The sequence below is a fragment of the Aethalodelphis obliquidens genome, unplaced genomic scaffold (assembly GCF_003676395.1).
Source record: "Aethalodelphis obliquidens isolate GAN/ISIS:26980383/991018 unplaced genomic scaffold, ASM367639v1 scaffold4, whole genome shotgun sequence".
Classification (NCBI taxonomy): domain Eukaryota; kingdom Metazoa; phylum Chordata; class Mammalia; order Artiodactyla; family Delphinidae; genus Aethalodelphis; species Aethalodelphis obliquidens.
The window spans coordinates 58874164-58946252 of record NW_020837948.1 but is presented as its reverse complement, the minus strand read 5'-3'; the positions used below and the strand labels follow the sequence as shown (position 1 = coordinate 58946252).

At 45.5% G+C, this 72089-nt stretch overlaps 1 protein-coding gene across 1 annotated transcript; it reads right to left on the bottom strand.

Moving 5' to 3' along the window:
- Positions 1-34855: 34855 nt before the first annotated feature.
- On the bottom strand, positions 34856-48151 carry ENC1 (ectodermal-neural cortex 1). The gene is made up of 3 exons (XM_027100836.1): positions 47694-48151; positions 41673-43487; positions 34856-37711 (listed from the first exon to the last, which is right to left on the bottom strand). The coding sequence occupies exon 2, from the start codon at positions 43472-43474 to the stop codon at positions 41705-41707; it is 1770 nt and encodes a 589-aa protein (XP_026956637.1). The 5' UTR covers positions 43475-43487; positions 47694-48151; the 3' UTR covers positions 34856-37711; positions 41673-41704.
- Positions 48152-72089: the final 23938 nt, after the last annotated feature.

Genomic DNA, 72089 nt, shown 5'->3' with positions numbered 1-72089 from the left:
ACGGGTTCGTGCCCCGGTCCGGGAAGATCCCACATGCCGCGGAGCAGCTGGGCCCGTGAGCCATGGCCGCTGAGCCTGCGCGTCCAGAGCCTGTGCTCCGCAACGGGAGAGGCCACAACAGTGAGAGGCCCGCGTACCGCAAAAAACAAAAACAAACAACAAAAAAATACTAATCATTCTCTCACCCGATGATCCAGCAATCATGCTCTTGGTATTTATACAAGGAAGCTGCAAATTTATGTCTACACGAAAACCTGCACATGGATGTTTATAGCAGCTTAGTTCACAACTGCCACAACTTGGAAGCAACCAAGATGTCTTTCAACAAGTGAGTGGATAAATAAACTGTGGTACAAACAGACAATGGAATATTATCCAGTGCTAAAAAGAAATGAGCTCTCAAGCCACAAAAAGATATGGAGGAAACTTTAATGCATGGGACTTAGTGAAAGAAGCCAATCTGGAAAGTCTGCATATTCTAAGATATACGTCATTATGGAAAAAGCAAAAACAAAAACAAAACCCTATGGAGACAGGGGTTAGTGGGAAGAGAGGAATGAATAGGCAGAGCACAGAAAACTTTTAGGGCAGTGAAATTACTCCGTGGGATACTATAATGGTGGATGTATATACATTTGTCCAAACCCACAGAATGTACAATGCTAAGCGTGATCTTAATGTAAACTGTGGACTTTGGGTGATAATGATGTGTCAATGTAGGCTCATCATAATGAATGTGCCACACTGAAGGGGGATTTTTTTTTTTTGGCTGCGGTGGGTCTTTGTTGCGCAGGCTTTCTCTAGTTGCAGCGAGCGGGAGCTACCCTTCATTGGGGTGGACGGGCTTCTCATTGCGGTGGCCTCTCCTGTTGTGGAGCACGGGCTCTAGGCGCACGGGCTTCAGTAGTTGTGGCACGCGGGCTCAGTAGTTGTGACTCGCGGGCTCTAGAGCACAGGCTCAGTGGTTGTGGCGCATGGGCTTAGTTGCTCCCCGGCATGTGGGATCTTCCCAGACCAGGGCTCGAACCCGTGGGCCCTGCACTGGCAGGTGGATTCTTAACCACTGTGCCACTAGGGAAGCCCTGACCATCCAATTCTTCCATGGTTAGAAGAGATCTGCTAGTGCTGGAGGGTCTCCTGCAGAGGCAGGGGGTGGCTGTCTCCCACCATGAGGACAAGGACACTGGCAGCAGAAGCCCTGGGAAGCACTCCCTGGCGTGAGCCCTCCCAGAGTCTGATGGGGGATCTTGACAATGGGGGAAGTTATGCACGCGTGCAGAGGCAGGGAAATCTCTGTACCTTCCTCTCAATTTTGCTGCGAACCTAAAACTGCTTTAAAAGGTAAAGTCTTTTTTTAAAAAACAATCAAAATTTGAACTTCACCTTTGAGCTAGAGGCCCTAAGCCAAAAGGCATGCTCATCCCTACACTCTCCTGTAGGATCTATGCATATTCCCATATATATCTTTCTCAAGAAAGTCTGTGCAGCAGAAATGTGGATAAAGTAGTGTTTCTTAACATCTTGAGGAGCATAAAGATGTTTGAAGCAATGGACTCATTCTCCAGAAAAATTATACATCACAAATTTGCATGAAATTTTGGAAAGCTATGCATCCACCACTCCCACAGCAATTCTCAGCCTCCAAGAGGACAGTGGGACCCGAGCTAGAAGTAGGAATCAGAGTCAGGGACATAAACTATTTGCTGCCCCAGGAGAATGGGCAGCTAGCTCTCACTTGCACTCCAAAGGAAGTCTATCACCCCATCTTCTGTACTTCGTTGATTCTTCCTGGAAACCAACCATGAAAGACCTCAGCTCACAACAGCAATGAATTTGGTGGCTCCCAAGTTTTGGGAAAAGCCACACTGTGATCACCTAACTCTAGCCCAGGTCATCTCTGAGGTCCTTCTCGGGGACTTGTACCAAGGAGAGAGAACCTCCGGCAATCCCCTGCCTGCCCACCACAGAAGGCTTCAGTCACAGTCCTTGGAAACTTTCACTTTCACCCTATCAATCAAATTCTTATGAAACATGTACTCTGTCTCCAGCATGAAACTAGGTATTATGGGAAATGGAGCATTTCCCAAAAATGTCTCCTAATCTCGGCTCCTAATCTTGGGGGCTACAAAACAAATACATATTTTAAGAGAGAGAGAAACGATGTGGTCAGAGGTTCATCATAGTCTAAGACCAGAATATTTTCTAAAGGTCAGTGTGCTATATGAGCTGAGGGCCCATAGAGCATAAAAGGCTTCCAGGAAAAGGTGGGGCTTGCTCCAGGCTTGTTCAATGCGTCCCTGTAACAACTGTTCTCCTTAAAGTACACTTTCTTCTACCCACCTCCACCTTAATCCACTAGAATCAAATATTGTCTTAGCAACCTGTTTCCTGATTGACCCTAACGAGCCGGGCAGGTCAGGATGTATCCTGCTGCCGAAACTCAGACCTTTGGCTCTGGGCTGCCTTTATTCCATCACAGAGTTTCAAGGTCAGGAGGGACGCCAGAGGTCACCTAGTCTAAACTCTCTTCTGTTGCTTAGGAAAGAGACATCTGGGGACACGTTCTCCAAGCTTCCGAGGAGAGTAAATGCGGGAGCTGGGGGAGTCTGGTCAACGGTGGAAGCCCTGTGCCCACGAAGAAGCAGGAGCTGGCAGGACAAAAAGCACACCTGGACAAACTCACCGGTGCGTGAAGGACACAGTCAGCTCGAAGATTCAGGCCATGACAGCCGCAAATTGTGTGCCTATGGCCATCCATTGAATTACGCCTTCAACCAACCAAAGTTTACCAGACCATACGCACGGTAGTCATCAGTATGTGGATAGAAGAAGAGGGAAGAAATATGAGAAGATATCGTCAGAGGGGTAAGAAGAGGCCAGGACACAGTGATGTCCCAGCAGCCAGGAGGAGTTTTAATGGCAGCAGGCTCAGCAAGTTAGATAAGGACTGAACTTTCCATTCAAGGTGGCAGTTAGGAGGTCAGAGTTGACGTTAGCAGGAGCAGGAAATGAAAGAACTGAGATGGAAGCCAGATTGCAGTGGCCAGACCAGCAATGAGAGTCAGAGGCCCCAAGAGGAGACCAGTTTTGGGGTCACTTGGTGCTAGTAGCCTGACTGGGGGTGGAACAGAATCAAGAAAGGTTCTTTATAATTAGAAAGTCTTGACCTTTTTCACAGGCAAAGCAGCAGGATCAGTGAAGTGGGATCGGTTGGGAGGCAAGAGAAAGAGGGAGGGTGCAGCTGGAGGGGGGATTTGCCTTAGAATGCATGAACATATGACAACAGAACATCATGCACCTCGGTAACCATCCTCTTCCCACACCCCATGCACAGATTTTCGTGAAAAAAAAGAACTCGTTTTGTATTTTTTGCCTCTTAAAAACCAGCAAAACGAAAACTCCCCCTCAGCAAGTGTGTATTCTCTGTCAGACTTGGTACTAGGTAACTTGACACTTTTACTGGGTCATTTCAAAGTCTCAGAAGCTCAGCTGGCTATAGGAGGTGAGATGCCAGTGGGGTGACATCTGGTCCCAGTTCTGTGAGACTGGAGTTCAGGGCATCAGAAATGCCTGCGCAGAAGGGCCCCGACAGAGCAGCAGCCCACTGCCATCTGCCCACTGAACGTTCCAGAATGGCAAAGACAGAATGACTAAGTCCCTGGCATACCTCCAATGACCCTCTCCTCCATTTGTCAACTTCTAAGTCAGGCAACGTGATCACAAAACATTCTCTTTTTTTTTCATCTTGTAGAGGAAAATAAAATACCCTCAAGTGTTCACAACTTGCTTATTCTGAATGCTTATTAAGCACCTATTATACACCAGTCTGCACCCGTTTGCTTTTACTGCATAACAATTCACCCTAAAGCAACAAGCATGTATTATTTCTCCCGATTCTGCATGCCCAGGTAAAAATCAAGGATCCTGATGAACGGACAGGGGTGCCACAGAGATGGGAGCGGCCATTTCTTCCTGGGGAGCTCAGGGAAGGCTCTGAAAAGAGCAGCGCTTAATGGAGGTCTCAGACGTCAGACATGCGGTAGAAGCTCGTTAGGCAAATAGGGGAAAAAAGGAGGTCATTGAAAGAAAGAGAAACGACGGGTAAAGTCAGAGCAAAGTGAAACAACAGGGTGAGTTTGGGGAACTGTGCAGAAATCAGTGTGAGTAGAACACAGGGTGAGGCAGGGGTAATTAGAAGATGACAGGAAAGGTTGGAAGAGTCAGGTCATGAAGGATGGTAAGCAACGCCGGCGTTGTCTTTGCTGAACTAAGGGAAAGACAATGGAGAAGGGGAAACATTTGCAAAAGCCACATTGAAGTAGCTTGACAATTGGATGCAAAAGGTCATCCGAGAGAGTCAATCTCAAGAGAGAGAGAAAGAAGGATGAGTCCCAGGTTTTGGCCTGTGTTAGTGAATGGACAGTAGCACCATCAGTCAGGGTGGGGACATGGGAAGAACAGGAGTAATGATGACGAATTTGCAGCGTCTCTGCCACATCCTGGAACGGCTGTGCAATGGGTGGTGGTAAACATTGGTTTGGACTCAAAAGGAGAGTTCTGGCCTGGGGAATTCAATTTGCAAGCTGTCAGCATATGCAGTGCTTTAGGGATATTAAAAAGGATAGCGATCTTAAATCCGTGTTTCATCCCAGCTAGCAAAAAAATGAATAAAAAAGAAGAAAAGTAATTTCTTTTTTAAAAACGAACAATCATTTTCAAATTCTTTTCTCTCTCAGCAAAGGAACTAGCCAAGGGTTTGTTTCAATACCAAACAAAAAGAGGGAAGCGATCGGCTTTCTACATGAATGCAACGGGTAATTCATGAAGCTCTGAAAAATATAGCTGCAGTTTTGCCAATAATTTCCTGTGCCCATGTAAACAGTACCATATTCTCTGAAGCTCTTTCCCCCTTCAAAAAGGTAAACTGTGCTTTGCCACTAAGTAGGGACAGAACAAGTATGCAGTCTCCAAATTCTTTCTGCTAAGACCATGTTCTTTCAGAAGAGTCTTCAGATATTAAACAGATGGTAACCACTTTGGTTACCTGCAGAACTGGGTAGGAACATAAGTCCAAGTGACCAAGTATAGTGAGCTGTTATTACTTACAGAGCTGAGGACAACTGAGGAGGAAGAAGATGGATCCTCGTAACAGATTTCTTGCTGTATCATTTCCCCACATGGCAGGAATTCTGTGTTCCTGCTTGAGGAACATTTTGCTACTCCACCAAAAAGAAAAACAAAAACCGTCAGTTTGCATCATATAAATTTGGGGAATACTGGACACTAAATCCAGTGTCCACTAGAGAACCACAATAGTGAAGAATCTTATTTAACTTTATTTTATCAGTGTTTCCCCAGATTCATTTGACCAAGGAAACATGGGCTCTGCAGAGCAACCAAAGCTTCCCACTCGGCCTTTCTACCAACTCTGACATGGATTTGTAACAAGAGGGCGGTGCCTTCTCCCATCCTCATAAACCTGGGGACAGGATCTCAGCTCCAGCCATCTCTCCCAATTTAAATTCTGAATTTGAGTGGTCAGAACAGCTGCCTCCCCTCCCCCAAACCTGCCCAGCTCTGGAAGGGATCCCTACTGAAGAGGAAATCCACCATTTCCTGTCCAAGCAGCCCCTCTGGTGAAGTGGGCCTTTGACCTGCTGAATTGGAGGTCTGTCTTTGGGAGTTTTCCAGGACAGGGGAAAAACTCCTCTTAGAAAAGATCCTTTGTCCTTGAGCAGCACAGCCCGAGGGAAAAATCAAAAATGAACATAGTCAGATTTTTGTAGCCTTCTCTTCTATTTTATTCTGTATGTTAAGTCAATAGGAAGCACCGTTTTAAAAAAAAAAAATCCAGTCAGGAAAAATAAAAATGTTTACGACAGCACTTTTTCTCTTAGATATTATATCCCATTTTAAATCAGGAAATACAACATCTGCATCTGCTCTTAAGGATTCTCTTTTTATTTCCTCATCACCAGAGATTTTCTTTTTTGGCTAAAATGTCAGACACTATAAATTTGAATGCACGTAAGATGAGATCAGGGGAGCTGAGAGAAACTACTTAAGAAAAATGGGAAGATGGAGGGAATTGAGAAGGGGGTGTAAATTTGCATCAAACCTCAGCCATGATAAATAAAGAAATAAGCAAATAAACCATTGCACTGACCTCGTTAGGAGATTCTGGGCGCTGGAGCAGTGGGAAAAGAGAAGTAGAGAGAAAGAGGGGTGTCTGGGTGAATCATAGAATGGGCCTGTGATGGGCAACGGGGTGTTGCAAATACTCTATGGAAAGCTGACTTTTCATTTTCTCTCAAAACAATAAGATAGTTAGACCGCAACATTCTTCTTGCATCACTTCCCCATGTGTGTAATGGAGGCTGGGAAATCATCTTTCATCTTTCTTTCTTAGGTCTTTGACTTATGCCTTCAACCTACACTATTATCATCCATCCTGTGCTTGGACCCAAATGCTACCTCCCAGGCCTGCATGGATGTCCCAACCCATGGGAGACCCCAGGTGCCACGACGGAGGAAGGAAGTTTGAATGAGTTATTCAACTCAGGAAGACTGTCTCAAGGCAGATACAAGTGTATAGGGTTTATATCAGTCAGTTGCTATTGCTGTTACTGAACCAGACTTGGGTCCACTCGCCCTCATGCATAAAGCCAACCTCCTGACACCGGGATGCAGTGAAGGAAAGTGCAGCATTTATTGCAGGGCACTAAACAAGGAGTCCAGCTTGTTGCTCAAAATGCCTGAACTCCCCGATGGGTTTCAGCAAAGCATTTTTAAAGCCCAGGTAAGGGAGGAGGGTCGCAGTGTACGTGCTCAGCTCATGCACAGTTCTCTGATTGGTTGATGGTGAGGTAACAGGGCGATGTTACAGGGGTTAACATTATCAGTCCTTAGGCCCTAGTAGGTCTAGGGGCTACTTGCCCATGGTCATCAAGTAGTTAAAGTCTTCCATTTGATGGGGGTTTTAGCATCTGTAAAACAACTCAGGAAATGTGCATCAGATACTGTTATCTAGGTACTTCAGAGAGGAGCTACAGCAGAGGACATGGGGGAGGGGTCTGTCCCGGGAAGACCCCCATAGGGTCCTGCTTGGTTACATTGCTCTCAGCTGCAAGTAACCGATAAGATGGCTTAAATAGGAAGAAACCTAGAGGGAGGACGTTGTTGGTTTTAGTCTAGTACCTTATCCAGTTAAGGTTAATGTCTGCAATTTTTATAGGCTTTCCTTTATGGTCATAAGATGATGGCCTGTGCTCTAGACATCACATCTACATTCAATCTTTCTCTTAGGGTCTAAGAAGGAGAAGGAAGTAGGTCTGGTGATGTCTTTCCCTTTTATTAGGAAAGAGAAATGTTTCCCAGAAGCCCCTAGCAAGCTTTGACTTTTAACTCATTGACCAAAACATGTCACATACCTTCAAGCAAGGCTGGAAAGGGGGCACTGAGCTTTCCCAGCCTCTAAAATGGAGGCTAAGTCAACTATACGCCAATAACATTTTTAATAAATAAATACATTTTAAAAATGGAGGCAACAAGAAGATTGAGTAGGTCAATCGGCTCAACCAATGATAACTACCTGCCAGCAGATTATTATCCACTAACTCTATTATTACTGGATGCTCATTCCTGAAATTTGATCAAAGACCCACCCCATCATGAAGCTCTTAAGGCCACGTTCTGCTCATCACTTGACCACTTAGAGTTGAGCTATGGTGTAAGTGAACTGATGGTATGCAATAACTTTGTTCCCACTTAAATGAAAAGCTTTTAAATTAGTTGAATTTTTTTTTTTAGGACCACTCATGTCTTCCAAAAACTCTCAAGTTTCTTTGGTTTACATCAAAGTCCTATCTAATTTGCTCCAGAGAGGAAACCTACCACAATAGTAAAGTTGTATATTTCCACAGGGATTTTCCCTAAACTGTTAATGAGTTGTGACTTCCTTATATGTACATGCAGAGGAGACTGGTGCACTCCAAGCAGGTAGACAGAATTCCAACCAGATGGTTCAAGGAAAGGAAACTGGATTAGCAGATCATTTCAGACACCTCCATGTGTTGACTGAAATCCATAAGGGGAATGACAAAACATGTACCTTATTTTCTCAACAAACTGTGCACCATATTGAATGTTAAGCATTAAACTGAGGGAGGGGTAGAGCAAGCTCTGGTTTTTCTTTCCTTGTCACTAGAGCCATAAGCCTAGTTTTGCCTGATTCATGTATCCAGAGCCGGGTGGCGGGGGAAAGAAAGAAGTGCATGGTTGGTTCATAAACTCATACCACTGAGGTGGTAATTCTATAGCACAGGCGTTTGAACAAATCGGAGGTGGCAAGGGTGTGTCTAATTTCCATGAGTTCCTGTATGGAAAGCAAATCCCATTTTGCTTGATTTTCCAGTTTAAACAATAAACCATAAGAGTCTCTCATTCCCCCCCCCCTTAAGCCAATTTCACTGAAACTGGGGCAGATGCAAATTAAGGCACTTTCCAGTATTCAGGCTCCCAACCCCCCACCCCAGTTTAATTAAAGCCCACTTTGATTGAGGAGTAAACTGGTATTTATACATTAGGAGAAAAATCTGGTTCCAGTAATTAAAGGGATTTTCTAAATCTTGTCCCCCATGTTAGAACACCCGTTTTAATAGTTAATTAAAGACTCCTTAACCATCCTCTGAAGGCAATTTGAAAAAGAAAAGATTAGGGACCTGCCACAAAGACATTACTGACAACAAGGACTGAAATTCTTTGTTAGTCCCTTTAAGGAAAACTAAGGTCTTCATTTACCTAAAATACTGTGGGTATGCAGACTTTTTTTTTTTTCTTTTACCTAAAGGAGATACTTATTTGCCCTTGTGAACAAGTACAATCTGAGGGTAGCCCTGCAAGTTTCACAGCTGTTCCACAGATATAAGCCAGCTTGCAAGTCACCTGCATACCACCCCCATTGCAGTGAAGGTAGGTTGGGAGCACAGATGCCTTCTTCCTTTGGTCTCTTAAGGTATGGCTGGTGCCAAAATGGCAAACTCCATAGATAAGTCCCACCCCCCCGCCGGCAACAGGGAAGAGCAACATTTCAGGAAGTTACTTAAAATCTATTTTGTCAAATGTGTCATAAAATATGTATTTTAATTACAATCAGTGCTCATCTTATTTCAAATTATAATGTGTTTAACACTTTCTACCTCCCCTGACAAAGAGTGAACTTCTTTAAATCCAGGATGAAAACTGTTAGATGTTAATTTAAATGTTTATAAGAGAGTACAGGGCTTCCCTGGTGGCGCAGTGGTTGAGAGTCCGCCTGCCGGTGCAGGGGACATGAGTTCGTGCCCTAGTCCAGGAGGATCCCACATGCCGAGGAGCGGCTGGGTCCGTGAGCCATGGCCGCTGAGCCTGCGCGTCCAGAGCCTGTGCTCCGCAACGGGAGAGGCCACAACAGTGAGAGGCCCGTGTACCGGAAAACAAAAAAAAAGAGAGAGTACATAGTTTTGAAAAACTCTTTTGGGAGTGCCCTAGCAAATGAGTTTTAAGAAACCCGATTTCCTTGGGATGTCAGTACAAGTTGGGAAGGGAAGCAAAGTGAGGGGAGGTTGGTCTCTGTGGTAAATTAAGTTTGAGAGGTGCTGAGTTACAGTGGCACAGGCCTCAGAACCTTTTAATAGGCTAATAGCGTTAGGATCCTCTCCAGAGAGCAATAGCCTTCAGTTTTTCACAAGCTTTGACCATAGGAGAGGGGCGGTGGCACCAAAGGGTAACTTCAGAGCATTTTACACCTCGCCCCACTAACCTCCAACCTCCCCCCATAAAACATAAGCTAAGTAAATACATATCTTACTATAAACACGAGCTTCAGGCAGTGGTGTGATGAAGCCTGTTCGCACGGGCTCATACCAGCAACTTGGGCATAACTGGCGATCAAAATGTGATCGGGGGCTTCCCTGGTGGCGCAGTGGTTGAGAGTCCGCCTGCCGATGCAGGGGACACGGGTTCGTGCCCCGGTCCGGGAAGATCCCACATGCCGCGGAGCGGCTGGGCCCGTGAGCCATGGCCGCTGAGCCTGCGCGTCCGGAGCCTGTGTTCCGCAGCGGAAGAGACCACAACAGTGAGAGGCCCGCGTACCGCAAAAAAAAAAAAAAAAAAAAAATGTGATCGGCAAAAAAAGTTCTGGAGCAGTAGGTCAAATCAACCCTGACCATATTTACATCATGCAGGAGAAGTAAACAGTTGAAGCACTTGCGAAGATAATGTCAGACCCCCGAAAATGTCTATGTATCAATACTTTCCTTAGAATATCCAGACGTGCACGTCAGATATCCTTCTGTTGAATTATCTGAAAACTTGCTTCAGTTCTTAACATCATTTTGTCTGAATATGTGCAGCCTCTGTTCATAGAATACGTAGATCGTTTCTGATTTGGGCCTTATTAGTGGCATATTCCTCATACCAAAAAGTGTGTGGAAATAAACCAGTTAGCTAGAGGCATGGACCAGCGGTAGAGACAAACCATGATAAAGAACATCTTCCTATTTCATCAATTCATGCTCCACATCAAATCTTATCCCCTATGTGTATTTCACATGGTCTTTCTAGAATGCTTACAAGTATTGTCTTTGCTTTTCTCGAACAAAATTCAAAAAGGGTACTTGGTTATCCATCTAATGCCCCCAAACACCTCCAATTTAGTTAAATCACTGGATTAAAAGATGTCTTTTCAATCCCGAGGTTAATAAAAATCTCTTGTTTGATATCAATTTGACAAGATAACCTATTGATTGAACCTTTGACTTTTCAACTGAATATTTTGCCTTTGTGTCTGACGATGACATATGTCATTGTGCAAAATGGAAAGGCCATCTGGCAAGAGCTGCCCTGCCAGATAAGGAAGAATGCTGGCATTCTCACCGCAGGGATGCTCAATATCAAACTATGTTGAATGCTGTGAAAATGAAAGCTTCAACAAAAAGTGTCCTTCAGATGCAAGCTTCATATCTCCCCGTCACATCTGTGCTGTCTCTGCATGATGACGAGTGATTCTGACAGAGCATTCCCTTGCCCTCAGAGTCCCCAAAGAGCAATGCAAAGGACGTGGATAATTCTCCAGTGCAGGGCAAGAAACATAGAATTTCAGAAATGAGGTGAAGCCCCTTTTCAACCTCCAGTTAGAAAATAAGCCACAGGGGGCTTCCCTGGTGGCGCAGTGGTTGAGAGTCCGCCTGCCGATGCGGGGGGACACAGGTTTGTGCCCCGGTCCGGAAAGATCCCACATGCCGCAGAGCGGCTGGGCCCGTGAGCCATGGCCGCTGAGCCTGCACGTCCAGAGCCTGTGCTCCGCAACGGGAGAGGGCACAACAGTGAGAGGCCCACGTACCGCAAAAAAAAAAATAATAATAAGCCACGGGGACGTAATATACAGCATAAGGAATATGGTCAAGAATACGGTAATAAATTTGTATGGGGACAGGTGATTACTAAACTTATCGTGGTGATCATTTCATAATGTATGCAAATGTCAAAGCACTATGTAGTACACCTGAAACTAATAGGATGTCAACTATTTTTCAATTAAAAAAAAAAGTGCAATTGTCTCTGAACTTTCCTTCCTCACAACACATCATTACATTATTTTGTAATCATATATTTTCCAAGCCATCTGTTTTGTCTGCTTGACCAAGAGCATGTGCTGTGTGGCTTCACTTATCTCCATAGCCTCAAAGCCAGCACAGAGACTGACCCAAGGTGGACACTCAGTAAATATTTGTTAAGTGAATAAATGGAAAGTTGAGTGAATGAATAATGAAGGAGGGAAGGAATTCGAGATTTGAAGTCCTGTCTTCTGGATGACACAGCGTGTTAACTCTAAGAACCATCTGAAAAGCATCTTTTGGTCCAACTGTTTATCGTGACCTGTCTGCACCATAGTGTGACAGGCAACACCTGACACGTCCAGGTCGAGGAAACTTGCTCTGCCCTTTATTCTCTGAACAGTTGGACTAAAATTTATTCAATACTGAGCTTTTCTAGGCTTAGGTGCAGTCTTTTGTGCTTCGACATTATTTAACCTCCCTTTTTTTCCAGATACTAACTATTATCTAGTATCATCGGCTGCTCTTGACTTTCCTTAAATGTGCATTTCTCCCCTATTTGTCTTCTCGGTCACTTTTAGAACACACCAATACTTCCTGTATTTCCAGCCTGATATTGTTCTAATTAAATCTCTCCTTTGGAACAAAATTTTATATCTTGTTTCCTTTATTTCTTTTCTATAATTTGTTCCCAAGGCCTTGACCCCTGAACTTACACTGAGTTTCCACAGCCACTTCCTCAGCTGGCCTGCCGGGCACTATCTCGAAAACATTCCTAGAATTGCTCCTTGCTGAGATCGAAACCCATGTGCACACCTAATCTCAACTTATCTTGACAGGTCCGATTTTTCCATACATGGTCCGCCTACCTCCCTATTGTCTGACAGTCTGCAGATGAAAATCCCATGTCTGTTCCAAATCCAAGAAGTGCGCGTATCACTTCCTTGGTTGTCTGCGTGTCCTGGGACATTTGGGGCTTCTCTAGGAGAGCTGCCGTCTTCAGATCTGATATGGCTCTTCAGGTTATTTCATTAGAGCCAGTGATCCCATGTGGAGACTTGTGTTTTATTTTGTTTCCCCCCAGCTCTGCTACTGACATGACAAAAAGCTGGAGACAAGGTACTGAACTTGACTCGCTCAGTTGGTATAAAGCAGGGATTTAAAATACTTGGCATCCATCCATTTTGGAGTGTAGCTCTAAGGATAAATGAGTCTGTAGCTATACTCAAGATTTTATTATTATGGATCTCTATTAACAGTCCTATAATTTTACTGATGTTGTTAATGGAGCTCATAATAATATAAGAAATCCATCAGCAGGTCTGGAAGCTCACTCAGACAGTCTCTACTACCACAGCCTTTAAGAATGATCTGCCCGGGGCTTCCCTGGTGGCGCAGTGGTTGAGAGTCTGCCTGCTAATGCAGGGGACACGGGTTCGAGCCCTGGTCTGGGAGGATCCCACATGCCGCAGAGCAACTAGGCCCGTGAGCCACAACTACTGAGCCTGCGCGTCTGGAGCCTGTGCTCCGCAACAAGAGAGACTGCCATAATGAGAGGCCCGCGTACCGCGATGAAGAGTGGCCCCCGCTTGCCACAACTAGGGAAAGCCCTTGCACAAGAAACGAAGACCCAACACAGCAAAAATAAATTAATTAATTAATAAACTCCTACCCCCAACATCTTAAAAAAAAAGAAGAATGATCTGCCCACTGTGCTCCCTCCCTTCACTAAACCCCACTGAATTTTTTTTAGCACGTGTCAAACTGCCCAGTGATTAATTTTTATCTTATAATTTTGTGTGGGTTAGCTTTGTCCTAATGAGATTGTAAGACCCTTGGAAGTAAGGCTCAGGCTTGGGCTTTCTCCTGAACCTCTGCAGTACCAGCTTCAGGATGGGTCATGTAAGTTCTCAGTAACTTTCTTTTTTTTCAATTGAAATATAGTTACAATGTAGAGATTATCATACTCAGTGAAGTAAATCAGACAGAGAAAGACAAATACCATATGATATTACTTATAGGTAGAATCTAAAGAAATGATTCAAAATGAACTTATTTACAAAACAGTAACACTTTTTGATTGGCAATATAAAACACATTTCATCCTGAGGATTCTCTTCATCATAGTGAATAAAGGATGGCTTATGACTTCTAATGAGGTTGTGAAATTGAAAGATAAATTCAATGCCTTTTAAAAAAATATTTCTCTGGGGGCTTCCCTGGTGGCACAGTGGTTGAGAGTCCGCCTGCCGATGCAGGGGACACGGGTTCGTGTCCCGGTCCAGGAAGATCCCACATGCCGCGGAGCGGCTGGGCCCGTGAGGTATGGCCGCAGAGCCTGCGCATCCGGAGCCTGTGCTCCGCAACGGGAGAGGCCACAACAGTGAGAGGCCCGCGTACCGCAAAAAAAAAAAAAAAAAATTCTCTGGAAGAGGAGTTGCTCCAAGCCCCCGCCCCGCCCCGCCAAGCCCTGAACGAAGTCCCCAACAATCCCGCTACTTGCAGCCAAATTTCCCAAGAGATTTCCCTGCTCCAGCCTGTCTCCTGCTTTCAGGAGTTGATGCTAAGTGGGAGCATCTCTCTTTTCAACTCACATTTCCTGGCCACATCCCTCTCCAGACTCCTCATTTTTATACGCCAACCCCTGAAAATGCCCTATTTATCAGTGACAATAGACCAGTAGCCAGAATGCTCCCCCAGCCCCAGCCCCATGTACTGCTATCGTGGTAGCACTCCTCTTGTCTGCTGCTCAAGGCAAGGAGGAAATCGCATTCTCTGAGCGCCTGCGTGGGTCTGGACTCCTCTGCTACAGGTGGGGAAGTGACGGTAAACGTGTAACAACCCATCTGCAGGAGGGAGCCCTGATTTGTAGCCTGGGCAGATGGTGCTGGTGTAATTAGCGCCACCATGGCCAATTGCAAGTTACGAATGTGACACCACTGAACGGAGCCGTAAAAAGCCGTGCTCCTCTGCACCAGTGAACAGGGTGGAACGGGCTCCAGTTCGGGGGAAGGGTAGGTAGTTCAGCAACTCCAAATGCTCAGCTCATAAAAAATAAGCATAACTTTGGCTTCTTTGTTTTGGCATCTCCCTTTTAAAATTTGACTTGGCTCCCTTTTTATACATGGAAGACTATTTACCTGGAAGGGTAGCAGAATATGCCATCCCAAAATATGCCACCCTCTGCCCAGGATTCATTACAGAAGGTCTGCCTCAGCTTGCAAAAGACATTTTTCTCCAATTTCTCCAGTGCAAAGCATGCAGGGTAATTTTAATAAAAGGCACTTAATAACAAATAAATAATACCTTAAGACCATTCATGCAGACACTTCCTGACAATCCCTGGAAGTGCTGACTAGCCTGTGAGCTAATTATCCTGTAAATTTCCTTTTTTCCCCAGTGTGGAGGTGAGATCTAATTTGAAAGATTAAAATCTTTGCATGATTACACTATCTGGTAATTGCTAAGCTCTGTAGTTACATGCTCAATAGCTACTAACTAAGTGCAAAGAATTACAAGGTGATTTGTGCCTGTAAGATAAATTCCAAGAATTTTGCTTTTACAAAAGGCAAGGAAGTCAAGGTGGCAGAATAACAGATGTGCTAAGCAGAGTAATTGATCATGAACTTCAGGAAAGAGGGACTTAGGGGTCTCTGGAGTCATAGAGAGGCCAAGTCGCAGATGCCTTCCTGTGCATTTCTGAGGTTGTGCTAAACTTTATTTATGTAAAAGCCCGGCTCAAGTGGGTAACGTTATCTAAGGTGTATTTAGCTTAAGCTTCTGGAGGGTTCCGAATGTCTGCCCTTCTCATGACAGAGGACCCACCCTAACCACGCATTCATCACTTTCAAAAGCAAAAAGCCAAAACCAAACTTCTTGAACTCAATACTAGAGCAATGATATGAGATTGTGTGTGTGTATAAAATTAGAATTTTAAAGAAAGAAGAAGAAAAACTAACAAAGCCTTTAGCATTTATGTTTCTGACTCCACCACTATTTGATTTTGTGCCAGCCATTCTTTCTCTGCTTTAGTAGGTCACACCGGAAAATTCATTCATTAAGCAAATATTTATTCAGTACCCAGTGCATACCAAGCTCCTGTTCTTGGCACCGGGGACATGATGATAAATAAAATAGATAAGAACTCTGCTCTCATGGACTTAGAGTCCAGCAGGAAAGAAAGATTTACTAATACTTACAAGTATTCATTTCAATTACAAATACTTATAAGTAATACTTAGAGGTCCTGGGAAAGAAACGGGCAGCCCACCATGGAGAGTGTAGGGTCTATCCTAGATTAAGAGTTAACGAAATCAGCTATGAGGAAGTGATGCTTAATCTGAGACTTTAAGATTGGGTCGGCATTATTAGCTTGGAGAAAGGGGAAGGGCAAAACCAGTCTTTTTTCCAGCCAAGTAATGCAAAAGGAGTTTTCAAATTGATTATCTTTTAAAGCTTTTCTCCCTCCAAACCTTGAAGCTCCCCAGCCCAGTTTGTTTGTTGTAGCTAAGATTTTTAAGACTTTTCCAGCTATAACTTTTAATGTTACCGGTAGCTGCAGGCATAATTCTAAAAGAACAAGAAATATCAGATCCGATGAAACCAGGCCTTTCTGTAAACAGGCGATAATGAATCATTAGAAATTAAACTCAGAATGGCCTGGGAGTGGCCTGTTCCAGAATCCACTCTGTGGAGTATCCCGGAGTCAGGCCTCCCTGGTAAAGAGAAGGAAGGGGACACATGGGCAGGCCAAAGAAGAAGGGGCTGGTGGACAGGGACTGAGTCAACCTGGGCTCACACAGGACAGGGTAAATGGTGGTAGTTAGTCCACAGAACCATTTCAGGCAAACAAAAAGAAAAATGCAGAATACCTCCTTTCCTTGGAGTTTGTTCACATGTGCAAAATGAGAAACATAACTAGATAACTGTCAGTGTTATGCCTCCTGTTTGATTGTAATGACTCAGCTTAAACCATGTCAACATCCAGCAGTTTTGGAAAATTCACCCATTTCCCTTAATGGTAGGACTTTTAATGTGATACCAGTATAGGAGCCTCACCACTCACTTATCTTGGCCTACAATCATAACGTGCTATTATTGATAGTTTTTATATTTATATCTTTAGGAGTAGTTTTTGTTTTTTTCAAGAAAATGAGAAGTGTAGGGAAAAAAGGAAATACATGATCCATCTTTCAAACCATCACTCACATAAAATCATAGTTTACATTTGGGTATATTTCTTTTCAATCTTTGTCATCCATCATTTTCAGGTTTTACTTCTTCTTTTAAATATAACCATTTAATAATCCACATATGGCTCTGAGAGTGGCTTAATTTTTATTTAACATTCTATCATAAACATTGTCCTCTGTTATAACTTTAGTAAACATTACGTTTAGTGGTTGCACAATATTCCATCAAGTGGAGGTGCCACCAATCTTCTACTGTTGGACATTTAGGGCTTCCATAAGCCTCTTAACCTGACACGTTTTGAATAATGAGGACTATGTCCATAGTAAGGACTCTTGGATGTGGCATAACTGGGTCAAAGGTATAAACTTTTAAAGATCCCTAAAATTAATTTCCAGGTTGTGTCTTAAAATATTGTCAATTTATCCTCCCGTTGACAATGTATGAAAGCACTTGTTCTACGACACACTTGTCAGTTTCCTCTCCCTTCCTCTCTTTTTCACTCTCTTAACTTTTAGTAATTTGTCAGGCAAAAAATTTCACGGATGGTATCCTGTCTTTTTTTTTTTTTTTAATATTTATTTATTTGGCTGCGGCGGGTCTTAGTTGCAGCACGCTGGATCTTTTTTTTTTTTTTAGTTGCAGCATGTGGGATCTAGTTCCCTGACCAGGGATCGAACCCCGGTCTGCTGCATTGGGAGCGTGGAGTCTTAACCGCTGCACCAGCAGGGAAGTCCCAGTAGCTTGTCTTAATTTGCATTTCTGTGTGCTTGATCATTTTCCCATATTTTGTATTAGTTGTATTTTCTCTTTGATATGTTGTTCATTTGTGCTCTTTGTTCATTTTCAATTAGTATTCTTTTATGCTTTGGGGGAAAAAATTGCCCAGTTTGAGCCTTAATATTTTTTAACATATTGAACATTTTCATTTTTGTGATGATAATTCTAAACTATGACCATAACACAAATAATGCAATTTTTATTTGAGATACTATTTAAACACCGCTAATTTTTGTCTCAAATTAATTCAACTACTCTGAGACTGACACTACAATGTATCTTTTTACTAGGCTTAAGTCTTTTCCGGCTTATGTTCTTATAGCTTGCCTCCTTACTTTAATGTATATAAACACACACACACACAGACTCATACACACAATGTGCAGGCAGAGACAAAAAAAGGAGATAAATTTTAATTTGCTCTTTTTTGTTTTAGTCACCAGTCCAATAAAATATTTGGGTAAGTTATAGGTGTCAATTACATATGATATTCTTGTCCTTAGAAGCATAGAAAATTGAGAATTGAATATAAAAAATTAATGAGAATCTTTAATTTTAAAAATAGATTAATCATGTAATTTACTTAAAAAATAACTATTTGAAAAATTGTGCATTAATTTCACTGAAAACATTTTTTTATAATTCTCTTTTGGAATTGACTTCCAATTAGTTTCTGAGCCTCCTTCATTTTTATTGCAAATGATATCACCCAGGTTGGTACAATTCTTATTCACTTATTTTGGTTTAACCTACTTTGGGAGGGTTCCAATGGTAAAGTTTCTCTCATCTCCAGGACTAGAGAATTACTACATCAGTCCATAATCCCAAGAATCTAAGTCCAAATCTGAAAACCAAAGTAGGAGGAGGTTTGGGGTAAGAGAATGTCCTTGAAATAAGCATAATGCTTTTAAGGGCACCTACTATGAAGGAGTCCAGGTTCATCTGCATATGTTGGTTCTGGCTGGGATCTCTATGAGCAGGTGTGCCATGCACAACCTGTTCCACTGAGTGTGATGGCCCTCCTTCTAAAATATGCATTTGAAAAAAATCCATTTGAGTCCTCACTTGAAGCTCAAATACTCAGAATAGCTTTTATTATTTTTTTAAAAACTAAGAAAAGTTGTGTAAAAATCAAGATTAAACTGTAATTAGTAAGGCTGCACCGTATCAGATTTAACAAGGTTTTGTTACAATTAACTGTGTACACATAATTTTGAGCACTGCTTTTTCTGATGAGACGTGAGCTAGTGAAGTCTGTAAAGGTGTAATACCACGATTTAGAACATTATCACGCTGCAATCCTTGGCATATAGAATGGGGCTTATGTCAACATACACTTATTCAAAAATTCCTAAGATGCTCACTTTCTAAGGTAGAATCAGCAAGGTGATTGATTATTCATTTAAAAAAACACTCTTGGGCATCGCAGCAACAATGAACTAATGTCTTTGGTAGATCAATAATTTTTCACTCTAATCCCAAGAAGAAACCCAGTGCATCAAAAGAGTCATCAGGGTCTTCCCTGGTGGCGCAGTGGTTGGGGGTCCGCCTGCCGATGCAGGGGGCGCGGGTTCGTGCCCCGGTCCGGGAGGATCCCGCGTGCCGCGGAGCGGCTGGGCCCGTGAGCCATGGCCGCTGGGCCTGCGCGTCCGGAGCCTGTGCTCCACGGCGGGAGGGGCCGCGGCGGTGGGAGGCCCGCGTACCGCATTAAAAAAAAAAAAAAAAGAGTCATCAGCAAAAACATAAAAAGTTATGTGCCAGCTGTTTCTGGCAGCCCAGCGAAGAGGGGACAGAGCAAAACAATAAGAAATTTTTGCGATATGTTGGGAGAGGAGCAGTAATGGAAAATATTCATAAACAAATGACTAACACTTGTCTGTATGTTATTCAGGTGTGCAGATAAAACATATGCATCTCTTGCATGGTCTCTTCTGGATACAAATTACTCTAAGGCTCAGGCAGTCAGTTCCAGGGTCTTGTAATTCTTTATGCAGCCCGAGCCATCATGGGTATCAGCAGTTTTGTTGCATAAGCACTTTAAGATTAAATCCTAACATCGAAACTAGCATAAAATATTCTGTGTAAAATAAGTCACATCAGAGGCTTTCCTTTTCAATTTCCAAATTGGTGTTGCTATTGTCTTGTGCTTCGAATCAGCCTAGAAACATTTTCCCTTCTCTCTAATTCCATTTCCTTGGTGCTTGGCCTGACAGTCCCTTCAGGCAGGCTACTTCCGCTGTGTTTGCTGGGACAGACGTTTGATGCAGGAGGAAAGGAATATGGTGTCTGCCCCACTAAGAGTCAAATCAAGCACATGGGAAAACCACCATTTCCTTTGCTTGTATTTAAGCAGGTATGATAGATTTATTTCTCCTGAAATTGAGCTTTCCCACAGCAAGAAGCAGCGGAGCAGCCACAGCGGGCAATACAAAACCCTGCTAAGTAAGACTCGCACAGCCCTTCCTGGATGCTAGAAATCGATAAACCAGATTGCACCTTTGACAACCTGCTTGGGCTTCAAACACTTGAGGGAGACATCCCCGGGCCTTGTGGGAGGGCCAGGGAGGCCCGCCCTCAAGACCATGGGATCCCAGGTGTGACCTTGACTGCGTGTACACGTAGCCACGGAAGCTCTTTAATTTGGACTACTTTGCTGAAACAGGGACCGACCAGACGTTCCACATCTCTTGCTTTACAAAACCTTGAGAAGAGAAAACAGGTGTGTTTAGGCTAGAAGCAGAGGATTGACCAACTCAGTTCTCAAGGGAAGGGATAGTACCCTTTGGGGAAATATGGAAATCTGTGGGAGTATTTTTTTTTTTTTTTTTGCGGTACGCGGGCCTCTTACTGTTGTGGCCTCTCCCGTTGCGGAGCACAGGCTCCGGACGCGCAGGCTCAGCGGCCGTGGCTCACGGGCCCAGCCGCTTGGTGGCATGTGGGATCCTCCCAGACCAGGGCACAAACCCGTGTCCCCTGCATCGGCAGGAGGACTCTCAACCACTGCGCCACCAGGGAAGCCCCTGTGGGAGTATTTTTGATTGCTGATTGGGAGACACCACTAGCGTTCAGTGGGTGGAAGGTAAACACCTTGCTAAGTATGGGATTTGGTCCACATGACAAAGAATTTTCCCATATCCCTTCCTAACTTCATATGAATGTCCAATTATGTAAGTGAAAAACTTGATAAAATTATCTGAGCCTAAGGTCTAACTCCATTTAACCTGGAAACACAATGTATTTTTTCACAGATTTAATATACATTGAATTTTTCTAGAATGCCACCACTGTGAGCAAACACCTGTTTTGTTTGTAATTTGACCAAGACTGATCACCCTTTGAGTAAATCTCTGATGACAATGTATCAGTCTGCCTGTATAACTTCTGTATAGATACAAATATACTTCCCTGGTCCTTCTTACAAAATGCCAAATACAAAGAAAAAGTGTTGACAATACTCAGTTGAGTGTTGTTTTCTCTTAAGCCCAATTCACAGGAAATAGTTGTGGCTACACAGTAGAATTCAATTCCAATAGAATTGAACTACTTCCTAAAATCTTTTAGTTTTTTTTGTTTGTTTGTTTGTTTTTGTTTTTGCGGTACGTGGGCCTCTCACTGTTGTGGCCTCTCCCCTTGCGGAGCACAGGCTCCGGACGCGCAGGCAGGCTCAGCGGCCACAGCTCACGGGCCTAGCCGCTTTGCGGTATGTGGGATCTTCCCGGACCAGGGCACGAACACATGTCCCCTGCATCGGCAGGCGGACTTGCAACCACTGCGCCACCAGGGAAGCCCATAAAATCTTTTAGTTTTGCATACCAAAAATACATATGCTGGGCTTCTCTGGTGGCACAGTGGTTAAGAATCCGCCTGCCAATGCAGGGGACATGGGTTCGAGCCCTGGTCCGGGATGATCCCACATGCCGCGGAGCAACTAAGCCCGTGTGCCACAACTACTGAAGCTCACATGCCTAGAGCCCACGCTCTGCAACAAGAGAAGTCACTGCAATGAGAAGCCTGTGCGCCACAACAAAGAGTAGCCCCCGCTCGCCGCAACTAAAAAAAAAGCCTGTTTGTAGCAACGAAGACCCAACGCAGCCAAAAATAAATAAATAAATTTATTTTAAAAATATATATATATATATGTGTGTGTTTAATATGAGTTACTTTCCTATTATTTTCTCCTATCTATCACAGGCTGTGCTGGACCCCGTGTGCCCCACCCCAATCCCCACTCCATGGCTTCCGCAGCTGCTGGAGTGTGGACCGCTGACAGCCCAGAGCTGAGTGCCACCACCCTCTCCCAGCAATAATTCCAGAGGGCTGTCTCTGCCAGGGTCCCGCCCTATCACTCCTCCCTAGGAGCTGCCTACATCCACTGACTGGTTGCTGGGGGTATAATAAAGCTCTAATTTGGCACAGTTCTGCGGGAACACCCCAGCTCCAGAGCTCCCTGTGAGATCTGCTGAGTCATTGGTGGGATTGCATCAAGGCAGAGCCCAACCTCTGCCTCCGCCCAAACCTGCTGCCTTCTCTTTCCCACACGTGCTGATCCTGAGAGCGTGCCCCATGTACTTCCTCCCACCTAATGCCACCTCAGGTTCTCTTTCCCGGGCAACCTGAACCGTGACACAAGTAGAGCATTATAATGGCATTTGGATGTTGGGTGGTATGTTATCTGGCAATTTTAATTGAGGATAGTAAAGGGGGAAATTACAAAACATTTGTAATTTTTAAAAAAGAAGCACTGGATCTGATGGGCCTGAGAACCTCTGGACTAGGTGATCTCTTCAGGGTCCCTCCACCTCAAGACCCTTTCCTTTAGGGCAGGATCACTGCTTGCCCCAGAAGGGCTGCAAGTAACCCGGACTCAAAATGACACCTTCTGTAACTCTTTCTCACGCACTTGAATAAAACAAGTGGTCCCGTACAGCATCACTTCACATAAGCACCTTTTCCTCCAGATTACCTACCTACCAGGCCCTGTATCCTTCGGCAAGCTCTTGCTATTATATGATGCAACCAGCAACCCCCGGGAATGCGTGCCCTTCCTACATTCCTGAAGCCTCACCTACAAGTGGCCGGCGCCTCTTTAGCTCTCTGAGAGACACAAGGTGCCTAAGGAAATAGCAAACTGTCTCAATAGCATCAGGCACTTTGCCCTGTGAGACTTTTTTAGTTGAAATACAGTTTTAATTTAATTCTTAATATCACAGAACGGTGTTCTCCTTAAACTGTCAACTGAAGAAGATTCACAAAGCCAGAGGAGAATTGGAGTGTGTGTGTGTGTGTGTGTGTGTGTGTGTGTGCGCATTAGCGTCTGTGCATGTGTGTGTCTGCGGATGCTCTATGTGTCTGTGTGGGAGAGAGTGCTTGCTGGCTTCAGGGGCGGCAGAGGAGGACAGTCCAAAAGCAAGATCGGTGAGCGCTACATTTGTTCCTCTGGTCTAACCTTCTGACCAGGCTGCCTCAAACCAATGATTCAAAGTCCTTGGAAAGAACTAACTTTTTCCTCACGCCAGGCAAGTGTTCCTTTATAATCAGTAAAGCCAGAATGAGGGTTATTTACCTGGCTCTGTGACCTCATTCAAATTGACCGTTGACATAATTCTTCAGCGTGCCACAGGGCCATCAACTATCTTAGCTGTCAGACATTCCACACAGAAACACAGATCAGTGTCTGAAAGTGTGATCCCAGTTCCTCAGGGCTGGCATGCTGCCTCTAGGTTGGCTGCCTATTAGAGGCTGTCTTGTCACTCAGTATTTCTTAACTCCTTCACCTGTAATACTAGAATGCAGGTCAGAGTTTCCACCTCTGGTTCCTCCTAGGGGTGAGGTGATGATTAAAGCAATAATAGTTTTCAAGCACAGAGACATTCCAAATTAAAGACGCTACATAATGGAACACATTCTGCTTCTAATGACATAGACTGATGTAACAGCAAGCTAGGAAAATAAGATTAAGCCAGGCGTCCCTATTACAGCAACAATGCCATTTGCCTTACTCTCATGACTTAGGGCCTGCCTCAATATAAGAAGCCCTAGTGCCCAAGAAAGGAGACACCAGGTTGAGAAAGAAATGCTTTCATTCACTCAACTTCCATTTCACCAATCAACAAAGGTGTAAAATTCTTTGTTCACTTAGTTCAAGGTTAAAAATTGAGTTGAGAAATAGATGGTCCATCTTCAGTCACTTAGTTCAAGGCTAAAAATTGAGTTGAGAAATAGATGGTCCATCTATTTGTTCATCATGTCATTTGTGCTTCAAAGAGAGCTTTTATTAAAGTATTCATGTTGCTCATGGATGGACCTAGAGATTACCATACTGAGTGAAGTAAGTCAGAAAGAGAAACACAAATACCATATGATATCGCTTATACGTGGAATCGAAAATATGACGCAAACAAACATTTACGAAACAGAAACCGACTCCCCGACATAGAAAACAAACTTATGGTTACCAAAGAGGAAAGGGGGTGGGAGGGGGATAAATCAGGAGTCTGGGATTAGCATTTACAAACTACTCTATGTAAAATAGATAAACAACGAGGCCCTACTGTATAGCACAGGGAACTATATTTAATATCCTATACTTGAATTAAAAAAAAAAATCATGTTGCTGTTAAGGGCAGGAAGACCACATAAGGTCTGCCAGTTAACCCAGGCAGATGCATTGCACGTTCATTTTCTTCTCTCACATATACAATTGGCATACTATGCTGCAGCACGGCTACTCTGCTGCCCCACACAGCAGCTCTTAGCCGAACATCTTACATCCCAGGACAATGTTGATTGACATAGATCCTGGCAAATCACTGTTAGAGGTTCAGCAGTGCCAAGGCTGCAGACCACAATGGTGATATCAAATGTCCTGCAATGTTATCAAGAAAAGTGGTTTGGAGGACTGAGCTATTGGCCAACAGACTGTACTTCTATAAAATGATGCTTATCAGAGATTGTATTAAGAAGTTCTGTCCGTAGCCAAGCCACTGAGAATATATTTTCTGATTCCATTCATTCAAATATGTTTGAAGTCCCAGGTCTGAACTGGCAAAGGAACCCAAAAAAGGCAGTTAGAAATACAAGCGTTTATTAGGCAGCTTGGATTAAGGGGGCCAATAGAACGTGAAACAGAAAAGAACAAAGTCTGTTTCTGGTTGGGTATATCTGTTGTTGAATGATATATAAAACTTGGCCATAGGGCTTCCCTGGTGGCGCAGTGGTTGAGAGTCCGCCTGCCGATGCAGGGGACACGGGTTTGTGCCCCGGTCCGGGAAGATCCCACATGCCGCGGAGCGGCTGGGCCCGTGAGCCATGGCCGCGGAGCCTGCGCGTCCGGAGCCTGTGCTCCGCAACGGGAGAGGCCACAGCGGTGAGAGGCCCGTGTACCACAAAAAAAACCAAAAAGATAAAAAATCTTGGCCATAGTGCCTACTATATTCCGAAGGTCCTGATGCCCAGCCTGCTTCCAGAGGAAAAGAGAGCAAGATTAGAAGAATATTCCCATGGAAAGAAGTCAATGACATATTAAAAGAAAAATGCAAGTTGCAGATTCAGTAGTATGCTTGACCCTCCTTGCTCCAGCCCATGACCAAATTGATCAGAATCCAAGCAAGCACGGTATTATGGATCAGCTGCATTTAGGCCACAGCACTTAGAGGCCATCACAGAAAGTTCACCCGTCAAGGATGACACCTTCTCTGTGGAAAGGTATGTCCCAAATATCAAACAATTCTTGCTTATCAGCTTTTAAACGTGAGTCATTCTTCAAGGCTTCCAAAAATTTGTTACACAATGGCTTAACTTGGCCCTACCTTGATTCTTATTTCTCAAAAGCTGGGTGGTTTATAAAAATTATTTCCCAGGAGCAAGCTAACATGTTCTCATCATCTTTCATTCAGGCCTTTGGTGCATTTCTGTGGACCCTCCCACCATAGGCGGCCCATGAAGACCCAAACCTCACCTCCAAAAATATTTTTTCAAATCCCCTGGAAAATATTCCCATCTGGAATTATGATTAACAGGTTAAATAACAAGTTGAGTATGTATTACTATTTAAATAAATCTAGTTTTGGGCATCACACTATACAGGGAACAGGCAGAGTTACTTAGATTTTTTAATTTTGGTAAAAAGAAGTTTGAGGGGCTTCCCTGGTGGCGCAGTGGTTGAGGGTCCGCCTGCCGATGCAGGGGACGCAGGTTCGTGCCCCGGTCCAGGAGGATCCCCCATGACGCAGAGCGGCTGGGCCCGTGAGCCATGGCCGCTGAGCCTGTGCGTCCGGAGCCTGTGCTCCGCGGCGAGGGAGGCCACGACAGTGAGAGGCCCACGTGCTGCAAGGAAAAAAAAAAAAAAAAAAAGAAGTTTGAAATTATTTTTATCAAGCTGCCACATGAAAACCGTCCAGTCCACTTTTTTCTGGACTTAAAAAATTTCTTCTTCATCATCTGTCATTTCTCCTTCAGTTAAAATTCTAAGGATGAGCTTGTGACAAGCAAGGCCTGTGGCTGTCAGTGATTCCACTTGAGCTCCTTGCACCATTTCCAGTGGGTGAAGGATGGCACACTGACAAGGCTTAACTTCATCTCCTGCTGTTAACGTTTCAGCAGAAGGGGATCTTCTTAGTGGAATCATTCGATAACTCTCCAATCACAAATAACTTTACAGTGTAGAAAGGGAGGCCCCAAACTTTTTTTTCCTGTGACTAATATGGTTTCTTCTCCTCCTTTCTTAAAATTTCTAAGTGAATCACAGAGATGAACTGAAGGCTGAAAACAATGTGTCAGCTTTGTAATAAACTTTGTCACCACAGAAAATTATGCACAGGCTGAGAGTCAGGATCCAAGGTTGAATATAAACCCCAGAGTGGTAATCAGCTCTGATCCCATGATATTGCGAAAGCTTTGTCTTTGGGGTAGAGAGAGAAAACCCGTGATGAGCACTGAAAGGGAACTTTCAGCTCTTCCGTGGGGCCCCGGTTGAGACCACTTTCAGTCACCCCTGCCCCGTGGAGTTTGTCCCGGGCGCCCTAAGGCAGGATGGGAGCGCAGCGCACAAGACACTGGCATCCGTTAGTGGCAGCTTCCAAGGTGCTGTCCTCCGCTCATCTTCCAATTCTATATCCCGACAACAGAAAACTGACCTTGAAGAAAAACACTTGCTAGGGGGTCAGGATATTTAATAAACAGAAGGTGACCAGTGTGGGCTTCCTGCTGCTTCTAAAGCTGTTAAGATCTTTGCAGGTGCATTCGATCATCATGCTGTTCCTGAGTAACATTATAGCTGGGGGGGAAAATAGGAGGAGAAATAACTGTGGAACTCGGCCTGCTCAGCATCTATTTCATAACCGTGCTCAAAGGTCTCCACTGGAAAATCTTGAATAGATGCAATAGTCATGCTTTTAAAACTGATCAGAAAGGGATGGGCTGTGGTGAAACCACGTTCTTGTAAAATGCACATTAAATGCCTCCCAAATCCTTTTATTCAAAACCCCCAGATAAAAGGAGTAGTCTCTTCTCAAAGAAACCAAGGCTGCTTCTTCCTCAAAGAATAAGCTGTGAGAGCTGGTAAGACATTAGCAAATGGTCCATCTGAGGTTTGGTTTTGTTAACATGGAGAAGCGCCATTGCATTTAAGGCTTTGTTGTAGACTCTGCCCCTGGATGATTGCTGCTGCTATTAACCAGAATGTTCTAATTGGATATAAGCTCACTTATGGGGCAGAGGGAGGAAGAGTGTTTGCCCAGGTGACTTGTAACAAAATGAACTAAGCAGATGTTAGGCATCCTGAAATTACCGCCAAGTTTTCACGAGTTGTTAGACACTGAGATGCTCTGAAAATCCTGCCTAAAATTGCGGGTGTTTGTGAGCAGAGCAATCATATCACTCTGCTCAGGCAGATTGTTGCCAAATGCTAGGAGGTTTTCAAAACCATTTAGTCATCCCCCCAAATATAAAAAGGAAAGCAAAGAAACTATCCCTCTGAAAGTGACATACCAAAAGCTGGGCCACTGGGGTGATCTCATCCCTATTCCAAACCTTCCCTCACCTGCTCCTACACCTGCCTGGCCCACATGAAATCACAGGGCCACAGGGTGAGATAGCAGGTAGGGGGTGATTTCAATCTTAGCCTTCAGCTGTAACCCTCCTGAGTTATTCGGGTCGTCCGAGAAGCAGACATCAAGACAGGAGGAGCCCAGCAAGAGACGTTCAGGAGAAAGGCCTGTGAAGAATAAGGGGAGACAACCAGAGAAGGCGGGGATGGCACTCAGACTGCATCCCAGGTCGGACCCCTGGGAAGCAAGGCAGGAAGGAGGGAAAGCACTTTTCTAAACACTAACGTTTCCTGTTGGTAGTGGGTAGAGGGGCCGCCGTGTCAGGCACCAGCTGCTCTGTCTACTCATCCCACTTCCCTTTCGTGCAGATCCTATCCAGTGTCGTAGGTTACCGAGACGGATGCTATGCCCATCACAGACTCTGATACCCCGGAGAGGGGAAGTGGGCAGGTCTTCTCCACTCTCTGTCTCTGCTTTTCCCCTTTTTGCTCCCCACTGAGGGCTGCTGCCCGGCCCCTAGTCTCCAGGTGCAATTACAACTTCCCCTTCCCACCTCAAGGGTGGTTCCTTTCCTCTCTGGTTCTGAAAGAGCCCCTACAAGCTTTCTCAGAGATGCAAAAGGAGGGTTCCTGCCCATCCCTTGCTCTCAGAAGGAGGAAGGGATCTCCGCCCAGCCTGAGTAACTCACTGAATGTTGAATGTCAGAGCACAAGCAGTGCCAACCCAGAGGCCCCAGGACTCTGTGGTTCTCTGCCCTTGGACATGGTTCTTGGATGGCAAGAAAAGCTCCGAGTGCATTCAGAGGTTGTACAGGCAGTCACCCCCCTAGACCCATTCTCCTCACAGCCTTCTCTCTGGTCTGCTGGAAACAAAGGGCACCCGGCAGTGTTACCTGCCTCCATGGTGCCTCTGTACCCCATCCCGTTCTCCACCCCCAGCGATGCCCAGGCGGAAAGGTGCCTCTTCACAGAAAGTTCAAGGAGCCTGCCCTAGGCCAGGCCAGCAAGGCTCACCTATGTCATCCGAGAGAGAAACATTCTGCTTCCCCCAGCTAACTTTAATCAGCTCCACCAGAGCTTTCTGAAAGACCCATTGTTTTTCCCAAATGGTTTGGTTTATCTCTGAACATTTCTACATTTCCACCTGAGATTATTATCCCTTCCTTCTCTGATTGTTTTTAAATTTTTTTCCTAGCCAATGAACCAATGAATGACGAAATGAATTTCTAGTTATATGGGCGTTTGGACACCCACACTGCCACGTATGAAGTTAGCTTTCTGCTCCAGAGAAACACCTGAAAGTGGAAATAAGAATATATTACAGTAATTAAATTTCAAACACAAAGTCTTGTGGAGGAAAATGTGCAGAAATAAAAATCTCTGAATCAGCATTTACACTGTGAGTGCAGATATTCACTTCAAGGTATTTGCTAAAATACTGACTGTCATTAACCTGTGAGTCAGTCAATTCCAGCAGTGTGGATTCTAAGTTTGCCGTTTGGAATGTGGGACAAATCCTCCTAGCGGCGATGTTATAATTGGTGGCTGGTTCCCCAGTTACCCATCACGACTGCACGTCCTAAGCCTCCGCTAGGCGGGCTGATCCTGGGTCCCAGGACAATGAATGCAGGGATGGGAGGAGGGTTTTTCTCTCTTTCCAGTACATGGAGTCCACCCACGGTAACAATTTAAAAATATATATATATATATACTGTATACTTTATTAGATTTAACAATTTATTTGACATCCTTAAAAGACTCCTTTTGTTTCTTTTTACTTTTTGGCATTTAATAGACTTTCTTTTTTTATTTATTTTATTTATTATTATTATTTTTTGCGGTACGCGGGCCTCTCACTGTTGTGGCGTCTCCCGTTGCAGAGCACAGGCTCCGGACGCGCAGGCTCAGCGGCCATGGCTCACGGGCCCAGCCGCTCCGCGGCATGTGGGATCTTCCCGGACCGGGACATGACCCGTGTCCCCTGCATCGGCAGGCGGACTCTCAACCACTGCGCCATCAGGGAAGCCCATAGACTTTCTTTTTTAGAGCAGTTTTAGGTTCACAGCAAAATTGAGAGCAAAGTACAGAGTTCGCACACACCCCCTTACCCGCTCCCCTGGCCAGCACAGCACACAACCTTCCCCTCTATCAACCTCGCCACCAAAGTTAGTCCATTTGTTACAGCCTGTGTGTGTTAGGAACCTACAAGGGCACATCATCATCACCCACAGTCCATAGTTTGTTAGGGTTCACTCTTGGTGTACATTTTATGGGTTTGGGCAAATATAGAATGGCATGTATCAATGATTATAGTATCATACAGAATAGTTTCAGGGTCCTAAAAATCTTCCATGCTCTGCCTATTTATCCCTCCCTCCTCCTTAACTGTAACATTTTGAAGTAAAATATTGCCTTTCTCATCCTTCTCCCACCTGCTACTGACTCACCAACTGGCCTCCTGACTCCCAGTGTTCCCCTGGGTGTGTCTTCCTGTTCGAGCCCCCCTCGGGCAGCCGCTCCCCCCAGGGTTCCCAACCCCCGGCCACCCTCAGAGTGGCCTGATTCACAGGAAGGGAGGAATGACTAACAGCCCCCCAATGGAGCTGAGGTATTTCCGTTTTGAGAAAGGGTGCTGACTGACCCCCTCCACCTCTTGAATAGCTACACTCTCAGGAGGTACCAGAAAGGGACGTGAGGTGGACCACCACCCACCAGACACGTCTCCCCGGGGTTTCTTCTGCTTCTTCCTCTTTCTCCCTTCCTTCCCTTCAGAGCAGACACATGCGAGTACAATTCCTAGATCTGTTCTCTCAAAATGGTTCTCGTGGCAGCAACGCCTGGGCCAGAATGCGTGGAGATAGCTGATGGGACACCGGTGTTTGCAATTTAGAGTTCGCGCCTAGATTAGTTAGATCCTCAGAGAGAGACATTTTAGTCCTTCACTTTACAGGTGCCCAATTTGTGTCTACTGATTTCATCTTCTTTGTAGCTACAATATTAGCAAGTACCCTCAGCCCTTCTAGGATGTCCAATAAACGCTCCCAGCAGCATCTAAAAACTGGGTGTAAAATCACTTTTCGTAACAAGACAAATCATCTGATAACCGAAGAAAAGGATTAGTGAGAGACTGGGCTGCACCTCCAACTGCCTTTCCTCGATGCAGTCCCCCATCTTTGTGCAGATAAAGATTATGTTGCCAAGGAAACAGGACCAGAGAGAGAAAGATAGAAACTTTGTCTCATTTGGTTTTCCCCGGATTCACAAAGCAAGCTGGGTTGTGAGCAGAGCTGGATGAGATTATGGTAGATTTGTAATTTACTTAGTCAAATTGCTTTTAATTCCTAGTCATGCCTTAATGTACACTTTTTTTTCCCTCTGAAAGTTAGGTCTTGCACTTAGCGGTCCAAGGTCGGACAGATAACAGAGCTTTAAAATTCATTGTCTATGATTAAACTCAAATACAGGGCAGATGGCTTGTCTAAGTATGTGTCAGACAGGCAAAGCACTTAAGATTTGTGACAGGCAAGACCAGGAATTAACTGCTAAGTTTTTGCATTTATCCATACATTCATGTGCACCATGAATACAACTATAAAACTCACCTTAGTGTTCTCACTTTATTCAAAATATTCCCAAACAAAGCCACGGCTCTCCGTTTGGCAAACCAGATGCCCTAATCTCAACCCCATTAACTCAAAATCCATTTTTCTCATACTATATGTATTGTGTACATTTCATCTTACTCTGACATTCAGGATGAAGATAACATCCCTTTGAAAGCCCAGCTTGCCCAGAACCCAAAATGTTGGTTCCCACCTCATTTTTATGAACCTTTTTGTTGAAATATTTAATTTTTTTATTGAACAAACATTGGCCTGTCAAAATAAACAAAAACCGACCAAATGAGAACAGGCAAAGGCTATATTTATTTAGAGCTTGCTATAGCAGGGGAGTCAGCCACTGTCACTTGGTTTTGGCAGAGACTCAAAGGCAGGCTCAGAAGTGGGAAAGCTGTGTAAGTGGAAAAAAGGGAAGGTTTCAGATATGCCCTGATTGAAGGCTGGTGGCCTAGGGAAGCTGGAAGCAGGCTAACTAGAAGTAGGTACCCTATGTGATAGTTAGGGGGGCATATCTGATTTTTTTCTGGTTGGTCCCAAGTTGGAAGCAGTAACAAAAATTAAGGAAGCTGGAAGTTATTAATCAAGTCCTGGCTGTTTGGGGCCAATCGTTAACACGGTTATTGTTTGGCTTCCGGGACCAGTTGCTAGAGATAGTAATCTGACTTCCGGCAAGTCTGATTTGCAGATTGCAGGCTGACATCCTGGGCTGGTTACCGCAGATAATGGGGTTGGTTTCCTGCACTGGTTGCTGCAGATTGTGGGTCAGAGTTCTATTTTTATTATGCTCTGGCCATTGTCCATTTGTATGTTCAATCTCTCAGGCAATAAACATTGTATGAACAAAAAAGTACACTGAGCCTAAGTGTACAGCTTAATGAATTATCAAGTATAACAACCACCCAGGGCCCCCATTTATTTTAAAATTCTCCTCAATCAGAATCTTAGAAGCCTGTTGTCAAGGAACACTGTGAGTTGGAGGGCAGATTCTTTCCCTGTGCTTCTTTAGTCCTGGTGTCCAGGGGCGGGACTCACCAGCTGCAACCTTCTCGGCCCGTGTCACAAAGTCAAGTCTTCCCAGACACAACGGACATGGGCAGCCCTGAGTTTCCCACAGTCAGGCTCAGCCCCATGAATCACCGTTCTCCACATTCCTGGACAGGTCAGAGAGTGTGCCTTGAAATCCAGGCTTCACCACTCCCTTGGGCAAGTTAATCTCTCCAAACCTGTTTCTTTTTTTTTTTTTTTTTTGCGGTACACGGGCCTCTCACTGTTGTGGCCTCTCCCGTTGTGGAGCACAGGCTCCGGACGCGCAGCCTCAGCGGCCATGGCTCATGGGCCCAGCCACTCTGCAGCATGTGGGATCTTCCCGGACCGGGGCACGAACCCGCATCCCCTGCATCGGCAGGCGGACTCTCAACCACTGCGCCACCAGGGAAGCCCCAAACCTGTTTCTTAATCTACCAAATGGGGGTAATAATTGTGCCTGTTCTCAAGACCTCCCTGGAAGTCCAGTGGTTAAGACTCCGTGCTCCCACTGCAGGGGGCATGGGTTCGACCCCTGGTGGGGGAATTAATATCCCACACAGTGTGGCCAAAAAAAAAAATAGTGCTTGTTCTCATTGGATTGCTGTAAGGATCAATTAAGGCGATGGACATACAAACTTTTAACACAATTCCTCACACAGAATAAGCACTCAGATTTTGAGTTATTGGATGTTTAGCATGTCTAAAAATGACAGCTGAAAATTAGTGAGAAACTACTATGTGCCAGGCACTGGGCTTGGTGCTTAAATGTATATTATTAAATGTTTCTATTAGAGAATATTAATCATCCTTATTTTATAGAGGAAGGAGCTGAGGCTTACAGATGTTAAGAAACCTCTCTGTACTTATCTGCATTTTTTGTGAGAATTAAAAGAGATGAAGGACACATGTCCTTAGTGCAGTCCCAGCACATCGTAATCACTCAATCACCGGGGCTATTGTTTAAGCTGACCCTTGGATTATCCACTGTGACAGCAGCAACTGACTGTCTAGCCAATGTCTGTGCTCCCCTTCACCCTTGCCAACAAAAATCACCTTTTGTGTGAGGCAGCATCATGCCTCCATAAAAGTACTTCTCTTATCAGGCTCCCTTACTTCTTCGGAAGTTCGTGAGACCCAATTCTGGCCAATGAGAGATAAGTGTAAGTCTCCTAGGTGGGTCTTTTGGGAAAACTATTACTGTCCCAAGAAAAAGGAAGTTCCATCTGACACATACTTCTTCCCCCTTTGTCCCCATCTTTGCTGCCTAGAAAGCACATGGAATGCCATGAGGTACAGCTGCCATCCTGTAAGCGTGAGGACTAAAGGCCCGTGCCCAGGATGCCAAGGCAGAAAGAAGAGCTGCAGACCCCTGATGGCCTTGTAGGGATACTGTCCCAGCCGTGGACTGCCGGCCTCCAAAGGGTTTCACCACTGTGGTTAAACCACCATGGCCAGGTTTCTATTACATGCAGCTGAAGGCAATCCAAACGAATACAGCCGCTGCTTGGCGTGACGTGAACCTCTGAATGAACTGAAATTTCCAAACAACTGAAAATTAGGAATTTGAAGTATCTTCTTTTAATCTGTCTACACATCCCAACTGAGATGATAAAGAAAAAAAACTCCCGAGAATGAAGAGTCGGTTCCCAATCATCTCTACATGAATTATTCTCAACCCTTCTGAGGACTGGTGTCATATATGGTGTCACCAACAGGGTTTCCATGGGTCGTCAGCACCGTGCACCAAGGTGTCTGAGGACTCTTGTCAGAGTCATTTATTCTCAAAGCTTGGCTCTAGACCAGCCTCACCCAGCACAGGACTGAATGATGCTTCTGTAAAACCTGAGGCATCTGCTCTGGCATCTTGGTCCAAGTCCAAGGGCGGTAATTGTATTCTGCCTACTTGTGAGATCTCCTAGATTTCTAATTAGGTAGTATTTATGTTCTCTCCAAAAAAGCTTATGCCCAATGTTGCTCTGCCCATTAAAACAACAAGGGGTCCACCCTAAGTGATAAAGGAGCATCTCATTGTGACACGAAGCCGTCATGAGGTGGAAGAAGGAGGCTTCCTCTGGCTTTACAATGAGCCAGCTGGGATGGCGGCTTTCCACTTGGAAGAAGCTAAGTATACCAGAGGGGTTAAACTTGTGGTTTTCTGTGCCATTTCAGAGAAATAATGTGCACATATTCCCACTCACTTGAAATGATTCTAAGGTCATGTCAGATGAAAAGAGGACTGAACTACAGCCCCTTCTCTCACAGCTTTCCTAACAAAATATATCCCACACGATGAGTATAGAAACTAAATTCCTTCTACATACTAAGTATGCTGTCTCATCATTGCATAGTACATGACTTTATATTCTAAGCTATCAACAACCCTAACTGAGGTAGTTTTGGTTCGCTTAAATATTCTAAAAGGTCAAAAATTTAAATGATTTAATGTGCAAAATTGCTTTCATAAATGGACGTAACTAAATGGTGAAATAGAAGACAACCAAAAAAATTTGAAATGCTCCTCTTTTGGATTAAACTAGAAAAAGCACAAGTTTTCAGTGCCTAAAATTATGTTGTATTCAAATAAAGACCCATATTCACGATGAAGAGAAAATCTCTAATAATTTATTTGACCTTCAGTTTCACATTGTGAAAAAAAAATAACAGTTTTACAAAACCTCAAAAATGTAGTAGCAAACAAGTACATATGAACACGAACACTTTACTTCTTCAACTTATACAGTTTTGTATGTGAACCACATATTCAATAGTCAAGAGAGGGATATTATTCAGCTCTAATCATTCTTATTCAGACAGGTGTCAAGCCCAGAGAAAAGGGGGCTACACAATTATACCAGAAGTGGAAGGCTGCCCTTTGTTATCCGTTTCCACAGCAACCAGTCCACAGAATAAGAAGAACCTTCTCTGTCTTATGCCAAGGTTTTTGTGTGCACTGTGCTGTGAATTGTATTTGCTTCAAAGTGTAGGACGTTTCACAGGGTGAGAATGGTCAAGTAGTGAGCCCAAATGCCTCCATCAATTCAAAGAGCGGGGAGTCCAGAAAGTTCCCTGCAGGCTGGGGGCCCACCCTGACCACAGCTCCCTCTGGCTCACACACAGCAATTAATAGAGAATTCAAGGACAGACCACAACTTTGAAACAACTGCAAAAAATTCACCCTGCTTTCAAAAGCCACGCAGTGACACCCACATGTTGGCAGATTTGCATCATAAACTACGGAGCTGTAACCGCTACAATATACTGCCAGGGTACAATCAGACGTTTGCATTGTTTAGAACAGGGGTCCCCAACCCCCGGGCCGTGGACTGGTATCGGTCCTAGGCCCATTAGGAACTGGGCCGCACAGCAGGAGGTGAGCGGAGGGCAAGCGAGTGAAGCTTCATCTGCGGCTCCCCGCCGCTCCCCACTGCTCGCATTACCTCCTGAACCGTTCCCCACGCCTCCCACCCCCGTCCGTGGAAATATTGTCTTCCACGAAACTGGTCCCTGGTGCCAAAAAGGTTGGGGACCGCTGGATTAGAACACATCTAGCAGTGAGGAGCTGACTACCGCAAAGTATTGAGACCCTTTGATTCCAACCGTTCATTTATTTTGGTCCAACTATAACCCATTTATTCACGGCACGAACAGACATGTACAATTAGTCTAATATATTCAGGTGGAGAGAAATGTGAAGGATTCATCTGTCATTAGACGATGCAAACACACGATGTCAAAGGTTATTGGTCTTAAACCCTATTTTCTAAAATACGGTAATGAGAGAAACAGCAACGAAAGCAGTGCGAATTGCAAACGCTGAGCTTCCCCGGACACCTGTGAGGAAGCACCTATGAGTCTACCACTAATAACTATCACGGCACGTGTTTAGGAAACAAGCACTTGAACTAGCAAAGAACGTATTCACAACTGATTCCCAACTCTCCCAGAAAGCCTCTCAGCAAGGGCCACTGCTTACAATTCTTTGGTGTTTGGGGGCCATATGTGTCACTTTTGTGCACCAAAGAGTTCTTTTAGAGACTTACCTAAGAGGGAGCACTAAAGTATACATTGTACCCATGTGAATATTGCCTTGGAGAACTTTTAGCACTTGCTAAACCCTACAGCAGGAAGAGAGAAGGACCCATCCAGGTCAAGTAAATCCGGTGAGTGAATTAATTTCCATCGGTGAGTGTTTCGTTTTCTCCTGTTAACTGTGGTTATGGCCAAGCATTCTCATAGGGTAATAAATAGATAAATAAATAAACTTTGGACAATGCCTTTACCTGTGCCCTATATACAGAACTAGTCCATAGCATTTTCCAGGATTTCAGGATGTTACACAGAGGAGAAAAACAACAACAACAACAAAAGAACAACTGCCAAGCGATTTGGTCCTTTCCAAGTTTCAGTAGCTGAGATTGAAGCGAGTGAATCGGACAGGAAGGAGAAGGGCAGAAAGAAGCCTTCTCTTGCCCCAGGAGCCATTGGCAGGACCACAGCCCACAAAACCCCAGTCAAAGTTGATGAGTCTGAGAAAAATGACCTTCATGCTTTCTCTACCTCTAGGATGTAACTTACGTTTCTGTCTTGTAATCCTTCCCTGTCTTGACATTTACAAAATCCCACCCCCCACCCTTCCCAACCCACCCTCCAGTTATATTCCTAATTGTAACTCCAAAGTTTTCACTTTTGTGCAGCAGAGCACATCATAACAGCCACAAAATTGTGCAAAACGTACAACCATTCACACGCGTCCATACACGTGAAGACAACTGCAAGCATCGTTTCAGCATGCAGGCCTCAAACAATAAATAGCTAAGTCTACAACAAGTTTCTTACCAGCCAAGGGAAAGTTTAAAGTCACTTATAAATAGAAAAGAACATCTACCAAACAGCTACAACAATGGCCCCATTGTTCAGAAACGTTCCTGGGGAGCACAGCCCCTCGGAGATTGTCGTGGAGTCCACTGGTCCTCACTCTGCAGCCAGCCCAGCAAGCGTCCCTCCAGGCCCCCCAGTCGGGCTTTCAATCTCCAACAGCAGCTGGTGTGGAGGCTTCAAGCTTGCTCCTCAGAGAGAGGTGACAACCATTTCAAATTTTACACATAAATGGTGGAACCCATGGAAATCAAATGCTGAATATGGTACAGCAAGGGAAAAGGGCCGGCTTTTCTCTCCCTTTGAGGGGCTGATTAATGCTGACATTAATCCACAATTACAAGACAAGGACTAGATCACAGGTTCGTTCATTCATATTTAAACCATGTGCCTCTTGCACTGAAAACCCCACCCCCCTCCCCCTCCCCCCTTCCTTCAAGTCCAGTTAGAAGCATTTACAAGGTGTGGTGGATTGGACTGTAGCAACTTCTTTTCCTTTTCCTTTTCTTTCTCTTCATTCAACTTGGCCTCTGCAAAGTAGAGATCCCATCTTGTCTCATTGAGGGATGGAGTCAGCTAAACTAGAGGAAAAGGAAAATGTTTTGTTAGTCTCAAAATCTGAAAAAAAAATTAAACTTGGGACAGAGTAGGTCAATATGGCTTCCAAAGGTCTTAATGACACATTCGGTAGGTGCATTCATGCATGCAGATGGCCCAACAAAAACCGTGGTATCCGAAGAAAGATCTTTGCTTCTTTCCTAAACATATATACGTTTAAAGTTCAAACCTATACATCTAGGTGCTGTTACGAGTTGCCTTCTTCTGCTTCCGACATTCATAATTCCTCTCCACAGTTAAACAGAGCCACTGTAAAGTGATCACCAGAGGGTCACAAGAGATTCCTTGGCCAATCCCCTCCCCGCACCCCCCCCCACCCGCCTTGGGCCCATTTACCATAAAGGATTCCAAATTAAATTTATTCACCATATAGAAGGCAGACATATTAATCCTCTTATTTAAATGCATCTCTGCTATTCATTACGGCAGAAATCAGTCTCGCTTTCTTTCACATGACAGCATACCAGGCCTCACCAGCCCAGGGCTGGAGTTTATTCTCCAAGTTCATCAGTCCACACTTAGGAGACTCGGGCTGTGGTATGCAGTGTTATTAGCTACAGAATCAACCACCATCAAACGTGAATATAAATTCAAGGTGCCATAACCACGAAGCCTGCACATTTCATGGGAGCTGCTGTTTCCCACACCGCCCATCCTTCCCGTTTAGTTAAGTCTAATTTTACAGAAGGAGACTTTGCAGAGGGCTTTTGTCTTTCAAATGCTCACCCTGTCTGTTCTTGGAGCCCATTTCCAGCCCTAGCATAAGAGTCTGCAGCCCCAGTGCTGAAACTCGAAGTACAGACAGAGGGAATTCAGGAGGGGCGCTCATCCCTTGCACTGACTTCTTACTCCTGTGTGTCCGGAAGTCTGATCCATTTCATTAGTTGTTTCTTTTGGCAGTTTCGTAACGGTGATTCAAGCTTTCAAGACATTCCTTAGACTACGGGTGTCATCGCCCACCCTCACCTCCTTGAAACCCCTACAGCAACATTAGGCCTAAAGAATGTATCTTGTGATAATATGAAATGTGAAGATGTTGCACACTCAAACAGAAAAACAAAAAACCCCCAAACAAAACCACCACTAAAAAGGGGGGCCGGGAACAAAGCAAACCAAAATCCAAACGCCGTCAAGTTGGGGGCCACACAGCACCATGAAAATGGAGCGAAATCAGAAGTAATTTCCTCTTTGTCCCTTCCCGGCAGCTGGGAGCAGCTGGAGAGAGTTAAAATCTCCTTGGTGGATAGGCTTTTAGACCTAGGGAAACCTTTTGTTAACACTGTATTAATTCGGGTAGCACCTACATGTGGAGGGCGAAGCCAGGTCCCGGAAGCGTCCGCAGCTCAGGACTGATACCTACACGGCACCTCTTTTAAGTCACTGCATCCGGCTCAAGTGTTTTAACGCTATCTTGTGTGTAGTAAACTTTAGAAATTTAAACCAACATTCTCTCCGTCGGAAACTCCAACAGTGGCTTTGATCAGCTCCACGCCACCCTTTAAAAAGGCGAACCTGGCCCTGTCGAATTTCCTTATTCTGTGCTTGACTCTCTGGCTAAGAGCACCAAGGGCAGAGGGGATGTTGTTTCGAATATAACCGAACACTTTATTTGTTCCATTTCCCAGGGACCGGACATGTGTGATTAGGTTCAAATACCCAGGAGAGGGTGAATTCGAGTGTTTGCCAACATACTCACTCTGGGCTGAGAGAGGAGGTACCAAAAATGAAGTATAAAGATAACAAGCTGATAATAGTCAAAGAAACCTCATTTTCGCATGACACACAAAGCTAATTCCACCGCGAGCTAAGGTCTAAATTGAAGGGAGGAAAGAAAACTAATACGAGTATTGAACACTTAATATGTACCACGCACTGGCTAGGTATTTTCACGCCTTTCTTTTCTTTTTCCTCATTTATCAATTCACCCAAGTCTGAACTGGGACAGATCTCAAGGAAAGCACAATTCGAATCACTCATTTGACAAAGGAGATCTCTGATGTGCAGAGAGGTCCAGACTCCACAGCTAGAAACAGAATGTACATGTGGTCTCTCTCTTTTCTACCTATATGACATATAGGATGCCAGCCACTTCCAAGGATGCCAGCCAGTTACCATTTGGATGTACCGCCACCATCACTGGCAATTTTTAAGGCTCTCCTATGCAAATATAGTCAGTTTTGGACTAACACCCAGTTTAGTGCACTGTTAATTGATGCTTTTGCCTAGAAGGTCCTTTAAACCTTCTTTAGAGTTGAGTAATGCATTCATATCGCAAATGAAATAACCCCTTTCAGAGCATTTGTTTATTCAGGATTATTGAGATGCCAGCAAGGCTGCAAAAACCAGTTTGTAGCCCCATTTGCTCCCCAGAGGACGGTTCTGACAGTCCCTGCTCCTTTGAAGGAGTCTCAGTCCAGGAAAACATTACATTACTAAGAACTGTACTAACTGTAATGGGCTGGAGGAGATAACTGAAGCAATGAAAGAAACAGAACGATTACATGTGAAAGGGAGGCCAGTTTTACTGGTGTTTCTAAATGAGCTGTAAGAGATGAGGAAAGAAAAGACAAATGAGTCCAAACCCCTCTTTGCTAGAAGGTCCCCTTCAAAGGTGTGAAACATACTAGGGAACACAGAACCAAACCTTTCCAAGGAAGGAGTTCATTTTCCCAGCAGTTCCTCCAAAGCAGATTTTTAAATTTTATTCTCTTATTATTAGTAATGAGCCCATTAGTCACCAAAACAAATCAATCCATGTGTTCTGTGCTACACTTAGATACGCTTAAGTGATTCCGGGGCCAATCCTGAGAATGCTTTATTTTAACAGCAGCAAAGCGGCCATTAGCTTCCCGAACCCTGAACTGTGTAGGCCTATTAATTATTTGAGCCAAGAGTATTATATACTCTTAAGTACACAAGACAACCATTATGTACCCAGATATATGACACAGAAACACAACTTTTGTTCGCCCTGACAATGGGGTCAGCTTGACTGATTAACTCTGAAAAGCTGCAGGAAGGGCAGTTTAGATGGCTCCGTGTGTCCATACATCAGACAAGCTTATACAATGCAGGTGCAACCTTTATAAGGACAGACCTAGACTTCTCAAAAGTTAATAAATGCCCTAAAGGGGGCTATCTGTGGGGGGGGGGGGTAGAAGGAAAAACCTTTAAAATAAGCTAATGAATAATTCTGGACAGAATACAATGGGAATAATTTTCAGCATTCAATTTTTTAAACCCCACTTCATTCTAAAAAGGGTTTGAGGAAGTTAAATTTAAAAATCTACAATTATTTCCTGGGGTGATAACAATGTGAAGTTTATTAAGTAGCCATTCGGCGCGACCTCAAGTGCTTACGTTCTAGAGCCAGACTGCCTGGGTTGATGTCTTGACCAACCCTTCCGCCTGCTAAGCCCTATGACCTTGAGCAACTTACTTAACCCCTGTGCACATCAGGTGTTTTCATCTACGAAGTGCTCTCATAATAACATCCCACAGGGTTGTTGTAGGGACCAAATGAAATGATCCATGGGAAACACACAGCCCAGCTGCCGGCACACAGGGAGGGCTCGGGAGACAAGGTTCCCAACCTGGCCGTAATTAGAATCACTGAAGAACTTTCTAAAAATGCTAATGCCTGGGTCCCACCCAGACCTAATGAAACCCAGCCTCTGGAGTGGGCAGGTTTCAAAAAGCTCTTTGGGAGACTCTGAGGCCCAATAAAGGCTGAGAAGCACTGCCTTACGTTGGGTTGCAGCTGTGGTCAACACAAGTGTTTAAGTTCCGGGGTACAAGTGCTCTTATTTGTAGTTCATGTAGAACCTCTATAAGATGCGCTATGTATGGAGCCTGTTTCACTCATGTACGGGCTCACACAGCTAGCTCAACTATACGGATACTTACAGCTAAACTGGCTCTTACCTTACGCTCACTCTCTTTAGGATGCATTGTGTTTAAGAGGGCAGATGTTTCCAGGTGCTGACGAACGCAGTAGGGATCAGCGAATACGGGACCGTGGTTATGCTGTTCCACGCGTCCAACGTTGGATCGTAGCAGTCCAGAGTTTTGCATCGCTGAATGCCAAAGTACCCTCCAACCACGTAGAGTTTGTTTCCGGAGGCCACAGCGTGGCAGCTCATCCGCTTTGCTGTCACGTCTCCCACCTTGGTCCACTGGTAAGTCTCGCTATTGAATTTATAAGCAGAGCAGGCGGAGAACTCGGTATCTCCCCCCATAATAAAAATCTGGTTACCCAGCACAGCTGCCGCCGTGTAACGCCAGGGTTGGGGACAGGTGGCCGGGACCGTCCACCTGTTTTCGCACTGATCGTAACACTGAACCTTGGGGAGCTTGTCATGACTGACGCTGGTACCTCCGAAAGCAAACAGCTTGAGCTTGGCACTCACCACTGCGGCATTGCTGACCCCTTCTCGGAGAGGGGCCACCATGGTCCATTTGTTGGTTGTGGGGTCATAATGTTCGACTTGCTTTAGAGAGACTGAGGGGGAGGCCGGGAGGCAGCCAGTGGCAGCAGTGTGCCCCCCGACCACGTACAGGCAGTGCTTCAGTTCAGCAGAGCCATGGCCAAACCTGGCCACCAGCATGGGGGCCGCCTTGGACCACTCCTCATGCAGGGTATCATAAACCCAGACATCTTTCGAGACTCCATTCTCAGACCCTCGCCCCCCAGTAATGTATACTTTGCAGCCAATTGCACAGGCACTGAACTCTTTTCTCGGGCTGGGGATGTCGGCCTTGGGAATGATCTCTTTGGCCTTCTGGTCGACCAGATACAGCTTGTCACACATGAAAGTCTGTCCTCCCAAGAGGAAGAGGGCATGGCCGGTTTTCCGGGGCCGGGCACAGAGGCTGGTCACCACGCCGTCGTTCTGCAGGATTTTCAGCTTGCACCTGATGGCCTCTTCCACGATCTCCTTGCTCTTCCTCTGCTTAGTGATGAGCTCCTCCATGGCCACATTCTCCATGAGATAGATGGCCGGCAGCAGAGCCAGCCTCACCGTCTGCAACAGCTCCGGGAGATAGCAGTAGCGCTTCTTCAGGTCGTAGCTGATCCAGTTAATTGCAGACTCGTACACAAGTCTTTCGTCTTCCGTCTCCAGCTCTTCACTGGACAGGAGCTGCACTACCATGTCCTGAGGCAGCTGGAGGAAATCTTCGTTCTTCCTGATGGTCTGGAAATTGCTGAGACACATCCTCCAGGAGAGCTCGTACAGCTTGGTGCACTGGTGCGCGTCGGACAGCAGCAGCATGCCCAGGCAGTTGGTGGGGTGCAGGTTCTTTTCTAGGAACTCAGCGCAGGCATCCCGGATGTCCTGAAACTCCAGCATGTCGCCAGCTTCCAGGAGCGATTCCGCGTTTTCTTCATTGATGATGACCCGGGAGGAGTAAGCGTAGTCGAGGAGCAGCTCCAAGACTTCCGGGTGGATGGAGTTGTCGAAGTTGACTTCGCTGTCCTGGCTCTCCTTCAGGCCGCCGCTGAACATGGCTTCAAAGTAGCGGCTGCACGCGGCCAGCACTGCCCGGTGACACGGGAAGGTCCTATTTCCGGCATGAAGAAGGACATCGGTGAAGAGACGCTGCTGGCGTAACAGGTTCAGGTGAGTGAGGACACTGTCCGCGTAGGAAGACTTGTGGAACAGATAGATGTTAATGGAGCCACTGCTGGCCCTGGACTTGCGGTTCTCGTGCACGCTGACGGACATTTTGTTTCCACTCCTGAAAAACAAAACACAACTATTGAGCCTGATGCTCTCAGTGTTCAGAACGGCCGAACCAAACCAGCAATTGTTTTGGACAGAGGAAACAGAACACTTCGCTGTTGGCCCTGCCACCCTGCTGTTCTGAATATTGGACAGTCAGGCCTATACAAAGTCAGAGACGGCTACCTACCTATAAGGAAAGACACTTATCATAATACTGTTGAGCTATTTAAACTATACACTGTTTAAAAAAAAAACAAACAAGCACTGCTTAAGAGCAGGTTCATCTTGGAAAACCTGATTGCCAACTTGCAGGATATTGAAGTCCTTGAGAATGTAAGTCAGCAGAAGCCAAGAGGAGCAAGGTCACATTCTCACAGCTCCCTGCCCTGGTCCAGCTGATTCACGGCTGGCCACCTGAAATGCCAGGCCTCCAGCTCTTGTAATGCCGGGATGGGCACAGGCTTTAATACCCTATGCAAGCATCATAAAGCCATGTGTAAAACAAATACCTACTAATTAATTCCATTAAGAATTCCTTTGGTAAGACCCAGTGCCTTACCAAAGTAAGTGCAGTAAATGGGAAATGTAACATTAAAACCACAGGCTTAGGCCAACTTCTAAAATGACCAAACCTTTATTTATCATTACAGATAATTTGTAACTAGACACCTCTACCACTACAGCATCCTGAAAGAGCCCCAATATAAACACAACCATATACTGATCAGCAAGCTATCGTGGAAACAGGATAGATTCTGGCCACAGTCACCACTCCCCTTTCCTGCTCCGGACAGCTTCCAAAGTGGCGATTCGGGCACAGAAAGGGAAGAATATTTTGAGTAGCAAAGTCAGGAGTTCTGTTGTTCTGTTCTCCCTGCTTTAAATCAAATCTTAGAAAACCAGTTGCAAGAACAAAGGATGTATCCACCCATCTCTCTTGATTAAACAGGGCATCACCAGGGCCATTCTTGTGTACCTGCAAACGCTGGCACCTGCATCTAGGGAGTCCAAAATGCAAATGTCACTTTATCTAAATCAAAACACACACGTGTGTGTGTATGTGTATTGCCTGCCATTGTTAATTTAGGGCCACTCTAGAATTTATTTGCTGACTAGAGTGTTTTCCTCAGTATCTAAATGGAAATTATAGCAGAACCGAATGCTCTCTTTGGCTTTCCTCAGTAATCAAACTGTAGGCTAAAGATACAGGACATGCCTATCACCTGTCTTCAAAAACTGAACCATCTTTTTCCTTTTTCACCCTACCCTTCTGTTACTTCAAAGAAATAATAGCTTCAAGAACCTGCCTGTCAAAGGATTCCTAGGGAAACTGTTTATCCCAGGAGGGTAAACTGCGTGGTTACAGTATCTGTTCCAAACATGGAACAGCCAGTCCTTAGGGCAGAGCTGAAACCCAAGGCCTGCTAGTTTCCTTCAACCTGAGCAGCGGAAGCAAGGCAGGCGCAGAAAACAACAGAGGCAGGTACCTAACTTGCCTTTGACACACTGGCCTCATACTATTAGGAGTTGCAACTTGTTTTCTTTCATTCTGGGCATGTAACTTTTCACTGTGAGTAAACGTGACTTAGTGGAAGAAAATAAACAACAGAGTCCTAGGGCTCTGGTGTTAAGAAGCCTTTACGAAGCACCTATCAGTCTCCACAGTGACTTGGGCTTTGACAAATGGTGAGAAGGCAAGCATCACCGCAACCCTCAAGCTAAGCCTCTATGGTCTAGTCCATTTTACCCAATGCCCAATGCTCCTAAGAGCAAGTGACAGGACCCTACGTGAATACACTAGGTTCTCCAATGTGTTAAAACAGTATTAGCATCCCTGCTGTTCTACTGCTGTAGTCATCACTTGCATTAGTACATTCAAGCTGAAATTCTTTGAGAAAGATTTTAAGCCTAAACCTCAAAAGATGGTATAAATATTCCTATGCCTTATACAGAAAGGTGCAAGAATTCCAAATGAGTAGCTATGCTTTTTTTTTTTTAAGCTAATGCTTCCAAAGCAACCTCCAAAGCTTCCTCCTGTGGATGGACCTAGAGATTATCATACAAAGTAAGGGAAAGACAAATACCATATGATATTGCTTATATGTGGAACCTAAAAAAAGATACAAATGAACTTATTTACAAAACAGAAATAGACTCACAGACAAAACAAACGTATGGTTACCAAAGGGGAAAGGGGGAGGAGGGATAAATTAGGATTTTGGGATTGAAATATACACACTACTATATATAAAATAGATAACCAACAAGGATCTACTGTATAGCACAGGGAAATATACTCAATGTCTTGTAATAACCTATAATGGAAAAGAATCTAAAAAAGTATATATATATTATATATATAATATATATATAATGAATCACTTTGCTGTACACCTGAAACTAACAGCATTGTAAACCAACTATACTTCAATTAAAAAACAACAAAAAAAGGGCTTCCCTGGTGGTGCAGTGGCTAAGAATCCACCTGCCAATGCAGGGGACAGGGGTTCAAGCCCTGGTCCGGGAAGATCCCACATGCCACGGAGCAACTAAGCCTGTGCGCCACAACTACTGAAGCCTATGCGCCTAGAGCCCATGCTCCGCAACAAGAGAAGCCACCGCAATGAGAAGCCCCCGCATCGCAACAAAGAGTAGCCCCCGCTCGCAGCAACCAGAGGAAGCCTGCGCACAGCAATGAAGACCCAACGAAGCCAAAAATTAATTAATTAATTAATTAATTTTTTAAAAAAAAGTTTCCTTCTTTCCGGCTAACAGTGAATGCAGCTCTGACGGAAGAATGAGGCTGCACAAGGTACATAAGCACCAAAGTGCCTGCAGACTGAGCTGGAATTACACCCACCCGGCCCGGAAGGCGTTTCCCTAAGCAGTGTAAAACAACACTCACAGCTAGGCTTACGCTTAACAAAACAGTTTAGAAGACCTTGGGATATAGGATCTGCATCTCTTTGCATCCTGTGTTTATGCTCCTGTATTTCCCAGGTAGGTTCATAAAGCCAGCAGAAAGAGCCTAGCCTGTCACCTTGGATGCCACCCAGAGGGAGAAGTGTGTCAGTCAAAATCCAACAATCTTGCAGCAATATTTGATTAAAATAAAAGGTAAACTTGAAGACCCAAGGGAAACGACTTGCCTTCTAGTTTAAAATTATGCAAATGTGAGAACGTCAGCAGAAACCACGTATACAGCCACTAAACACACCTTCAACATGAAATGAATCATCCTTCTGGCATTTTATTAAGTCCCCAGAGAAATAATATTTGCATGCCAAGTTAAGTAGCAAAAACACACACACATATACTTAACCTGCCTCTACAAAGAAGGGGAAAAGGGCTGCTATTACCAGTGAACATCAAAAGAGATTCTAGCTACAGTAACTTCAGTTCACTTAATGCTCTTTAACCAGGCTCTGGGCCTCCAATACTTAGCGGCGTGTCACATTTCTTTGGGTTTTAAACCTGATCTCAATGCAATCAAAGGAGAAACTAGGCAGATTTTCTCGGACATTCATATTATTGATAACAACGGAACATTATAAAGAGATTGTTAACAAGAAAAGCATTTTACTATACAGTCCTCTATAACACCTGTAACGCTCTTTAACACTCTGGCCATGCCTGTGAGGGCGACACCACACACACGCCAAGTTCAACGGTTCATCTCCACCCTGCCCACCAATTCCTATCCTTCGAAACTAAGCATGGTAAAACTGAATACTTCCATGAGAAAAAACTAATTTTTCAGAAACCAGTTTTCATTCATTCCCTACAGACATCTGGCCGCAGTGAACGTGCCCTCACTAGGGGTGTCTGCGCGTGGCCCTATTGCTCACCGTGCCGGGTAGGGTGCAACGTGGACCAACAATCCCGCGCGCTCGACAATGCTCTTTCCGCTGGGGGGGGGGGGGGGGGGGGGCGGGGGGGATTGATCGTATTCCGGCTCAGCTCCTAGCTCTCCAGCAGCTCGCCCGGGCGGCGCGCCACCGAGAGGAGCCCCCTCCAGCAATGCCCGGCTCTTCTTGCTGTGGGAGGGCAGCGGTGGACACCAGGTCTCCGCCCCGAGAACAGCTCCCCACCGCCGCCTAAGTCGGAGCTCCAGGCTCCGGGGCGCACACACACCCCTCGCGATCACACCCCGCAGGCCAGGCAGCCCCTGAAACCCGGCGGCGCCCGCAACAGGTCCGCGGCGGTAGGGGAGACTTACAACAGTGGCGACCAGACACAGTGCACGACCGGCTGGGTTCTTGCCTCGGTCACCGGGTAGGGAGGGGACGGAGCGGACGTCTCAGCCCCAGGAAGCAACAGCGACTGACCGGGCGAAGGGAGCGCGCATGTAACTCTGGCTCGCGGTCTGGTTACCGCGGGCGGATCGCCGCGGCCTCACGATCCCCACGTCGCGGACTCTGCGCCCGCCACCCGCGGAGCAGCTCCCGGAGTGAGCTCCGGAGGCGAGAGCGAGCCCCCGGCTGCAGGCGCCGCTGAAGGAGGCGGGCTGTACCCTCGCGGGAGGGAGCTGGAAAGCGCCTTGCGCGCCGGCGGCCGCCTGGCGTCTCGACTCGGCCTCTGCAGCGCTACCGCCGTGCCGCCTCCTCTCAGGCTTCCCGAGCACTCTGCGCCCGGCCGCCCAGCGCCCGGCTATAAGCGGAGCGGCGGGGAGGGAGGGGAGGGGAGGGGAGGGGAGGGAGGGGAGAGGGCGCGTAGGCAAAAAGTGACACCAGGGGAGGGAGGGAGGAAGCGCGTGAATGCGGCCAGCGGAGAAGAAGGAGGAGGAGGAAGGGAAGGAGGACAAGAGTCGGAGGAGAGTGTGTCGAGGGAGTTAGTCGTGAGAGGAAGCGGGGGAGGGGGCTGTGGCGAGTGGAGAGAGACAAAGCGCACGCGGAATCTCAGCCAAGAGCAGCTGCAACCCTCGGGGATCGCGAATAAAACAAGTTTTCCTGCGTCGGTGTGTCTGCGTCTCTAGCCCAGCCGGGTGCTGAGGGATCCTCGGCCGGGGAGCGCAGCCCCTCGCTGTGCGCTCCGAGCTGCAGGAGCCCGCCTGATGCTCAGGACAGGGCGGCGAGGGGCGAGCCGGGTGTCCGCGGCACGCGCCGTGGGCACGCACAGCCCGCGCGCCGGGTGGGATATCTGGAGGGAGGACGGTGGCGAGGTTTGGACACTCCGGGGACACCGCAGGTTGGGCAAAGCCGGGCCGTAGGGTTTCTCGGTGGCAGTGGACCAGAAAGACTTTAGCCCCTGGCGCTTCCCGCCCCCTCAGTCCTCCCTCCCCACCCCCGGTGGGTGCTGCACCCGCGGCTGGACTCTGCCCCACGCCGCCCGGGGCAGCAGCAGCAGCAACCCGGCGCTCTCCTGCGAGGCGTGCACCACGTGCTTTGCAGCCAATCGCCGCCGCCGCTTTATTCAAAGCGACCCGCTCCTAGGAGCTGCCCAGCCGCCCCCTCTTCGTAGCGATAAAGCGTCAATCGCCCTCTCAGTCTGGGCCCTTTCCTGTCTTTTATCGCCGGGTCGTGTTAGTTAGGAGTTCAGCAAAGAAATGGTTCAGCACACACACGTTTGAAGCGCCCTTGTGCCACGAGAAGGGAAGGCGATTAGAAAACTAATCTCGAACGGCGATCACTATTTATGAAGCCCACTTTTGATCTTTGTACCAAGGGCTTGTCTTTCCACTGGGAGCCGAAATGCCTGTTTTTCTTTTTATTGGGTATTTGGAATAAAGTATATGAAGGAAGATTACCGATCCAGCTCCCTCGTTTTACAGGTTAGGAAACTGAGGCCCAGGGAGATGTGAATTGTCCAGCTAGGGGGCGCACAGCTACTTGCAGTGGCCCAGCCTTATAGCTGGAGTGGGGACTCACGACGGAGTTTTCTCTCCCCACTCCACCTCCCAGCTTTCTTTTAAATATTAGATGCAGAAATGGTTTAACAGGCAGAAGAGGCTCTGCCTGGCGCGCCCAGAGCCCAGAGACTGCCGAAACCAAGGCTCTGTCGGTCCTTTAATCCCACTTTCCTTTACACGCGGTCCCTTCTGGTATTCGCGCTGAGAAATTTCGCTCCTTGCAAACAAAGAAAGACAGTGCCCTCTGAAGTCCTTTGTTAGCATTAACTCGTCAGCCTCACCACGAGCCTTTACAAATCTGCTTCGTATTTTAACGTATTATGCAGAGTCTCGGCTCGAGACTGCTTCACAAAGCCGGAGAGGCCAGATCAATTCCTGGTCAGACCCACGTGCAGGGGCCTGCCTGCTGCGAGGTAAAGACAGGGGGAGCGCCGCGAGCCGACCCGGTTCCTAAAGATGTGGATAAAATCAGCGAAGACCAGACGGATAGAAACACCGTAGACGTCAGAGATAGGTGCTGAAAAGCCGGGTGAGGGAAACGTGAAGCTATTGCACATATGTCTTTGAAAAAACATGCTTCTGTAGCCTTCGGCAAGGAGTGGGGGGAAGGTGATCAGTGCAGCCCCCAAAGGCACCTCCTCCAAGCGCTTTGTCTGTCTGGGTTGTGGGTCAAAAACAAGCAGGTTGGTTCTGAGGACCAAATGTTAATGTCTTCCGCGGGGAGTGGGACCGGGGTGGGGTGGGGTGCTCTGTTTAAATTAAGAGATTAACATTTTTTTCTCATTAAGAAGTATTTCCTTCTTACTTAAATTACCTAACAAATCTGCTGGGAACTGCACCTAGATGACCCTGCCTAGGAATAAAACATGTCCTCAGTTCAGCTGGTTGACTGGGGATTTTGCCACAGAAAGCCACTGAGCTAGGAACAGGCCATCTATTTTGGTTGCATCTTTACCACCCGGAAACTGCAGTGTCCTTAACCGAGGGGCCGGGGGGAGAACAAAGTTTACATGTCTTTGCAAATAGCTTTGCTAAGCAGGCAGGGCTAAGAGTGAACTCGTCTGGCCATTGTGTCATCATCCACCGATGCTAATTTCCTGTGTCTGTTCTACCTAACGTTGCCACCTTTCTACGCTTCAAGAAAAGAGAAGGAAAAAAAAGTTGTGGCCTGGAAAATCTTGAAAGTATTCAGTGACCACATACATTTGCTTCATCTGCCTTAGGGAGATAAGCAACATGGACGAAGGGAAAAGAAATTACTTCTTATATGGGTTATGAAAACTGGAAGACAAATGACCTGCTGCAAACCGTACGCTGGTTTGCTTGAACCGATATATGAAAAGTTTTCAGGCCTATGGGCAGTGGCTAATGTTTATTCCACAGCTGAAAGTGATTTGCAAATTAGCATATTACAATCACAGCAACTAAAACAGCTATTCCTCCGGCATCTCTCAGCCAAACCTAATTCTTATCACTTCACTTACAGGAAGAAAAGGTGAGTAAGTCTTGTATCTGTACAGGAAGAACTCTAGACAGACTTGTGATCAAAATGGATGATGACAGACGTTGTAGATATGAGTCATAAACAACTTGGGAAACACTACAGACATCCCTGTTGTACAATGGCCACCACCTCCCTCAAGATGTTAGGCCGGTCCCCTGGGCCCCTGGGAGCTGGTCTGCGCCTCTGCCTTGTGACACCAAACCAAGGTCTTGTTTTTAATGCTATTAAGAAGCTGTGCCCAAGGCTTTGGCCTTGTTATCTCCCTTAACGATGTTATTTTGTTAGGCTGAAAAATAAACAGCATGGGGTTAAATGTATTAGCTGCCTTCAAACGTAATTTATCTTCATTCCATCCTAATTTACACTCTGTCTGAATTAATGAGAATGATTTAATTAACACCGTGTGACCATAGTACCAGGGACAGGACAGCTCAGGGGATTAGACCAAACAGTGGCTAAGCAGCTGCCATCCTGCCTCCTGTGGTTCCCCGCACCCGAAGCCCCACCCGCATTTCAGACACATTCCCTGCCAGTCTTCCCAAAGTGTCCCTGTTTGTTCTTTGCTCATCTTCCTGAATGTGTGACGAAGACGGCTCAGCTTTCCTTCCTCCTGTGACTTGCGAAATGGGCCTCAAGACTGTGGCCTGTTGTCAGTGTGGCCGAGAGCCTAACAGCCTGACAAAGACTTGTGCTCTTCCTCCCCTAGTGTCAAGTTCGTGCTGCAAGTGGATACCCAGCCAGGGACGACACGCCTCACCTTCCACCCCGCCCCCCGGCCCGCCGTGGCGCACACGCGCGCATGCGTGCTTACATCTTGGGCGCAACACCTGTGGAAGGAAAGGGAGGGAAGCAGAACGGGCAGGGGAAGAAGTTGAGCTGGCCTGCGCCCTCAGTCAAGGCCTTGGCCGACCCCAGGTGGAGCTCAAGAGCGGAAATGACCCCGCGGAGTTGTCCTCAGGTAAGGCGAGAAGGCCAGGCTTTAGAGGGCTGCTGCATTACCAGTTGCTGAATGCAGGCTGCCCAGGAAGGGGGCCACGGCCACGGTCGTGTTCCTCAGAGGCAGTTCTGAGGAGGGCAGAGAGCTGTGTGCCTTCTGCTGCCAGCACCCCCAGGGGCCTTCATTCTCCAAGGAGATTCTGAGGCGCTCAGTGCAATGCCCGCTTTGACCCTTCACCCTAACACAGAGATACAAACCTAGGAAAATGAGGCCTCAGTTCCGCCAGCAATCCTCTTTCAAAAAGAGGGAGATTTTTTTTTTTTTTTACTCTGGCTGTTTATTAAAAAGACAAGGATAAGAAAAAAGTAAGGTAATCAATACAAGAAGTCATCAGCATTGTCTAAGTCAGTAATTTGTCTCTCTGGGCACAAACAAGAGGTCTAAACTGGTAGTTGTCTAAATTTTGGTTTACCACCTGCTGCATTTATGTCTTTTTAACTGTATTTGTGTTAAACACGTCATGATAAACTTTGAGAGTATTCTTAGAATTGGATCCAAATTGGCATGGTGATTTTTTTTTTTTTTTTTTTTTTGCGGTATGCGGGCCTCTCACTGCTGTGGCTTCTCCCGTTGCGGAGCACAGGCTCCGGACGTGTAGGCCCAGCAGCCATGGCTCATGGGCCCAGCCGCTCCGTGGCACGTGGGATCTTCCCGGACCGGGGCACGAACCTGTGTCCCCTGCATCGGCAGGCGGACTCTCAACCACTGCGCCACCAGGGAAGCCCGGCATGGTCATATTTTAAAATTTTAGTTGCTTCCTAAATCCATTATATGTGCTACCACTTTATGTGTATTTTGTGAATTAAGTTGGATTATAGTGTGACTTTTTAATTTCCAATTCCAACTGCTCATTGCTGATATATAGGAATACAGGGGACTTTTGTATAACGATGTTTAATGGAAAGTTTTCTGTGACAGTGTATTTGTGTCCTTTCAGTGCTGAGCGCTACCATCGGGCTGAGCTCCTTTATTTGGGGTTAGAGCTGGGGAATTCATTCTTCCTTTGAGACTCTGTCACTTTCCACACCCCCAAGTGACATTGCAAGTGGTAGATAGTTTATTGGCTGCTTACAGGACTGCAGAAGGTCACATTTGAGGCACTTTTCCTTGGTATTCCTCGCTAAGGTCCAGTCATTAGTAAATCAAACCATTTAGGATGCTTCTGCTATTTCTGTTGCAGGACCCTTCAAAACACTGATCTTCACAGCCTGTGCTGGTTATATATTTTAGGGTCAGGCTTTTAAAACTGCATTTATTATTTTCTCTCTGATCACAAAAGCACTGCATGATAGAAGGTTGGAAAAAAACAGAAAAGTAAAAGAAAAAATTAACCATAAACCTACCACTTAGAGATAATGACACCTAGCATTTAAATTCTAGTCTTTCTGGGACTTCTCTGGTGGCACAGTGGTTAAGAATCCGCCTGCCAACGCAGGGGACAAGGGTTTGATCCCTGGCCCGGGAAGATCCCACATGCCACAGAGCAACTAAGCCCGTGTACCACAACTACTGAGCCTGCACTCTACAGCCTGTGAGCCACAACTACTGGAGCCCACGTGCCACAACTACTGAAGCCCGCGCACCTAGAGCCCATGCTTCACAACAAGAGAAGCCACCACAATGAGAAGCCAGCGCACCACAACGAAGGGTAGCCCCCGCTCGCCACAACTAGAGAAAGACCGCACGCAGCAACGAAGACCCAATGCAGCCAATAAATAAATAAATAAATGTTCCTTTAAAAAACAAATAAATAAATAAATTCTAGTCTTTCTGTATCCACATAGTATTTTATTTTTAGCAGTTAAGTGGTTAAGGACAGAGACTCTAGAACCAAGCTGGAATTCCTGCTTTGACATTCACTAGCAAGGCTCCTTAACAAGCATATGGAAAGCGTGTAGAACAGAGCCCAGCTAGTGGTAAGTGCTATATAATGGCTCCTTTTATGATTGCGGTAGACTCTTTAAGCAGAATGATATTCCTGCAACCCCATAGCTATTTCCTAGGAACTCTCCTAAATAAAAGTGACTTGAATCCTTATTAAAGTTGCTGTTTCCACAATCTGCCCAATAGCACTGGATTAAAGGACACTTCTGGTCTTGAATGAATTTACATACTCTTTTGGAGTGTTTATCTGAGGCTCTGCTTCTCTCAAACCGAGCTTGTGCAGTGAAAGCTCATATTCACGGGAATCACCTTTGCTTCCTTCCACCTCTTACAGACACTGTCTTCTTTTTGTCCTGGGACCATCGTTCTTCAGTTGATGCTGGAGAAACAATTCTTTTTGTGTGTGTGTGTGTGTGGTACGTGGGCCTCTCATTGCTGTGGCCTCTCCCGTTGTGGGGCATAGGCTCCGGACGCACGGGCTCAGCGGCCATGGCTCACGGGCCTAGCTGCTCCACGGCATGTGTGATCCTCCCGGACCGGGGCACGAATCCATGTCCCCTGCATCGGCAGGCGGACTCTCAACCACTGCGCCACCAGGGAAGCCCTGGAGAAACAATTCTTAATTCTCCATTACCTTAAAAACTAAGCTGCTGAAAGGGAAAAGTATTTAGGAAAGCACATTTTTAAAAAGCAGCTAGCTGTATTTGGAAGGCAGCAGACCAAAACAGAGCATACGTGAAATACAGGTCCCTGCTTTTTCCTGCCCTGAAGAGCTGGTAGAGGGCACTGGGTAAAAGCTTACTCATATCTGTCAGAATCATACCAGGTCTCTGCGGGGTGTGGCCTTTCACAGCCCAGGGGCATCTGAACCATTTTCCTTCTCTTTTCCATAATTTTTGAGTGCACCAAGCCCCTGGATCTAAACTCTTAATTTGTTCTCAGTAATTACATTGAAGAATTGACCGTTGTTCCGAGCAGTGAAAATGAAGGTTTTGTTTGGCCTATAGGCTTTGCTTCCAGGGCAAGATGCCAAGTCTGAGCATGTCTGGGCATGAAGAAGGCCCCAGAAGAAGGGACCTTTGTGGCCCAAGAGCTCGTACCTTTGAATGAATGAATATTCAGAGGATTTTATGGCACTCTGTGAGCACACACTTCACTCAGACAGGAGTCTGAAATCAGGGAAGCTGCAAGTCAATGTTACGAGAATGAAGAAAGACTGAAAAAGGAGAGACATGCTGGTGAGGGTATTATCTTTATTTTTTTATTTTTATTATTTTTGCGGTACGCGGGCCTGTCACTGTTGTGGCCTCTCCCGTTGCGGAGCACAGGCTCCGGACGCGCAGGCTCAGCGGCCATGGCTCACGGGCCCAGCCGCTCCGTGGCAGGTGGGATCTTCCCGGACCGGGGCACGAACCCGTGTCCCCTGCATCGGCAGGCGGACTCTCAACCACTGCGCCACCAGGGAAGCCCGAGGGTATTGTCTTTAAGTTCTCATAACTGTTCCTCCTTGTGCTTTTGAAAATACAACCTGAGCAAGGATATGAAGTCACGTGCATTTTACGGTCTCAAGTTTCCCTTAGCCACGTAAGTCATTTTTGACAACAGTTGCTATAAAATCCCAAATAAAGTTGGAAGACTTGCTATTCCTTTATCTGAGGATATTTGGAAATATTGAACTATCAGGAGGAAATGATAACTTTAAAAAATTATGTATATTCACATAGTACTAAATCTATTTTCATACCCACAATTATCTGAGAAGTTGTGGTTCCATTCATTCATTCGTTATTCAATCTGTCATTCATCCAGCGAATATTTATTTACAGGCGTCGTATTAATACTGAAGGCTGGGGTATTCCCCAGTCCCATCAGGGTTTTTCCAGCCTTCCACTGTGATTTCACATCCTGTAGGCTTGGCTTGCCATCAGTGTTCTCATATTTGCATTTTGAATGTCTCCTCCCAACTCTGAAACCCCGGAAAGAAGTCATATAGGGAAACTTGAGAGGAATGAGGAGGAAAAGAAGAAAAGCACAGGCAGAAAAGGAGCTCAAGTTCTGTCACCCTTATTAGACCGTTAGTCTAGAAGAGAACCAGAAGAATGCAGAGTGCCTGGGTTGTGAAATGGTGGTCTCCAATTGCCATTTTTCACCCAAGGATTATAAATAAAGCCGTTATTGCCTCATTAAAACCTGGCCTGTTAAAAATGGTAACGTGGCTCAGAATGGCACCAGCCAGGAAAGGAAAAGGGAAACGTCATAGGCAGGAGGTGAGAGTCAACATTGCACCTCCTTGCTTTTCACAAAGGCTTTTGTTTTCGAGAGGCTCCGAGTTTTGCCACAGTGTGAGGAAACATCCCAGGGGTTCCCAAAACTGTGCATCAATTTCTTCTGCACCTTTTCTGGGTCACTTGTGATGCCCCCAATGAGAAAAAATGAGCAAGGTACACTCTGATTTTTCTGATGGTGGTGGGGCTCCAGGCAGATCCTTGATCAGTTTCATCTGCATTCCTTTTCTCTGTCTCACTTGTGTATTTTTAAAATGCCATATACAATGTTACCTAACTTAAAACAGTTAAAACTTTAAAAAGTGTCTCAATATTGTTTATATATATTTTCCTGCTACAGACAAAAGGTTGGGTTTTTTTCACCCCTTGCTGGTTACATAAGAAAGGAAACTATCATCCCGGACAAAGCCAGGAATGGGACACTAGTGCAGGACAAAGATGCAGGGCCACAGTGCAGAATTTGAGTGAAGCAACAGTGCCCTCTTCTGGTTACAATGAAGAATCAGCCAAAATTCAAGACGATTAAGGCTTAGCGATTCTACTGTACAGCATAGTGCCCATAGGTAAAAATACTGTATTGTGTTCTTGAAATTTTGCCAGGGGGTTAGGTCTTACGTTAAGTGTTCGTATCACAAAATTATAATAATAAATAAAGAGGGCGGGAAAAAAAAAGAGGGCAGGAGGAAACTTGGAAGTGATGGATATGTCCATGACCTAGATGGCAGTGATGGTTTCATGGATATATACTTACTCCCAAACTCATCAAGTTGTATATATTCAAAATGTACAGCTTTTTGTACGTTAATTATACCTCAATAAAGTGCTTTTTTAAGAAAACAAACAAACAAACACCAAGATATTGGAAAAGAGTGAACACAGCGTGGAGCCTTTGAGCAGCTGCATAGCCCTGAAGGTTATGACTCGAATGAGCACGGCCAAGTGTAATCTGGAGGCCAGTCTGTCTGCAACAATGTGATGCCACTCTTGTGCTCGACAGGCTGGCAAACAGAGGGCACAGTTGGGCCATCTGTCTCCCCAGCACAGACTGGGCGATTCCCACTGTCCAGTCCAGTGCCATTGCCCCTTCTGCACACAATGCTAATATAAGTTGTCCTCAAGGCTACTGGACAGGGACCCGTTTGTCCACGGGGATGGTCTTGGAGCTAATAAGAATGACGAGAATGCCTAGCATTTATTTTTGTCTTATCGTGTGCTAAACACTACACATGCCTGTCTCATTTAATCCCTGCAGCAACCCCAAAAGACTGAAAGTCTCAGTGGGTGAAGCCAGAACCCAAGGTGGGTTTTATCCCACTAGAGTTGCACTCCTAACCACTGACCTACCCTGTCTCCTCTACTTACCTGATTAGCTAGGGCCCCTGCTTTTCCACCCCCTGGAAGGCCAGGTTTGGACCCCTGGCACATATGCAGAGAATTTACAAGAGGAGGAGAAAAAGTGACTTGTTTGGTTTTCTTTGCTTTACGTTGACAGGTCTGATAAGGAGGTGACAAATGAGAAGCTGGAATCAACTGACTAAAATTGCATGTTTTTTTAAAATTCATTTTTACCCTTTAACCACAGTTGATTAAACGCCTTACCAGATCATTCTTTCATTCTGGCACACTGTACCCACTAGAAATGGGTACATCAATTCACAAGCAAAATAATGTCCTAATCAAGTTGCTTTTAAAAATGTAGTTCAGGCATAGTTTCTTAACTATGGAACGAAACACTATTTCCCCAGCTATGATTAAACACCAAATATTGAGAGTCACATCTCTGCTCACTTCAGTGTCTGCAGTCCAAATATCTAAAGAAGCTCTGTGTGTGTTCCTGGAAGGATTTGGAGAGAACATGCAATGGAAAATGAAGGAAGCACTGAACTTCTTGGCTATATCCAACAACTGTGAGATTATAGTTAAAAACCTAAGATATGGGGCTTCCCTGGTGGCGCAGTGGTTAAGAATCCGCCTGCCAATGCAGGGAACACGTGTTCGAGCCTTGGTCTCCCTGGAAGAACACGTGTTCGAGCCCTGGAAGATCCCACATGACGCAGAGCAACTAAAGCTGTGCGCCACAACTACTGAGCCTGTGCTCTGGAGCCCACGTGCCACAACTACTGAAGCCCGCGCACCTAGAGCCTGAGCTCCGCAACAAGAGAAGCCACCGCAACGAGAAGCCCATGCACCGCAACGAAGAATAGCTCCTGCTCGACGCAACTAGAGAAAGCCACGCGCAGCAGCAAAGACCCAATGCAGCCAAAGATAAATAATTAATTAATTTTTTTAAAAAAACCTAAGATATACAGATTATGCTAAAGTTTGAAATCCTTAGATTGGACAGTGGTTTACAGATGGGAAGGATGTTGTCAGTGAGGAGACATGGATCCTCCTTGAGAATGTCACGGTGCTTTTCACTCCCTGAAGAAGCCAAACACAATAAACCTCAATTGTCTAGAAGCCAACTAGACATTAATAAAACTAGATGACTAATAAAACATCTAGAATGATTAATAAAACATTTTCCTGTGCTGAACTTTTAGAGGAAAGATGCTAAACACAAGAAAATACGTCCCTGTTGGAGCTTTTATTATTATTTATTTACTTTGGGGGGGGGGCTTTTAAAATTTTCTTCTTATTTTTTTTTAGCCGCACCATGCAGCATGTGGGATCATGTGGGATCTTAGTTCCCCCCACCAGGGATCAAACCTGGGCCCTCTGTATTGGGAGCGTGGAGTCTTAACCACTGGACCACCAGGGAAGTCCCTGTTGGAGCTTTTTTTTAAAAAGCAAGTAACATCTACCCAAGAAACAAATCAGTAAGAAATATCTCAAATTGAGAAATAAAAATGAACAGTATGAAGGCAATATTGACAGATGTGGGAAACAGCTGAAGAACAGAAAACAGAAACCATCCCACATGGCCACCTCTGCAGAGCGGGCTGGAGCTTGTGGGGTGGGGACCGGAGACACTGCCGTTCCTGTTGTCCTTCTGTGCTGATTATGCATCCACTAGTTTGGTTAATGTTAGGAATTTTTTTTTTTTTTTTGCGGTACGCGGGCCTCTCACTGCTGTGGCCTCTCCCGTTGCGGAGCACAGGCTCCGCACACGCAGGCTCAGCGGCCATGGCTCGCGGGCCCAGCTGCTCCGCGGCATGTGGGATCTTCCTGGACCGGGGCACGAACCTGTATCCCCTGCATCGGCAGGCGGGCTCTCAACCACTGCGCCACCAGGGAGGCCCAATGTTAGGAATTTTTTAAAGTCAACAACAAAAATTAAAATGTTACTTTAAAAAAATACCCATTTATTATCTCACAGTGGGTCAGAAGTGCCAGCACAGAGTGGCTCAACTGTTTCCTCTGCTCAGAGCCTCCCATGGCTGAAGCTGTGGTTCAGCCAGCCTGAGCTCTTATCTAGAGGCTCTGAGGAAGATTCTCCTTCCAAACTCATTTCAGTTTGTTGACAGAACTCAGTTCCTTGAGGTTGTAGGACTGTGGTCTCCGTTTCTTTGACTCACAAACCCCTTCATCTTCAAGCCAATGATGGTGCATTGAATCCTTCTCCTGCATCTGTTTGCCTTTTCTGTCTGCCTTTTCTGCTTTTAAGGACTCATGTAATTACATTGGGTCCACATGGATGATACAAGATAATCTACCTATCTCAAGGCCAGTTGATTAGTAACCTTGATTATATCCACAGTGTCCCTTTTGCTACATAATACAACATAACCACAGGCATGACAATGGAGGGCAGAGGCCGTGGGGGCCAAGCTACTATAGAAGCTTAAATATCGAGATAAAATCAACAGTTCTTGGAAATGGATGAAGAAACAATAATTATATTCTTCTTCCTTGAAGACAGATGCAAGTGGAGAGAAGTTATAGCCCAATATCAGGTAACAGGCTACTGTTCTTTGTCAGCTAGTATCATCAGATGCTTTGTAGGTCTGGCACGTAACTGTAAGTGATGGGAACTGGATCAGAGCAAGAGTGGCCTGAGCTGTAGTCCCAGCCCTGTGGGTTGTTAAATACAAGACAACAGGCCCAAAATGGAATCACTTATGCTAAGCCCCACATCACCAAACCGAGTCTTAATTACAATTTTGGCTCTCCCAGAAATGGAATTTTAAACCAGTCAATCAGGAATGGCCCGATCAGCACTAGTTAGGTCACCTGCCTGATAGCCCTGTCATCCCCTAAAGGTTGCTATAACCAACCTGCTTTTTGCCTACTATAACTTGCTTGTCCTGCTGCCTTCTGCCTGTAAGGCTCTTCCATTCTGTATAGTTCCTTAGAGCTCCTTTCTATCTGCTAACTTGGATGCTGCTCAATTCAAACAGATTTTCGCTCAAATAAACTCTTAAATGTTTAAATATGCCTCAGTTTATCTTTTAACAGCGTCCTTGGGCTTCCCTGGTGGCGCAGTGGTTGAGAGTCCGCCTGCTGATGCAGGGGACACGGGTTCATGCCCCGGTCCGGGAGGACCCCACATGCCGCGGAGCGGCTGGGCCCGTGAGCCATGGCCGCTGAGCCTGCATGTCCGGAGCCTGTGCTCCGCAACGGGAGAGGCCACAACAGTGAGAGGCCTGCGTACTGCGAAAAAAAAAAAAAAAAAAAAAAACAGCGTCCTTGAGCAAGTCAGTCCATCTCTTGAGGCCCTGGTTTCTTAATTTGTAAAAGGAAGGAATTGAACCAGATAGTTTCTTCCAAAGAAATTCTATTTTTTTTTAACATCTTTATTGGGGTATAATTGTTTTACAATGGTGTGTTAGTTTCTGCTTTATAACAAAGTGAATCAGTTATACATATACATGTGTTCCCATATCTCTTCCCTCTTGCATCTTCCTCCCTCCAACCCTCCCTATCCCACCCTCCAGGCGGTCACAAAGCACCGATCTGATATCCCTGTGCTATGCGGCTGCTTCCCACCAGCTATCTATCTTTCGTTTGGTAGTGTATATATGTCCATGCCTCTCTCTCGCTTTGTCACAGCTCACCCTTCCCCCTCCCCATATCCTCAAGTCCGTTCTCCAGTAGGTCTGTGTCTTTATTCCTGTCTTACCCCTAGGTTCTTCATGACATTTTTTTTTCTTAAATTCCATATATATGTGTTAGCATACGGTATTTGTCTTTCTCTTTCTGACTTACTTCACTCTGTATGACAGACTCTAGGTCTATCCACCTCATTACAAATAGCTCAATTTCGTTTCTTTTTATGGCTGAGTAATATTCCATTGTATATATGTGCCACATCTTCTTTATCCATTCATCCGATGATGGGCACTTAGGTTGTTTCCATCTCCGGGCTATTGTAAATAGAGCTGCAATGAACATTTTGGTACATGACTCTTTTTGAATTATGGTTTTCTCAGGGTATATGCCCAGTAGTGGGATTGCTGGGTCATATGGTAGTTCTATTTGTAGTTTTTTAAGGAACCTCCATACTGTTCTCCATAGTGGCTGTACCAATTCACATTCCCACCAGCAGTGCAGGAGGGTTCCCTTTTCTCCACACCCTCTCCAGCATTTATTGTTTCTAGATTTTTTGATGATGGCCATTCTGACTGGTGTGAGATGATATCTCATTGTAGTTTTGGTTTGCATCTCTCTAATGATTAATGATGTTGAGCATCCTTTCATGTGTTTGTTGGCAGTCTGTATATCTTCTTTGGAGAAATGTCTATTTAGGTCTTCTGCCCATTTTTGAATTGGGTTGTTTGTTTTTTTGTTATTGAGCTGCATGAGCTGCTTGTAAATTTTGGAAATTAATCCTTTGTCAGTTGCTTCATTTGCAAATATTTTCTCCCATTCTGAGGGTTGTTTTTTGGTCTTGTTTATGGTTTCCTCTGCTGTGCAAAAGCTTTGAAGTTTCATTAGGTCCCATTTGTTTATTTTTGTTTTTAAGAAATGCTATTTTTAATAAAATATAGAGTCAAAATAGAAATGGCTTTCCTTTTTAAATGTCCTAATGTTTGGACCATTTAGAATGATTTTCATAGAGCAATGCAAGATTCTCAGGCATCAAATAATATGACCATTCACAGAGAACTGCAATTTTTAGAGTGTTTTGTGCTTTATAATCCTCAAATGTCCTTGGCAACTAGACATTATGGTTATTGGGCCCCATTTTCCTGATGAGAAACTGAGTCCGAGAGAATATATACCTAGCCCAGGATCACATAGTTGTGAAGTGGTGGTGTAACAGCCGGCACATGGGTTCTTTTGACCTCCGTTAGACTACCTTTGTCTTTTTTCCACCATGTGTCTAGCCCCTAGCCCAGCACCCAGTAGTAAAGCAATAAACATTTGTGGAATGAACAAATGAATGGTTTAACAAATGAATGACTCTCCCAACTATCTCACAAAGAAATAACCAAAGTATGCTCATTGCTCTGTACTTGCTAAGTCAAGAAATCTAACAAAACATTTAAAATAGATGTTCAACTTGGGCTAAGCCCAGATGATTTGTCTGACATGATCTGGAAAACCCCATTTCCAGAATATTTTGCCTAATCAGAGTTTCACTGGATGCTTCAAGAAATAGGACCACATTCAGAGCCATGAATTAGAGGAAAGTTCCCCCAAACCTCCAAAGAAGAACCGTCTTCAGCATGTGATGAGTGGACCTTTGCAAACAACTTGGGTTTCCTTGGAAGCACGGACCATTCCAACTGTTAACTAACCAGCATCTCTGTGTTTTCGTCTCGAGATAAGAAGTGTTAAATCACCCAAAGAGCAAGCCACCCAAAGGGGAGGTAATTTATTTCTGCTCCTTGGTGATTAATTGGTCTGTACTCCTTGGTGCAAGAAATGATAAGACTTAGGTAATGGAAAACCAGAGCATATCTCCCGGTGGGAAAGCCTCACAGTAAGTCGTGGTTGTTAATTCTAACATGCCAGCACAAATCCTCCTGGCCTGTGGTCTGGTAGGTAAGTCTATTCACCAGCTCTATGTAACAGTACCTTTATGTCAGACAAACTAGGAATTCCCTTAAAAGTCTAACCCTAACTTTTTTTGCTGGGTCTAATACTTAAGTCTGGAGTGAGGAGCCTACACAGAAATTAGTTTGAAGTCCACAGGTAATACAATACACATGGATCACCTATCAATAATAATTCATGTCCACTTACAGTCACACCACAGCTTACAGAGTGTTTTGAACGCTTAGTCATCCTGGGAGGTAGGTACTATCATTATCCCTGTTTTGTTAATGAAGAAACAGGGGTAACAATGTATTTTAATTTGCCCAAGAGCCCACAATTAGTAAATGGCAAACACCAGACCCCAGACTTTTTTACTCAGAACCTGTGTTCTTCCTAATCTGTGTGTCTACTGGTCAGCGAAGCCGCTCGTGCAACCAGCAGGCAGCTCGTGAATACAGAGTGGCTTCTTACCTTCCTGTGTTTTCTCAATCGGTGGATACAAAAATCACAGCACCTCTCATACTTGGGGACATTCTGCAAAATTTTTTACATTGAAAGGGGTCCTTATACTTGGGTGGTAATTATGACTCTTAGGACACAAACATAGAAGTATAAGAAATATATTTTTCTCTTTCTAGAATAGAACTTGATTTTTATTATAAGCCCCTAATCTGCTGGTTTGGTGAAAACTTAATCTGAGTCATTTCAGGGATTCCCTCCCTCACCACCCACCCTCCCACTTTTCCCCTAGGGCTGTGTCCAAGTTCCAAAGTGCTCTATAAGAGCCAGAAGGTCAAGGGTAGAGGCCCATCTGGTGCCCTCCACCATCTGTCCATGACACCACTGCCAGAACAGCCATCCCCCCTTTCGATCTTCATTAGGTGGTCACTGAGTCACCCAGCTTCCCTGACCCTGTGTCATCTCGCTGCCCTGTTCACACTGGAAACTCTGCCCTTTCAGCCCCAACACACCACACAGCTCGCTTCCTCTGAGGTCATGTCACAGCCCCAGGCCTATCCCATCAGGAGTAAGGGGGAAATGCCTCCTTCTCAGGGAAATACCCCCACCTACACCAGTGACGGTCTCTTTTTATGTCAATTATTTTTAATGCCCCCTTTGCCTTCCTAAAACAGAATTTGTAGACAATATAATCTATCAAATATAACTTCACAAAAACTCAATAAAATTCCTTAACTGTAATGTGGAGGAGAAACAAATGGAAAATTATAGTAAAATCATATACACTTAAATATGTAAGTGCCCTAGCATGACTACACTAAAAGACATCAAAAGAAGTCAGATGGCCGAACACGTATGCAGAATCATTGTGAATATGGGTCTCCAGATGTAGCCTGACAATGGGCCTTATATTGGCCATTCAAGTACCGTGACTCACATCAGCAACGTGATTTAACAAAATGATGATCAGCTCTTGCTAAAGTCCCAAACAGAACAAAGAGCTGTCTCTCAGTCTTCACAGTAGTCCCCCTCCTGAATAATCTGGTGGGTATTAAAACACTGCAAAGGTACTATGTGTTTATAAGTAAAGTAGGTAACATCCACGTCTGGCCAAAATGGAATCACAGGGACCAGATTTACCTTCCCACTTGAAACAGGTAAAACCAGACAAAGCATACAAAACAAGGGCCTTCAAGACATCTGGTCGTCAGGCAACGAAGGCCACAGGACCTCTAAGTACCTCCTCTGCCTTTGCTTGAATGAACAGACACACATTTACAGTTTACTAAGTGAGGCTTCCACAGGAACTGTGGTGAGGTGGGTGGTGGCGTCGAGGTAGATTGTTTTGGCTAAAAGTGATAGCTTTAAACTCTGATAAAGTCCCTGGAATTCTGTCATGATTGACTCATTTCTGTTAATGACTGATTTCTGTTCATCACAGTGGGATTGTGCACTGTGCTGGCCTGAGAGGCATGAGAAGACACAACGTTCATCACTTAAGCCAAAATCCACCCATCAGCATTTATGGAGCCCCCGCTATGTGTCTGGTTCTGGGGGGGTCGGAGGATACACCTCCAGGGAGCTCAGAGACTAGCCTAAGCGTTCTAAATCAGCCATAAGGCCACCTCGTGCCAAATACCTCAGTGTCTTACGCAACAAAAGACAAAGATGTCGCATATCCCGTGGACGCCCGCCTGGGCGGCTCCAGGGTGTAGACGGCGAGCCCGCCCAGCTCTCTCCTGGTGAAGCGGCCTTTGCTCCCTGTGCCCCACTCAGACGCGTGCCTCTGGAGCCAGGTGTGGCCAGCCATGCTAGGGCCTGGTGTGAAGAGCCAACACATCTTTGGAATCTGGCCAACTTGAAACATCCGCGCCCAGGAATTAGCAGGTATCGTGCACCTTCTATTTAATCCTCACACCAGCGCTTCTCAAACTTTAATGTGTGTACAAATCACTCTTGGATCTTGTTCAACGGCAGATTCTGATTCAGAAGGTCTGGGGTAGGTGCAGAGATTCTGCTTTTCTGACAAGCTCCCAGGTGATGCCCGTGATGCTGGGCTGCAGGCCACACCTGAGTAGCGAGGCCTCACGAGATACAGCATCATGGAAGCCATCTGTAACCACAGAATCACGCAAAGACATTCCCGTGAGTTTTACAGACAGCTCTTCAATCCCCTGGGACTATGACTCCTTGGAGGCGAGGTTAGCCTTCATTCCTTAGTTAAGGGGATCCGACACATAAATAAATACATTACATAGAATGTAAGGAGAATGACGGACTCTCTCTGGGGAGGTGAGGGAAGGCTTCTGGGAGGAGGTGATTTCTGAGCTGGGTGTGTAAAGATAGGAGCTCAGCGGGTGGAGAGGAGGGACAGCCGTGGAGGGGTGAGTGCCTGCAAGGCACGCACAGCCACACTGAAAGGTTAAACTGGAAAGACTCCATGGATCATGTATTTCAGAGACAGCACACTGACTTCTGTGTAGGGAACCAGCTAGAGAGGAAGCAGACCAGGGAGATAGCTCTGCCCAATGCAAGAGACAGCACAAGTCTGGACTAAGTAGAGAGAGCAGGGAAGCAGGAAGCAGGATCTTCATAACCTGTGGATGGGTGCCTGGTGCCTTTTACTGGGACAGTTGTGGATGTGGAAGGTAGGGGCACAGCTGTGCAGGTGCTGAGGCTGGGTGGGGTAGAATGTCCAGGAGATGGACACCAGCTATCTGGCCTTGATCCCATGAGCACAGGAGCAGTGGTGGAGTCGGGGCACTAGTCCTCCCAGGGAGGGTGCAGGTGTGGTGAGGCGCTGGGAAAGCCACACGAAGTGGTTCTTTGGCTCAGGGTGACCTTTCCCATTTCAACAATACCGAGTATCTATTAACATGAGGATATAAAATGATATGTTTGCTTCTGCCGGGCAATAATAAGGGCTGTGATGGGAATATCAATGTTATTTTAAGAATGTTCTAACCAATATCCAGGTAAGCATGGTGATACTAACCCTTAAAGTGTTGAGCCTTTTTTAAAAAATTTTTGCATAGAATTTTAGACTACTGACTGTTGATCTCTCAGCATCTATAAGAATCACCATTCATTATCATGTGGCAAAGCCAGTTAGTTAGAACCAGTCGGCAATCAGTCTCTATGCTAATTCACACAATTAGGTACTGCACTATTATTAAATGCAAATGACTTGCAGCAATGAAAAAAATCAGTTTATTTTTAAGGGAGTCAAATCCAATTTTCACAGCAAAGCCAGTCATCTACCAATGATTATTCTTGCTACTTTATGTGTTATTTGTCAGAACTTCTACATAATAGGTTCCCCCCTCCACGCAATGGATATGCATATCTTACTGGTGTTTATTTTTTTAAGTTATACTTTCAATAATCTATTATGCAACTTGAGATATACAAGTTTTAGTTTGGAAGAATTTATTTTGATTATTAGTAAAGAAAATTTATTCACAGGATTGCATACTCTGAAATATGAGAGAAGCAACGTTTTCTATGTCTTTCTTGACTTATGGAGGATAAAAAAGAGATTCCAGCAATTTGATAAAATTTACTGTACTCTGATACACACATTTTTCTCTCTTCTGACCAAATCAGTCTACTACTGACATTTATGCACAGCTAAGCTGACAGTGTACAGAATCATTCATTTTAATTATTTCTTAAATTTATTTCACATATATTTAGTGAGCACACAGTAGTATCCAAATTGGTAATTAAAGGAAAAGCGATCAGTTAAAATGATGACTGTCATTTGCATTATTTTTTACATGCACGGTAGCATTTAATTCTCAAGATTCTGGGTAGAAATTTTTTAAAATTATCTTCATTTATGGATAAGACTACTAGCACTCAGAAAGATCATTTGACTCATCTGAGATAACATGGCCTCCCCCAATAAAGCCTTGCCTGAAACAAAAACAAAAACGAAACACAACAAAAAACATGGCCTCAATAGCAAATTTGAGACTCCAACTGAAGTTACTTGTTGCGTGATGACAATTGCATAAATATTCTAAAGTGACACAGAGTGTTTTTTTCAATTGTTCAAGGAAAAAGACAATATTTAGAGTTGACTAGAAAAGGCTGTTGAACAGCTAGCTCATTGATCTCGTCATGGACACTATAAATAGAAATGAAACCTAAATAAAGCTGGGCCACGTTGGGACTGGTCTTGGCACAGTGTCGTGTCCAAAAGAAACACGAATCCAGCTGCAAAAAAGCCTTGCAACGTAATGTAAGGAGTCTCTTGGAGAAGCAGCATGACACTGGGGAGTTTCCCTCATCTCGGTAGCTGCTCCCCCTAAAATGGCTCTTCCCCAAAAGACCAACCTCCATACCCCCTCTCTGCCGCTGTGCTGCCCCTTTGCCGGCCACCCTTACCTCTCATGCCTTCCGGAGTTCATTTCTTTTCATGGTCATTCCACAGCCTTTCTAATATAAATCAGTGTAACACTTCAGCTCCCTCTAAGGCTCTTCTGCAGTTACCTCTGGTCAAGATGATGACCATGGGACCAGAAGACAACACAGAACTCAGGCTGAGGATGGAGACACGGAGATGGCCGTGTGTGTGTGTGTGTGTGTGTGTGTGTGTGTGTGTGTGTGTGTGTTACACGAACCTTTGTTGTCCCTGTCACACAAACTTACAGTTGACATCCTTCAGTGGTTCCCATCTCCTTTCTACAACCACGAGGCCCAGTTTATCTGGCTTCATCTCCGCTCCAGCCACACTGCTGCTTCATGTTCACACTGCTACTTCATAGTTCATCACCAGCCACTCTCCAGCCTCAGGACCTTTGCACTTTACTGTCCTGCCGAGAACACTTTTCCACAGATACCCACATGACCAGGTACCTCCCTTTACTCAAATCTCTGCTCAGATCTCTCCTGATCAGTGGGGCTGTCCATAGGCTCCTGATCAAAGATAACAAGCTCTTGTCTCTCCATCTCTTCGCCCTGCTTATTTTTCTTCTGCACACTTATCACCACTTCAGGGTATATATTTATTTATTATTTGTATCTCCCACTAGAAAGCAAGCTCCGTGAGGGAAGGGACTTTGTTTTGTTCTCTGCCGAATCCTCAGCACCTAGAATGTTGCATGGAAATAGTAAATGCTCAATAAATATTTGTTAAATGAATATAGAATGTTGCATGGAAATAGTAAATGCTCAATAAACATTTGTTAAATGAATATAGAACGTTGCATGGAAATAGTAAATGCTCAATAAATATTTGTTAAATGAATAGATGGCAATTATTCATCAAGATCTTATGAGAAGGCTAATAAATCCTTCACTTAAGGAAGAATATATTTTCCTTCTGAAACTTGACACTAATTGTGTAGTCACAAGTTTCCTAACGAATCTCTGTGTTCTATTTGCCCCCTTTGGCTTCTTTAGTTCCTGACTCTGTGCCTCACGTGTTGTGTGGTGCCTTCCACCCCCAGCCTGCCCCTCCCACCTGTTGTATATAAGGTCCAAGTTTTCCTGTCCAGTTTCCAAGTCAAGCTGCTTGGTCTCGTTGAATCCCGGAAGACTTCGTGCCCCCAGATCTCCAGTTCAGGTGTTCACAGACTCTGAACTAGTTAGAGCTGGTCATTTGCCTCCAGAAGCGTCAACTATCTGTGAGTCCCCAGGGCACTGGTGTCTTGAAACACAGAAGACTCAGGAGCCCTGGCTTCTCAGCATCTCTGATGTCTGTGAGCTAGCCGCGGGGCGTGGTAGCTGGGGGCTCTGGTATGTGTGGCCCCCAGCGTCGTTAGGGCGTTTCTGGTGAGAAAGAAAATGGTTCAAAGCAACTGTGTGTGATCACCAGCACCGCTAACAAACTGCTGCTTCCAGGATGGCCCCATGCCTCTCTCACTTCACACTTTCCTGGAGACAGCACCATGATGTCAAGACCAGCAAGAAGCAAAGCATCCTGCTAGTAAAGAATTTGGCTTTGCCCAAAGAGAGGTCTGGCCCTTGCCCCCTGCTTCTGGAAGGCAGTCTGTGTCATTCCTGATAGAAGTGTCTTTGTTTAGGGCAGAGCCTGGACACAGCAGATCTTGTGGGGTGGGGGTGGGGCAGCCACACCCCATAGTTTTAGGGTGGGAGCTGGCCAGGCCGGAAAGACCAACCTTGTGACTTAGGATAGGAGCTTTAGGTCACACGGTATCAGTGGACCTGGAAGCTGGGATCAACTCATGGGCAGTTGGTCAGTCAACCATGCCTACAGAATAGGGCCTCCATAAAACCTCCAAACATCGAGGCTCAGGGGAGCTTCCCTGGTTGGTAATATTCCTTGTGTTTTGTTGCACATCGATGTCAGGGTGGTAATGTGTCCTAAAGACAGAAACTTTGCTCTCAGCACCCTCTCAGACTCTGCTTTCTGTGTCTCTTCCTTCAGCTAATTTTAATCTGTATCCTTTTCCTGTGGTGTTCCGTAACTGTGAGTATAATAGCTTTCAGTGGAGTCTGTAAGTCCTTCCTTCTAGTGAATTACCAAAACTAAGGGTGGTTTGGGGAACCTCCTCCCACAAACTGCAGTTGGTGTCAGAAGTGAGAGCAGGGCTTCCCTGGTGGCGCAGTGGTTGAGAGTCCGCCTGCTGATGCAGGGGACGCGGGTTCGTGCCCCGGTCTGGGAAGATCCCACAGGCCGCGGAGCGGCTGGGCCCGTGAGCCATGGCCACTGAGCCTGCGCGTCCAGAGCCTGTGCTCCGCAGCGGGAGAGGCCACAACAGTGAGAGGCCCGCATACCGCAAAAAAAAAAAAAAAAAAGTGAGGGCAGTCTTGAGGACTGTGCCTCCAAACCTTGCAATTAGGCTAACTCTGGGTCCGTCTCCGTGCCATAAGGAGACTGACGCTTCTGCTGCAAGGTGTTTCAATTCAATACAACATGCATCCTCTCTTTTTCCATTTAGCTGTAACTTTTATATTTCTTTATATCATGTTTCAAAGCTTTCATAGAGGAAAGGGACTTCTAAAACAGGAGAGAAACATGTCTGTTCTTTATGTAATATTCGCATCAGTAAGTCCCAAGATACTCTAAAAATATAAAATTTCAAAATGATTTCCCAGCACAGTATTACTTTTTCAGCATAATTCAATCACCCGCCTAAGGCCTCATAACACTCAGAGCAAAACTGAGAAAGGAACGTGAAATGCCTGATTTCCCTCTGCCCAGCAGACCATGGTCAAGACCAGGGACACACTAACCTTAGAACACACTGGAAAGGACACGAGCCCCAGTGCAGCGCAGGTGAAGGGGCCGAGCCAGCAAGAGATGAGGGAAAAGTACAGAAATGCTGAAGTGGGAGCCACTGGCAGTTCTGAACTCAAAGAGGTCACAAGGTGATACATGAAGTTCCCACCAGCAGGCGATAAGAAAGCAGAAGGAAAAAAGGAGGGGGTGAAGAAAGACCCAGAGACACTTAGTAGATGTGAACACAGAGAGAAAGTGGGGAGGAGATCATAGAGCTGAGGAATAAGCCCAGCTCATCCCTGTTCTAGGAAAAAGCAAGGATTGCACTCAATGCTTTCTCCCTTTATCTTTTCAGTCAGCCAACATGTAACACTAGGGGCTTTTAGCAGAACCTAGCATTGCCTTATTGTCAGCTGAACATGAGTGTTCTTCCTCAACCCAGGAAATTGCATTTTGATGAGAATAAATGGAATTCAAACCTTAAAATCCTGACAAATAGCTGGAATTTAGCACCATACCTCAGAAGTCAAAGAAGGCGCTTGCCTTAGAAATCACGTGCTTTTCCACCCTGAGGGTGAAGGGCGAGAGGGGAATCACCCTCTCTACACCCCGTCTATAACTGATGGAGTGGAGAAGAAGGGGAAGAGCCCAAAGGCGGAGAGGCAGTTGCCACATTACCTGAACAAGAAGCAAAGGGAGAAGGAGGCTCTGACCTTCGTCAAGGAACAAAGGGTCATTTGGGAAAGAAGCAAGAGGATAGGGCACGTGTGGTACAGAGACCTCAGCCTGGCAGAGCCCACTATCAGGCCCGACTGCAACCCCAAACACGAATGTTATGCCACTCAGTGTGCCCAGCCGTAAGTAATGAATGCTGATTGGTCTAAGCCAATCATAGCAACCCTCTTCCTCTTACCAAGTGCTGGTTGCCCAGCCTCCCTCTTCAGCTAGGGTAGCTGTGTGACTCAGTTGGTGCCAATAAAATATAAAAGGAAGGCTGCTATGAAGTTTCTGGGAAATGTTTTGCTTTTTTGTTAAAACAAATCAATATGGCTGGTTGGATATGCAATATGGAAGCTGCAACGGCCAACATGCAGCCGCAACGGACGGGACAGGAGAGTCACAGAGACTCCAGCCCTGACGACGTTAAGCCACTGAATTGAGCCAGCAGCTGCCCACCTGCGGACGTCATGGGAGGTAAGAAAAACCAGAACTTGTCTGCTTAAGCTACCCTCGCTTGTGTCTGCTCTTCCCAGCAGCCGCTGAGTGCAGCCTCAATACAAAAGTCTTATTCCAAGAAAACATCTTTCAATCTTGATAGCCTTTATAACTGGTAAAACCACAGTTTAGGGCTTCCCTGGTGGCGCAGTGGTTGAGAGTCCGCCTGCCGATGCAGGGGACGCGGGTTCGTGCCCCGGTCCGGGAAGATCCCACATGCCGCGGAGCGGCTGGGCCCGTGAGCCATGGCCGCTGAGCCTGCGCGTCCGGAGCCTGTGCTCCGCAACGGGAGAGGCCACAACAGTGA

Coding starts and splice junctions, on each gene's coding strand:
- ENC1 (XM_027100836.1), bottom strand. CDS start 43,474: ATGTCCGTCAGCGTGCACGAGAACCGCAAGTCCAGGGCCAGCAGTGGC.